General features: G+C 41.8%; 2 protein-coding genes across 2 annotated transcripts; both read right to left on the bottom strand.

The window, feature by feature from the left end:
• Window positions 1-18,023: 18,023 nt before the first annotated feature.
• Bhlhb9 (basic helix-loop-helix family member b9) lies at window positions 18,024-54,962 on the bottom strand. The gene is made up of 7 exons (XM_028858229.1): window positions 54,935-54,962; window positions 54,611-54,669; window positions 50,245-50,343; window positions 49,306-49,391; window positions 21,780-21,895; window positions 20,632-20,751; window positions 18,024-20,347 (listed from the first exon to the last, which is right to left on the bottom strand). Exon 7 carries the CDS (start codon window positions 20,063-20,065, stop codon window positions 18,443-18,445), a length of 1,623 nt encoding a protein of 540 aa, XP_028714062.1. The 5' UTR covers window positions 20,066-20,347; window positions 20,632-20,751; window positions 21,780-21,895; window positions 49,306-49,391; window positions 50,245-50,343; window positions 54,611-54,669; window positions 54,935-54,962; the 3' UTR covers window positions 18,024-18,442.
• Window positions 51,502-54,617, bottom strand: Gprasp2 (G protein-coupled receptor associated sorting protein 2). Its single transcript, XM_028858227.2, is given in 2 exon segments — window positions 51,502-53,967; window positions 53,970-54,617. Coding segments are annotated over 2 exon segments (2,496 nt in total). The 5' UTR covers window positions 54,349-54,617; the 3' UTR covers window positions 51,502-51,850.
• Window positions 54,963-72,089: the final 17,127 nt, after the last annotated feature.

Genomic DNA, 72,089 nt, shown 5'->3' with positions numbered 1-72,089 from the left:
ACAAAGGGCAATTTTGTTACCATTATATAAAAAAGAATGGTCCCCTGTTGCAGGACCTAGATACCATTTTACATGATCAAATGTTCTTCTTGTTGATGTCCTAGATAGAAGCTGTATGATAAACAGGAAAAACAGGATAAATAGACTTTCTATATGGTTTCTGTCAATTTACAATGAAGAAATTGCTGTGGGATGTTCTCTATGCTGTGAATGTGTTGCTCTGATTCGTTAATAAAGTGCTGATTGGTCAGTAGCCAGGCAGGAAATATAGGTGGGACAAAGAGAGAGGAGAATTCTGAGAATAGGAAGGCTGAGTCAGGAGACACTGCCAGCCGCCTCCATGAGAAGCAGATGTTAAGATACTGGTAAGCCACGAGCCACATGGCAACTTTTAGATTAACAGAAATGGGTTAATTTAAGATATAAGAACTAGATAGGGAGAAGCCTGCCACAGCCATACAGTTTATAAGTCATATAAGTCTCTGAGTGATTATTTTATAAGTGGGCTGCGGGACTGTGGAGGCTTGGTGGGACCTGGAGAGAAACTCTCCAGCTACAGGAAATAATGTTAACAATATACTGAACTTCTTAGTGACTCATTTTCCTCTCTAAAGAACCCCAAAGGCAAATATGTAACAATAAGTACACTGGCATTCTGAGCCAGGCGGTGGTGGTGCACACCTGTAATCCCAGCACTCAGAAGGCAGAGCCAGATGGATCTCTGTGAGTTCAAGCCCAGCCTGGTCTATAGATCGAGATCCAGGACAGGCACCAAAACTACACAGAGAAACACTGTCTCGAAAAACAAAAAAAAAAAAAAAAAAAAAAAAAAAAAAAAAAAAAAAAAAAAAAAAAAGACACTGGCATTCTGATAAGCTTAACTAGCTCCAATTTCATCTGCAATCACTTTCCCCTTCTCACTTTGACTGTTGGAATCTGCCCTTGCCAGGCCCTTCAAATAATTCCATTAATGAACAATTCTGATTATAGATAAGTGACTCCTTTGCATCAGTTTAAAAAAATTGATCCCTTTTGGACCCTTTATCCTAACACACTACAGCCTACACACAAGCCATTGATATGTTTTGATGCAGGTTCAATGATTTACATAAGCCATAAGGATACAGGCTACTATTTTTTATACAAAAACAAGTTGTACCTAACATGGTTATGTGGTGGGCTGTACAATGGTGGCTGCCTGCCATCACAAAAGCCCAGGTTATTAGTGCTTCAGATTTCCCGTGTTCCAGTGCCTTCCTGAATCTAAGATCCTTAGATCTTTAAAAGGAGGTCTTGGGCCATCAAGATGGCTTAATGTATGAGTTAACAAAGGGCAATTTTGTTACCATTATATAAAAAAGAATGGTCCCCTGTTGCAGGACCTAGATACCATTTTACATGATCAAATGTTCTTCTTGTTGATGTCCTAAATAGAAGCTGTATGATAAACAGGAAAAACAGGATAAATAGACTTTCTATATGGTTTCTGTCAATTTACAATGAAGAAATTGCTGTGGGATGTTCTCTGGAATTGGGATGAACAGAAGTGAAAACAAGAAAGGGGATATGGGATCTAAAAGTGGTGAAAGCCATCTGGAAAAGCCACCTAGGGCTTGTTGCCACCAAGAAGCCTACTTGGTTAAGAATCTCAAATATTTTGGCAGTCTTTTATTTTTGGTTTCAAACATATTTATTAGTTTTTTTAGGAGGGCATCACACACATGTAGATGTTAAAGACCAACCTGCAGAAGTTACTTCTTGCTTTCTGTCACTTCTCAGGTCAACAGGCTTGGTAGTAGGCCTGGCCACTAATCAGCTCTGAAGCAACTCCAAAAGAAAAGGGATTTTTGTCTTTTGTCAGTGATTCTAACTTGCTGGTGTGTGTGTGTGTGTGTGTGTGTGTGTGTGTGTGTGTGTGTGTGTGTGTGTGTGTGTGGTGTCCGGGGTGTGGGGGGATGCTGTTCTGGAAGGGATACATTATGAGCAAAATTGCTATTGCTTCTAAGCAGGGCCTGAGAGATTTAATCACAGCGTGCCTTTGCTATAGTTTGTTTTAGGGTGTCAGAACACTTCTGTAGAGAATTCCAAATTTTAGTGAATAGACTCAGACCACATGGAGTTTGACACTTAATGACCTATGCCATTTTACATAGATAGCCAGTTCCAAGAGAAAAATAATTGACATTATAAAAAGTGTTCCTCAGCACAATAATAAGATGGCCATATAATCATACTGATATGAACAGCACACAAGTGTCCTACATAAGAAGACTGAATCACTTTCTTCTCCCCTTTTATTCAGTATGAACCCATAGCCATGAGATGATATTACCCCCATTCTGAATGGGGTTTCCCTCCTCTATGAAAACGTTCTAGAAGACCTATCCAGAAGTGTTACCCCCTAGGTAATTCTAAATGCAGTCAAGTTGACAATAAATACTAATTATCACACACCCTCAGCATTGTATTTCTTCCAGAAATTTTAATTCTTTGGGGCCATTTTTCTCCAGAGTTGTTTTAAGAGTCTTTTTATACTGTTAGTTCCAGAATTAGTCATGACCCTAAAGAAAAATTCCATTTAAGTTAAGCAAGTACCCCAATTTTTCCATGTTCTTCATCCTCCAGCAATCCTTCCTCTACTCTATCTTTATGGATTTGACTATTCTGAATAATTCAGATAAATAGAATCATAATACAGGGCCCTGTATGCCTGATTTAATTGGCATAAAAACTCAATATTTACTTTTTAGTTTATTGGCATAAACTGGAAGCCATAAGTATATGGAGAGGATCCGGTGCAGACCTCTTGCAGGCCCTGTGCATGCTGTCTCAGTCTCTGTGCCTTCATCCATGTGTCAATCACATTGATTTAAAGGGCTTTGTTTTCTTGGTGCCCTCTAGCCCCTCTGGATCTTAAACTTTTTCCACTTCCTCTTCTGCAGGGTGTCCTGAGCCCTGAGGTGAGGGATTTTGTGGAGACATCACATTTACAATAGATTGTTCCAAGGTCTTTCTCCCTGCATAATGTCTGGCTGTGGATCTCTATATTTGATCCCATCTGCTGCAGAAGAAAACTTCTTTGTTGATGACTGAGCAAAACACTGATCTATGAGTATAGCAGAATGTCATTAGGAGTCATTTTATTGCTACATTTTTTTTTTTAAAGACAGTAGTATTTGGTTTTACCTAACGGCCCTGGGTTATCTAGTCTCGGGTTCTTAGTCACCAAGCAGCATCGGGGTATGAGTTCCACCTGGTGGAGTGAGCCTCATGTCAAATCAGACATAGGTTGGTTACTCTCACAAGATTTGTGACAATATTGCACTAGCATATCTTGCAGGCAGGATGGCATTGTAGTTTGCAGGGTTCATAATTGGGCTAGTGTTTACATTTCTCCTTTGGTAGAATGCAGAGTGGCTTCTTGTACCAAAGATGCTAACCTATAGGGGTGAAGGCTCTATTATCATTAGAAGCTAGTATCCACATATAAGTGAATATATTCTATGTTTGTCTTTCTGGGTCTGAGCTACCCTACTCAGGATGATTTTTTTCTAGTATCATCCATTTACTTGTGAGTTCATGATTTCATTTTTAATGGCTGAATAATACTCCATTGTATAAATGTACCACATTTTCTTTATCCATTCATCTGTTGAAAGACATAGAGGTTGTTTCCAATTTCTGACTACTATGAATAGAGTAACAATGAACATGGTTGAGGAGGTGTCTCTGTGGTAGGATGAAGCACTCTTTGGGTGCCCCCAAGAGTGTATGTATAGCTGGATCTTGATGTTGAAAGTTATCAATGAGCTGTGTTTATTGATTCCTGTTATTTTGTTGTTGTGGTGTCTGCATGTGGGGTGTGTGTGTGTGTGTGTGTGTGTGTGTGTGTGTGTGTGTGTGTGTGTTTCCCCTCTTGATTTGCTGGCCTGGGATTATTTATTTCTTGTGTTTTCTTGAACATGGTTATCCTCTTTAGGTTGAAGTTTTCCTTCTAGCATCTTCTGTGGGGTTAGATTTATATATAAACATTGTTTAAATTTGGTTTTAACATGGAATGTCTTATTTTCTCCATCTATTGTGATTGAAGGATTTGTTGGGTGTAGTAGATTGGGCTGGCATCTGTGGTCTCTTAGAGTCTGTAGCACATATGTCCAGGACCTTCTAGCTTTTAAAGTCTTCATTGAGAAGTCAAGTGTTATTCTAATAGGTCTGCCTTTATACGTTACTTGGTCTTTTTCCCTTGAAGCATTTAATATTATTTATTTGTTCTGTATAAGTAGTATTTTGATTATTATTTGCCAAGGGTAATTTCTTTTCTGGTCCAGTGTATTTGCTAGTCTGTATGCTTCTTATACTCTGATAGGCAACTCCTTCCATTGGTTAGGGAAATTTTCTTCTATATTTTATTGAAAATATTTTCTGTGCCTTTGACCTGGGTTTCTTCTCCTTCTTCTATTCCTATTATTCTTAGATTTGGTCTTTTCATTGTGTCCCAGATTTCCTGGATGTTTTGTGTCAGTATTTTTTTTTTTTAGATTTAACATTTTAATGGACTGAGGTATTCATTTCTTCTATAGTCCCTTCATTGCCTCAGATTCTCTTCCATTTCTTCTATTCTGTTGGTGAGGCTTGCCTCTGAGGTTCCTATTAAAATTCCTAAGTTTGTCACTTCCCGATTTCCCTCAGTTTGGGTTTTCTTTATAGATTCTGTTCCCACTTTGAAGTCTTGAACGGTTTTAGTCATTTCCTTCCACTGTTTTTACATGTTTTCATAGATTTCTTTAAGGGATTTACTTGTTTCCTCTTTAAGGACCTCTGTCATCTTCATAAAGGCTATTTTAAGGCCTTTGTCTTGTGCATTTCTCAGGGTCTGCTGTGGTAGGGTTGCTGGGCTCTAGTAGGGACATATTGTCCTGGCTGTTGTTGATTGTGTTTTTCTGCTGGCCTCTAGGCATCTAGGTTTGGGACTATTATAATAGGTACTGATCTCTGGTCATACATTTGTTGCGTGGGTGTTTTGTTCCTTGGTTTCTGTTGTGCTCTTTGGTTCTTAGAAGTGTGTAGTGGTTGTGTGTTGCCTAGTATGGAATGCTTCTGGGATCCTGCCAGATGTGGCCACTGTGGGTTCTGGGTAGAATGTGTTTCTAGGTATTGGGAGCTGACACTTAGGGATGGGGATGGGCTGAGGGGAGGAGGATTGAGGGGGTCCACAGGAGAGAGGAAAGCAGGGTGTGCCACCAGGATCTGCTTAGTACCCTAGGAATTGGATCAGAGAGTGAGGAGAGGCCACAAGAGGTAGTCTGCTACAGAGTTGAGGATGAGACTAGGGGATTGAATTTGGAGAAGAGAGAAAGTGAAGATTTGAAGCTCACTTATCTGCTTCAATGGCCTACTTGCTTCTCTGGCAGACTTGCCTAGTGGTTTCCTGGGTGTGCCTGCTGGAGTGAGGGGTGAGATAACAGGATGAGTGGAGAGGAAGTTTGGAGGAAATCTGTGTGATCTGCTGGGGATGGGGACAGAGAGGAGAAGGAGGCTGTAGCAGGTAGTCTATTTCAGAGTTGGCAGTGAGACTGGTGGATTGTATTTGGAGGAGAGGAGGGAGAGCCAAAGATCTGCAGTTAGCCTACCAGCTTCCCTGCCCAAAGTCTGGACACTTCCATATAGTGTTAATCATTTAATGTTCAAACGAGCAACAATTATTAATATATAATAGACAATCTATTTGAAAACACAATTAATTACACTTTGCAAATTTTTTTCACTTAGAAATATTCTTACATTTCTCTAAAAATAGATGTAATCGGATGTTAACTGAGCACAAATTTCATTGAAAATAATGCAAAACAAATGCAGAACATCTGGGAACTTGATAAATAGACCATATGACATCCACACAATGGGGTACTGTCATATTTGCTAAAAAGAAATTTTGTATGTACTAAAACAAACAATTATCAATTTAACCTTTTAGGTTCAATGTCAAGAACAAACAGAATTATCCACTACAGTTTAACTGTATGACATATATAGTAACAGCCATCAGAAACTTCCATCAGAAACAGTCAGAAGCATGATGAAGATTTGTTTTGTACTAAAACAAGCTGCAAGGGCAGAATAATTAAAACCTATAGAAGAATATACAATTTAATGAGATAGAATATAAAGCCCAAAGATAGAAAAATATTTGTTTCATTTAGAAAATGGCTCTTTGTGGCTTCGACCATATCACTTGTTCTCTTTGAGGCCCAGTTCTTTATCTTTTGATCAAAACATTTTAAATGCTTATAATAATGAAAGTTACATGTTCCTATTACTGTGAAAAGGCAGTTTCTCTTTCTAAATAATATTATTATTATTAGTGTGTGTTTGTGTGATGTGATGAGATGTGCTTGTAAGTGGGGACACAGGTGTGCCAGGTATGTGAGGACAACTTTGGAGAGTTCATTCTGTCCTTCCCCAGTAGGTTCCAGAGATTCAGCTTCGGTCACCAGGCTTTTTCATGAAAAGTGTTTTTACTCCCTCAGCCATTTAGCCAACTCACAATTGTGTTGTTTAAATTGTATTTTTATTAATTTTTTCTTGACGATTTCATACATATATATATAATAAATTCTAGTTCCTCTTTCCTTCACATCCTATCTCTGTCCTCCCCTCAGCAATTCCCCTTCAAGCCATTTTGTTTTGTCATTCACTGAGTTTAACCAGAACTGTCTGCATGAACATGGGTTTGGAACTATCCATTAGAGCTTAATGGATACATCTATGAGTATCCAACTGAAGACAATGTTGCCCTTCCCCCAGAATCAACTAGTAGCCAATAGTTAGTTCAGCAGGGTGAAATCCAGCCCCATGAGCCCCTCCCTGACAACACATGATTGATTACTGAGAGCCCCATTTTTAGGTTTGTCATGCCCAGAAGATACCATTTCATAGCCCTTCTTCCTGTCTTCTAGCTATTACATTTTTTGGTCCCTCTTCCATACCGTTCTCTGAACATTAGAAGAGGTGATACAAATATCTCATTTCAGGCTGAGCACTCAACTGTTACTTATTCTCATCACTTTGAGCAGTTATGAGACTGCGTTCACTGCCATACTGCAAAGAGTAGCATCTCTGATTAAGACTGAGAATAGCATTTGTCTCTGGGTATAAACAGAACTATTTAGAAGGTAATTTGAAGCATGTCAATTTAGCTTTACAACAATAGTAAGGTCCCCCCCCCCCCCCCCCCCCCCCCCCCCCTGAAAAGTCGAAGGCCTCCTCAGCTATAGAATTTTACTGGGTTTATAGTAGCAGGAATTAATTCTTTCCTGTGGAGCAGGCCTCCAATTCAACCAGAGAGCAGCTGGTTTCTTTCTTTGTACTTGTGTCGCTATTGTATCAATGGGCACATCCTTCCATGCAGGTTGGCATTGAACTTTATATGGCTCACAGCTGAGTAAGACCATTGGTGCCCTTTTCCCCAAGCAGCCTGAATAGAACCTTCTGTCACTCCAGCTTGATTTCTCTATGTCTTGCCACAATGATGTATGATGTCTTCAGCAACAGGGTCTTTTTGTTGTTGTTTTTTGAGACAGGGTTTCTCTGTGTAGTTTTGGTGCCTGTTCTGGATCTCACTCTGTAGCTCAGGCTGGCCTTGAACTCCCAGAGATCTGCCTGTGTCTGCCTCCTGAGTACTGGGATTAAAGGCATGCACCACTGCCACCCGGCAGCAATAGGGTCTTATCAGCTTGTTCCTGTTAGCAAACAAGAGAAATCACAAAAAGCCTACATTGTTTTGGGGGCCTGTGGGGTCTTCCTCAACAGCAACTCAAAAGGAAGTATCCCATACCCAGCATTGGGAGCTTTGTTTAATAAAGTTGGATTTTAGGAACCATGCAGCCATGCAGGATATCACCTTTCTGTTTTTAAAAATCGTATTTTAAGCCGGGCAGTGGTGGCGCACGCCTTTAATCCCAGCACTCGGGAGGCAGAGGCAGGCGGATCTCTGGGAGTTCAAGGCCGGCCTGGGCTACCAAGTGAGCTCCAGGAAAGGCGCAAAGCTACACAGAGAAACCCTGTCTCGAAAAACCAAAAAAAAAAAAAAAATCGTATTTTAAATTGTATTCTTTTTTATTAATTCTTTGGGAATTATACATCATGCCCCCGATCACACTCATTTCCAAGTCCTTCCATATCCACCCCCACCCTTGTGATCTCCTCCATCAAAAACATAAAAAAATTTTCATTTTAATATCCAGTTTGTGTTATCTATATACTCACTGGACCATGGTCAAACTCTTGGTGGCCTGCCCCTTAAATAGAACTGAGTCCTTCCCTTCTTGAACCCCTGTCAGAAGTCATCAATTGTGAAGAGCATTCAGCATCCTTATCACACTTTTAACAGTTCTCTCATGATATCTCTTTCATTGTTCTCCTACTCTATTGCTCCGCCTGCTCAACCATCCCATAAAATGAAAGAGATATCTTGATAGAGGCAGACATTATGGAGTTAGGGGAAAACCTGGTGAGAGGGGAATTCCCAGGGATCCACACAGACGACCCCAGATTAGACGACTAGCAATAGTGGAGAGGGTGCCTGTTCTAGCCTACCCCGGTAATCAGATTGCTTATTACCCTAATTATCCTCATAGAGTCTTCATCCAGTAACTGATGGAAGCAGATGCAGAGATCCACAGCCAAGCACCAGGCTGAGCTCTAGGAGTCTAGTCGAAGAGAGGGAAGAGGGATTATATGAGCAAGGGGCATCAAGATCATGATGGGGAAATCTACAGAGACAACTGAACCAAGCTCATAGGAACTCACGAACTTTAAACCAACAGCTGTGGAACCTGCATGGGACCAGACGAGGCCCTCTGCATATGGGAAACAGTTGTGTAGCTGGGTCTGTTTGAGGGGCCCCCTGGAAGTGGGTGGGATCAGGATCTATCCCTGGTGCATGAGCTGGCTTTCTGGAGCCCATTACCTATGGTGGGATGTCTTGCACAGCCTTGATGCAGCAGGGAGGGGCTTGGTCTTTCCTCAACTGAATGTATAAGGCTTTGCTGTCTCCCCAGGGGAGGCCTTACCCTTTTGGAGGAGGGGATGAGGGGTGGGTTGGGAGGAGGGAAGGCTGGAGGGGAGCAGGAGGAGAGGGGATGGGGGATCTGTGGTTGGTATGTAAAATGAATTTTAAAAATTATTAAATTAAAAAAAGTTATTCTCAATGGCTTCCTGTCTAGGCCATTACTTTTCCTTTGGGGGAGGTTTGGGGGGGTAGGGGTTGTCACAGAAGCCTTCAGTGTCCCTCTTTCTCAACTGTGCACCTGCAGTCATCAATATCACTGCAAAAGTAGTTGCCTTGCTCTTTACAGTCAGCAGGAGCACTGATTATGTGCTTACACGGTTTCTGGCAACAGGTTCCAGACCTCGAACATGGCTCCCTGACTACAGTAGGACTACTGACCCAGGCAAGGCCCTCGGGGGGAGCCCAGTCCATGGTCTTAAAAACAATGAGCTAAAAACAAAACAAAATAATAATGAGCTCAGTCTAAGAAGATCTGGTGGTAGAGTACAGTTACTCATCTCTACTTTAGCATCAATATGGCCCCTGGGGGCAGCACAGCCTATGGACATCAACGTGGCTTCAGGTGGTAACACGGGCCATGAACATCAATACAGACACTGCTGCAGCAGGACCTTGGCCCCAGATATGGCCCTTGTGTAGCAGCACACATCTGGATTTCACCGTGGACTCAGCCTGGTCTATACAAAAAAAAAAAAAAAAAAAAAAAAAAAAAAAAAAAAAAAAAAAATTGCTTCTCGTATAAACTGAGCATTATAGTGCACTTCTGTTTTGTTTTTTATATGATGTCTCATAGTATCCAAAGTTGGCCTTAAATTCACTGTGTAGCTGAGAATGAAATGTCCTGGCTATGCTGTTGTGTTGAGACTAAAATGCACAAGCATGCCAGTCTACCATCTCCAGTTCTGCCCCTCTCCATCACTTCCACCACTCCTCTCCGTCTCTCTTCTCACCACTACATACTCGCTTGTCTGTGCTAGGAGGCAATGGGCAGGCAGACCCTGGTGTGTCTTCCACCCACCAGGACCACCTCTTTTTACTTCTGCTCTGGATTTGGACATTTAGTTGCTAGATTGTCCTCTATGTATGAGTCAGTCTGTTGCTATCATGCAGAAGGCAAACAAAGATAAAGCCTAAGTCTTTTCTGCCTCCTATATGCTATTTCTCTGGTATGGTTTGTCATGAGGAGTCATTTAGCCTATCTGAGCTTAAATTATTGGCTACATATGCATATATATGTGATATATGTGCTCACACACAGACTGTCCACATTTCTCAAATATTGTAGGTAATAATGAACATATTCATTTCCACTAGGGAGAGAACTGAACAGTAATGAGTATATGTCATAGGAAGAGATCTTCGAATTATTTATTTTATAGGACTTTCTAACCATAAACGGCAATGGAATATATTTGCACAGGGCGTCCTATAGCTTAGATCTAAAATGTACCCACCAAGGCCCATGTATTAGAAGTTTCGTCTCCAGCCCATGGTGCCACTGGGAAGTAATGAAACCTTTCGTAGGTGGGGCCTAATGGGAAGTTAGGTCATGGGGAGTATACCCTTGAAAAAGACTTTAGGATCCTATCCCCCTTTCTCTTTGAAACCCTTCAGTCACTCTTCTGGTCTGTATTTGGCCTTTTAAATCTCTATGTCACTAATGTGAAGGCCAGACACGAGTTCACCGAGTTTGTGGGAGCGACTATGTTTGGGACATACAACGTGATCTCCCTGGTAGTGCTGCTGAACATGCTCATTGCCATGATGAACAACTCCTACCAGCTTATTGCCGTGAGTAACTGCTTTACCACGGGGCTTCCCTGGGTTTCTGCAGAAGTCACAGTGATGTGCAGCCCATTGCAAGTTCAATGAAACAGTCTGATTGCCTCAGTGAATATACATTAGTCAGTTATTCAACTGACTTCTTTCCAGAACAATTCTGATTGCAGTCTTAGTCTACAGAAAGCCGGTATTCTAGATTTGGTTACTGAATTTCATAACTTTCTTGCTATCTGTTGAAAATGTTTTAAAATATTTGAGCCAATATTTTTGCCTCGGTAAGGAAACCTCAGGGATATAAGCACAGTTGGCTACTCAATTTGGCACCTCACTTACATTTTGTTAATGAAATTTGTTCTTTGACAGTTGAATGTATGTGTACAATGCAGTCTTATCTCTTAACCCCAACTCTCTTATCTCCCTCTCCGTCCTGGCAACTTCTCCATTCCTCCATCCATTTTCCACATTCATGTCCTTTGGTTTGGTTTTGTGACCTCCCTGACCCCATGGTCATACAGGTGGCCCTAGTTCAAGTCATTGTTTAACAAGACACACTGTTTCTTTTGGTCAATTACTAAGTTTTACTCTTTGACAATTTCTAGTTTTTCTTCCCTACCACCACTCATATTTCTCCCCACCCATGCTAGCTCCTTTCTTTATAAACCCCTTTTCCATATTCATAACTTTTGTTTTGATGCCCCACAGATTTTACTGAAACCATCTGTGTGATCATGGATTTGGAATCATCCAGTAGAATCTGGTAGGCTCACTCATGGGTACACAACTGTATATTGTTCCTCTTCCAGAATCTGTAGGGCCCCATGAGCACTCACCCCACCCATATAGGAGGGCCTGACTTGTGAGGATCTCGTACCAGTAGACACAGTTCCTGAGTTCATGATGGCCATGGCTGTGTCATACGTAGAAGATGGCATGTCATGGGCCTCTTGCCATCATTTATTATCAGCATTTTGTATAGTCACGAATTTTGGAAACAATCACTGAAAAGAGAGGTTTCTTTGACTAAGCATATGAGTGACCTTTGCCCATGGGTACGAAAATACATATTTAGAAAGCAGGTTGGTGCTTTTCAGTTTAGCTGAGCAGAAGTATTAAGTATCCCCCAGAGCCTAAGACCTCCACAGTGACAAATTTTGGACTAGATGAACAGTACTAGGCACGGATTTCCTATTGTGAAGCAGACCTCCAATCTAATCAGAGAGCAGTTAAGTTACCCCCATAATAGTCATGACTCTGTTGCACCAATGAGCACCTCTTACTGGAAGGTTGGCATTGTAACTCACACAGTTCACCAGTGGGTAAGACCACTGTTTCTTTTACTTTTTGCAAAGAATGCATGGCACTGGTACTATGAAAATTAGCCAACAGGGAGGAAGCTCTTATCTCATTCCAGCTTTGTTTTTCTGTATCTTGCATTCAAGGTGTGTTTTCTTCAGCAGTAGGAACTTATCAGCTAGCTCTTGTGCATATCCAAGAGCAACTAGCTGCACATTCAAAACAAGACAAATGCTGCACGTTCTTCCTCATATGTGGATCCTAGTTTCAAATCTTTAGAAAAGTGTGTTTAATGTGGAGTATCTGCAAAGGCCAGATACTTTCCTGTTAGAAAGGGACTACTAAGGCTAGAAAGACCTTTAGGGAGAGGGATACTAGATCATAAGTGATATGAAAGTAGTTAGAGGGAATACAGAGGGTAGAAAAGCTTAAGTCAGGATGTGGGTAAGGGAATAGGGGAGACATTGGGAGGGCTAACCTAATTAAAGGTTATATGAAAAACCCAAACAGAAACATACCCCTCTGTAAGCTAATTTCAAGTCAAGACTAAAAACAGCTTCAGAGATCAAAGAACTGGTCTGGCACTCACATCCAGTCCTCCTTGGCATTCTTTTGATTAATATGTTTGTAAAACATTATCATCGGGGAAGGCTGCTCTGCCTGTGGTATATCAAGATAAAAACAAGGCCACTCTGTACTCATTTATGAACATACAAAACATTGCTCAAATCACAAATATGACAAAATATCCATTCTCCCTAATAGCAGTAATGCTTGCTTGTTTATCAATTTTAGTCTTAATCCAATCTTTCCCATTTCTAAAACAAAATTTATTTAGATACTAAATTGGAGAATTACTCAGGTTTTCTGACACCATTTGGTCTACCACAAAACCTCACTTCCTTAAACCCTCCTCCAAATCACCTAATATATCCCAAAACCTGAAAATAAGTCACTTTTGAAACCCTCTTTCTGAAGAACCCCATGAGTCTCCATGATGTGTGCTCTTCCTGGGTGCTGGTTCAGACACAGGCATGCTCTTGGTGCTCTTTGGCTCCAAACTGCCACTCATGATCTTTAGCAAAACAGTTCCACTGTAAAGAATTCGCCTTACACAAATACTCTGAGATGTTAAGATACGAACAAGGATGTTGTGTATACAATTCTCATAGAAAAAAAAAGTCCTACAAATGTTCATCATCAAGTAATTGATTAAATAACATGTGATATAAACTATATGAAAAAATGTTTGGAGCTGCTAAAAAGCATTTTGTATAAAAACTTCAAAACACTGCTGAAAGAAATTAAACCTAAGGAATCAGACAGCAGTATTCTGTTTATGGGCCAGAATATTTACTATCCTTAGATGTCAACTCCTGTCAAATTTACCTACTGATTCAAAGCTATACCAACTGAATAATGGCTGGAGCTTCTGCATAAATTGATGAGTCTAAAATTCATATGAGAAATCAAGACTAAGAATAAAACAACTTTGAAAAAGAGTGCTAGAAGAATCACATTGCTTGATCTCATGACAACATCAAGCTACAGTCTTTGAGAGCTGGGAAATGAAACAGTGGTTAAAGCACTCACTGCTCAATTATGAAGATCAGAGTTTGGACCCTCCGAACCCACTTAAATGCCAGTTAGGCACAGCATCCTACCTGTAATTCCAGCCTTGGAATGTGGAGGTAGGGAATTCCCAGAGCTAAGACAACTAGCCCTACCAGCAAATTCTGCCATGATGAAGAGACCATGACTCACTGAACAAAGTGGAAGAGCAATTGAGGATGATTTCCAACACCAACCCAGGGTCAGCACATGAATGCACACCATTGTACATGCATGCTCCCCCCCCACATGCCCACACATAAACAAACATACATATACAAACATATGCACATGGCATGCACATACATACAACAGAAAAAGAAAAACCATAAAGAACAAAAAGCTACAATAATTATAAGACAACATGGCATCGAGATTAAGATATACAAGTGGATCAATGGAACATGGTAGATTCCAGAAATAGACGCAGAGAGAGAGAGAGAGAGAGAGAGAGAGAGAGAGAGAGAGAGAGAGAGAGAGAGAGAGAGAGAGAGAGAGAGGAGAGAGAGAGAGAGAGAGAGAGAGAGAGAGAGAGAGAGAGAGAGATACTGTTTGGGTTACATATTAAATTTATACAGAAACAATAATATGGGTATAAAATATTCAAAAGTTATAGCTTTTAATTTTTTGGTGCTTACAGTCAAAAAGGAGATTCTTAAATGAATGAAATATGGGACAACTGATTTTTGACAAATATATAAAGGTAGAGAAAGAAGAACCTTGTCAATAAATAATAATGGAACTTCTGGATGTTGTCCTGACCAAAACAAAAATTACTTTCACCTGTAACTTGCACTGTATTATAAAAACTCAAATGATATCAGTTGTTAAACCTAAAACTATAAAATTTTCAAAGATAGAAAATATACAACTTTTAGCCGGGCAGTGGTGGCGCATGCCTTTAATCCCAGCACTCAGGAGGCAGAGGCAGTCGGATCTCTGTGAGTTCGAGGCTAGCCTGGGCTACCAAGTGAGTTCCAGGACAGGCGCAAAGCTACACAGAGAAACCCTGTCTCGAAGAACCAAAAAAAAAAAAAAAAAAAAAGAAAGAAAGAAAATATACAACTTTTGTGATTGGCTAGACAAATATTTCTTATATATAACACAAATCCCAACTGGTAAAGTCATTAATAATAAAAATAATTATTTTCCTACTGAAATAATTATTGTTTATAAACACTAAAAACGACATGAATGTAGGAGGGAGAGGGAGGGGCATGAGAGAGGGAGTGGGCGCCGAAAATGACACAATTTAGTACAGAAATGCAAGACATGTCAAATAACAAAGAAATAGATAAAATCAAATACTGCTTATCAAAACATTTGTAAGAGAATATGTGAAAATATTATCAATACATTTCTCTAACGACATTCTGCTATTATATTTAAAAAAAAAAAAAAAAAAAAAAAAGCCAGATGGTGGTGGCGGCGGCACACGCCTTTAATCCCAGCACTCGGGAGGCAGAGGCAGGCGGGTCTCTGTGAGTTCGAGGCCAGCCTGGGCTACAGAATGAGTTCCAGGAAAGGCGGAAAGCTACACAGAGAAACCCTGTCTCGAAACCCCCTCCCCGCCCCCCCGAAAAAAAAAAAAAACCCTAAAACCTCTTACAAAACTGGGTGGAGTGGCCCATGCTTGTAGTCCCAATACTTCAGAGGCTGAAGTGGGCTGCAAGTTTGAAGTTAGCCTAGATTCCAATACCTTTTAACACCAACAATAATTTTTTAAACAAGACTTACAAACAAGATTTACAAATACTTCACTGAAGATATATGGGTGGCAAATATACATATGAAAAAATACTTAACATCTTTAATTATTAGGCAAATGTAAATTCGAACTATGAGGTCTAGAAAAAAAATTAAATGAGTGGCCATAACAAGTACTAGCAAGGGTGGAGAGGTACAATTTTTTTTTTTTTTTTTTTTTTTGGTTTTTCGAGACAGGGTTTCTCTATGTAGTTTTGGCTCCTTTCCTGTAACTCACTCTTTAGACCAGGCTGGCCTGGAACTCACAGAGATCTGCCTGCCTCTGCCTCCCAAGTGCTGGGATTAAAGGCGTGCGCCACCGTGCCCAGCAAGGAACAACTTTTACGTACTGTTTTTGCAGTGTAAACTGGTACTGCTCTGGGAAAAATAAAAGTTAGAACGTACTGTATAATTCCAATAACCCGTTCCCACTTCTTAAATCCATATTCAATAGAAGTATATATCCAAAGAAACACTTGCACATCAATTCTCATATTAGCTTTATTTTCTATAATTCAAATCAGAATCCAATGCCAATTGACAACTGAAGGGAAAAACCAACTATGGTAAAGACACAGTGAACTATTACTTGACATTAAAATGTGATGAACTAATAAGACACACAACATGGATGAAACTGAAATAATTATGTTGAGTGATAATAAGCCAATATCCCTCCCATGAGTAAATGTTCCATGCTTTCTTTTATATGTTAGAGAGTTAGATTGTGTTGCTAGAAAGCAAATCAGTAGTTCCCTCAGGATAGGAATAAGGCATTGCAATGAGGCATCTTGGTGATGGCTATGTGTATTTTTATATGGTTATGCTTCCATATATATCCAAACTTACAAATGGTGCACTTTATGACAGTTTTTGAAGTCTGAACCAAGGTTCCCTCAAGCACAGGGAACAAATGGTTAATATGAGTGTTTTTTGCTTTTGAGCAAACATCTGGATGGTTTGAGAAACAGGGTGAGTTACTCATGGCTTGCATTTCTATGTCTGACAGAACTTTTATAGTATTGTGTAGGGAAAGTATTCAAGGCTGGGTCATAAAAATTGTGCACTTTAAATATTCAGTTTAATGTACATGAGCTATATTTCAATAAAGTTAACATAAAAGCATGTGGCAGATTTATATATTAATCTGTAAAGATAACTGATCAGTAGAAAAGGAAAATTGAATACTGTACTCCAATTTTTGAAATGAATAAATTTGTACACTATGTAAGAATATGCAATGGAAGATCACACTATATATAGAAAAGAAAAACATAAAATGATTTAAATTTGTACACTACATAAGAATATGCAGTGGAAGATAACACACTATATAGAAAAGAAAAACATAAAATGATTTAAATTATTGTGTGCGATATTAACATGGAAAACTTTCACAGGGGTCCCATATCAGATATCCTGCATATTATATATTTACATAATTATATTTATGATTTGTAACAGTAGCAAAATTAGTTATTAAGTAGCAACGAAAATAATTATATGGTTGGGGGTCACCACAACATAAGGAACTGTATTAAAAGGTCATAGCATTAGGAAGATTGAGAACCACTGGTGTATAGAATGATTCTGGCTTTTGGGGGGAAAAAAAGTACACACAGAAAGATAGGATCAAGCTTCACTTTCTTTGTGACTCCTACATATACTCTTTCTTTCTTTTTTTCTTCAGTTTTTTGAGACAGAGTTTCTCTGTGTAGCTTTGGAGCCTTTCCTGGATCTCATTCTGTAGACCAGGCTGGCCTAATCTTATTCACACACCAAAGTTTTGGATATCAATTACCCACATACTGCCTGTTAAAATACATATATGCACCTCAGACTTTCCTCCTGACATCTAGTCAGGTATTGCCAAATGCCTAGTGGACATGCATTTGGAGAAAGCTAAAACTTGTTAACCTGGTAGGAAACATTATCCATAATGAAATTAAACTACTCCTAAACCCCAAATAATCTCTGTGCTGTGAAGACTGTCACCTAAAAAGGGGAATAAGTGTTAACGTAGTATAGTGAGCTGGGTTCTAGTAGGAGAAAAACCACCAGTGCCACCTGCCAGCTGTGAAGAACTCGGAGTAAGTATTGGTTAGAATTCTGATGGGGAGTGCTCAGGATGAGATCTAACAAAAATGAGTTAACTAGCTGACAGGATCACCATAAAAGGAATAAACTTGAAAAATAGTATGCCAATCTAAGCATCTGAAAAGAGTGGGCAACTAATAATAATAAAAAAAATACTTCATTTTCATGCCTACCTTTTTCTTCTGAGATGACTGGCACAGATGAAATAGTCTAAAAGTTTAGAATTATAAATACACTCTAGATTTTGTGTAATCCTGGGCCATTTCATGTTCTGCAATGAGTGTCTGATGAAGTTTGAATAAGGGAGGATTGGAAATCCCTCTTATATTTAATGGCCTATAACCTGCTTCCTTTTTGTATCAAGAGGGAGGGCACATTTGGAAATATGCATATGTATGTATATACCATATATACAAACACACAGTGTAGGTACCATCAGTTATCTTTATTTGCATACGCCTTATTTCTGTAACTAGATTACAAGACCAGTAGTTTCTTTTTTGCTATCTGGAGCCACAAATAGATCTAAGCAGATAACAATCACCAAGACACTGTACTTCTGATATCTGGATCACAATTTCTTTAAGTAAAATGTTAAAAATCTGCTAATCTAGATAAGATAGAAATCAACAAACTTGTTTATCTCAAGATTTAATATTCATTTGATACACCAAAAATGTTTTAGATTTGAGCTAGACCCTGTCACAGGTAATAATTTGTAAAAGATGTTAAGACAAAATGTGTGTACAGTTATTACCAAAATAGTATGCAAAACTCTTTGGGAATGTATAGCCAATCAGAATTTGGGCACTGTTCAGTGTTATCTTCCATTTCTGGGTCATTTTACATTCTTTCAATAATCCCCTTGACTTCACGGAATATGGCAGTAAGAGTACTGTAACTCAAGTGATCGACTACGACAATTGAGCCCTTTCTAATATGTTCCTTTATGTTAATAAAGATGGCCACAGCACTAACAAGATTTGCTTTTGCCTCTTTTTGATTAAAGATGAGTTTTAATGCTGCTAATGCCTTCATATTGATCATATCTCTGGCTGCCCTTGGATTTTCAGACATATTCAAAAATACTTTCAAAACAAGATTTCTAGTCTTACGATTTCCCTGGGACAGTAAATGGAAAAGCTCTGAAAAGTAACTCACGACAATGTAGTGATGAACAGACTCAGTAGTTAGCTGCCCTAGTATTTTTAATCCAGATTGCTGGCCAGGCGAGTTCAAGGGGAAAGATACAGTTTCTTTACACATATGCTTAACATGAAATTCAACTTTGTGTTGTCTTTCATCCCCAGAAGAATTTAGAGTAATAACAGTCTTTTTTATACCTTCAGGGGAAGAAAAACTGAGCAAGCTTTCAATAAGTGTCACCACACCCACTTCATTAATGAATTCCTGGGCAAACGGATGAACTTTATGTATACCCATTGCTATCTGTGCTATTTTATGAATGAGGGGATCAGTAGTTGACTTAAGTATGTTAACAAGCTTTTCAAATTCTGGAGAATCCAAATAGCACTCCATTTTGCAAGGGCAAGCAAAGGGCTTGATGCCATTCATTTCTCTGATCTTGATTTGTTGTCTAATTTCATCTAAGGTCTGGATGCAAGGTTCAGAACCAAATGGATACTCGGGTATAGGCTGTAGGCTTGATCGAGTATTCTTAGTGGAGGCTGTTGCTGGAGTTTCTTCTTCGTTTGAGGCCAGCACGATATAGGAAGAGGGCCTTCCCTCAGATGAGTCCTGAGATCTATAACCTAACACTGCTGGAGTCACAGCAGGAGCTTTGGGCCAAATGGTAACCTCAGACCAGTCCTTTGGCCTGTTTTTTTCATTAATTTCATCCACTGGCTGAGGTTTAACTATTCTGAACACAGGTGTAGGATTAGGATCAAAACCAGCATCATCTCCTTCCCAAAACCAGTTCCCAATAACGTTCTCTTCCTCCTCCTCCTCGGCCCCTGACCTAGACTTGTGGCTGGCCCTTGGTGTAGGCTCTGACTCCTCAGTGCGACCCTGAGTACCAGTATTAGTTTTATTTTCACACTTAGCAACAGAATTATTACTAACCTCTTCTCCCTTCCAGAACCAAGAATTGATACCAGACTCTTCCCCAGTCCAGAACCAGGCGTCACTAGCCTTATCTTTACGTGTAGGTCTAGGAACCTTGTTCTCAACCTTATGGTAGTAATCCCATGTGCCTCTTGCTGGACCCTTAGAATCTGACCTCGCCCCTTCTTTCATCTCAGCACCTGCCTTGTTCTTAGACCCCGCCTTCATCTCCGCCACTGCATCTGTTCTAGTTCCTGCCTTAGTTTTTCCTTTGTCACGGTTTTTGCCTGCAGCTCTGCATGCATTGGCAGCCTCCCTCTCTGCTATAGCTCTGGCTTGTGCATTTGCCCTTTTTTCTAGTTTAGCCTGCGCTCTAGCCTTATTCTTTGAACCAGTCATGGTTGAAGCACAGCTATAGACACCTGTCCAGTCTTCACCTTAGTTCTCTGGTCAGTCCAGGCTAATACCTTTGCACTGTTTAACTTGGTCAGAGATGAACTTGGCAGAAAGAGTTAAAGACAACTGTCAGTTTAGTAATTACAAAATTCCCTTTTTTGACATACAGCCTCTATCAACGGCAGGGACAGAGGAAAGACACTCGGGTTAGGGGAAGATGATTTCCAAAGGCAGACCCGTTGAAAGCAGTCTTCTGCCAGTCCAAGGCTAGCACTGGAGAGACACCTAAGGTGGGAGAAAGAAATAGACTTTGAGTGTCCTCCAACCTTTGGTCTTTATACAGACAGCTATGCAGAAGGACATAAACAGAGATTTGAACTGTGGTAGGAGATGTGGATGAGTAGAAAACTGCTAGCTCATTTCATTTCTTCCAGAGTTGCATCCAGGCCAAGTACTACCAGTCTTTTGTCCCCATCAAACACAACAGTGAGAGGAGGTAAGATTGCTTAGAGTAGGAGAGGCTAAAGAGCATCGAGCATCCAGGCCCTTTGGTCCACACTGGTACATACCATCAGGAACGTATATGTCTTTAGAAAGGCCTCCCACCAACTTGCACTGATGTGCTGTGACTGTTTCCTCCTTCCTCGCTTTCACTGTTGAAGGTCGTCCAACTGACGTCACAGGCAGATCTATAGAGAAAAACACACGTGGGGTTAGAATTTTGAGAATCTGACAGACTGACCCACACTTGTATCTCCAGGTATTTTAACGCTCCCTCATCCCCTGTTCTCTCCTAGGGATTCTCTCCCCATTTTCTGAGCCAGTATCTGCTAAATGCCTATGGACTCAAGCCTGGCTCCCTGTTCCCCCACTATCTGTACCGACTGTGGGGGCAGTGGCATCTGGAAAGGTAGAAAATAGTGGGTCCAAGGTAAGATCTGCTTTCACCCACTTGCCAACAGCCACCTGCACCAGCGACTGCCAGGTGTGCTCATGCTCACATTCACACTCACCTCAAATCCTAATGAAGTTTTGTTCTTTCTTAACTTCTAAGTGAACAGCTACCTACAGGTCTCTACAGCAGTGGCTCTCAACCTTCCTAATGCTGAGACCCTTTAATACAGTTCCTCATGGTGTGCTCAAGCCCAACCATAACATTACTTTCATTGCTACTTCCTAAGTGTAATTTTGCTACTGTCATAAATCTTAATGCAAATATCTGATATGCAGGGTATCTAATATGTGACCCCTGTGGGAAGGGTCATTCCACCACCAAAAGGGTCGCAACCCACAGAGAAACACTGCTCTATAGGAACCTGGAAAGAAACAGGCTTATGGATAAAAAGGCAACATCAGAAACAGCCAAAAAACAGTAAAGGGACTGAGATGACAGAACACCCCTGAAAAGGTTTATAGCACATGCTTTTGTATACTCAAGGTTCTTAAATGTCTCCTACATGTCAGCTCCGCCCCAATTATGCCTCAGACGTGCTCATGACCTGCAATCCTCCTGAATATACATTCTCCTAACCCTAAAGTAAGAAATTTTCCCATGCAGGGACTAAATTTCTTTCCCTGAAGGAAAATACAAGACCTAGAAATAGACAGTGGAACATATGCAACAGTATTTGGGAAGAAGGCAGGGGGGCTAATGAGTACAATAATTTCAGGACCACATTTTGAAATACCAGACTCCCCATGTATAACTAGATCTTACCTTATGTGCTATCAATGCCAGACTCATCACAAAGCAGGATGCTCAGGAGATGCTCTCCTTCCCACTAAAGAAGAGTCCTCTGGCTGGAGAACAGTCAACCTATAGAAACCAAGATACTGAGAAAAACATACAAGAAAGTATGTTGACCATGGTATAAAATTATTAGGTTTATACGCAGATTTCCAGAACCCAAGTTCAAACACCCCCTTTTAGAGAATCAGAAACCAAGTAAATGAACTCTGTCAACTCTCATCTGTGACCCAGACGGCCACCTTCAGAAATAGCACATTTTCTTGGACACTGCTTCTATACAAAATATGAGGGACTAGGAAGAGTGGCTGGAGATGATATATGGGGTCCCATAGAAAGATACTTAAATCCTATAGTTATTTCACATATTGCACAAAAACTTCTCCTTTACTTTAACTCCCATTCAAACATATAAAAAAAATGGTCAAAGTGAAACAGAATATTGAAAAAAATGTATCTTGAATATAATATCATAATGTCACATAATAAAATCATAACATATAATATCATAATATGACCAACTCCTTATCATGACTATTTGCTTGCAGTAAATTAAGCACAAGACTCTAAATATAGAAGGGAATAAAACAATCAATCCTGTATGGAAGGCAGATAGATGAACATTTCATTCTTATGTTCTGGTGCCCCTCTAATTATGTTTCCCCTTCCCCAGAATGCACCATTCCTACCACTCAGACAGGAGACTTTGCCACCAAGCAGAAGCCTGTGGGAAGAGACAGGACACAAGGGCCTCCTGGAGTAAGGCCCAAGTAGCAAGGCAACTCACCACCCAGAGCTAAACTAGGCCCAGAGCTGGACACCCGCCCCCAACCCACCAACAGAGACCTCCAAGGGACACCACACTCCCCAGCGACCTCCAAGGGACACAGACTCCCTGCTCCCGCGCCGCCATTTCTCCCATAGGCGCCTCCCCTACAACCCTCGCAGGGCGCAGACACCAAAAAGGGTGGGGAAAAGCCTGCTGCCCGGACATCTGCTCCGCAGGCCTCCAGACCATCACACCCAGCCGCCCTCCCCCCACCCCCGTGCCTGCGGCCCGACCCGGGCTCCCGCTTCCTCCTCACCGCCTAGGGTCTCCGGGATCCGCCACCACTCCAGGGAGCCCCCACGACCCGCTGGCCTCCACTGCACTGTCAGGGCCGGGCGGTGGTCCGCAGTGCGCGGCCGCCCCAGCCCCCCGACACACCCCCACTTGCCTGGCCAGGCGCACGGCCCAGGTCCCCGGGCTGCCCCGCGTCCCCGTCCGCTCCTGCCTGTGCTCCGTCCTCCGCAGCTCCTCTCCCTGTGCTCTGGCCGCCGCTTTGCGCGCGAGTGCAATGGCAGAGCCGCGTCCCGCCCCCACGCCTCTGCACCAAACGGGCAGGGGCTGCTGCGCAGGATGCGGCAGGAGCAGCTCGCCTCGAGGGTGTCGGGAAGGGGCGGAGGGATATGGCGCACTGGGCTCGACGCCCCCTCCCGGGCCCACCCTAGTTCCGACTCCGAGTGGGCGGGGCCGGAGGCAGCCCCCTCCACTCGGAGGGGTGGGTCGCGCCCGTGGGCTTCTGCAGACCCCTGTTGGCCCTAACCGGAGACCACCACCACTTTTCTGGAGCCACTACAGTGTGGGGGATGGCTGAGAGCTGGGGTCTAGGAGGGCTTTGGAGTGGGAAGCTATAGAGAGGAGGTCTGTAGTTGGGAAGCAGGAGGGAGCAGCGGAGGGATACTGAGTGCTCAATAACACCAGGAGGAAGTTGGACAGTGCCTGTCCCTCCCTGCACTCCACCTCTGCTAAGCTTCAGTTCCCCCTCCTTTTCTGAAGGCTGTGGAAAGGGAGGAGGAGTTCTAGTACTGCAGCTGGAGAGGGGACAGGTAGCCTAGCAACAGCCTGCCAAGAGGGCTCTTGGTGCCTCTCCGATGTTTTTCTCTCAATGCTTCATGGAGTTCCTGGGGGAACAGAGATGAGAGCACCTTTTACAGGCCTCACCACTGCCCCAGGCTAAAGCATACTCCTATCCCTGGGAAACTAACCAGAGGTCTGAGCCAAGTCATTTTACTATTTGTTTTTTCTAATTTGGAATAAAAACTCACTTGGTCACATATGACATAAAAGAACTGGGGTTGGGTAGGAGTGGATGATGGGAGGCCTTAGGTGATAGGTCAATCCAAACTAAGGATGTATGAAGAAACCTTAAGGAAAACTACCAGTGTGCAAGCAATTTTAAAATATAATTTAAAAACAAAGGAGTTTGAACAGAGATGCTCTGCATGGGTGGACACTGCTGCTGTTCTTGGAAGAATGAGTTATTATATAAAATTCCCACTGCCAAGCACTATGTGTTGTTGGTCAGAGACCCCAGAGCAGCATTTCTCAACCTGTGGGTTGCGATCCCTTTGAGGGGTCAAACGACTCTTTCATGGGGTCATATATCAGATATCTTGAATATCAGATATTTACATTATGAATCAGAACAATAGCAAAATTAGTTATGAAATAAGAATGAAATAATTTTATGGTTGGGGGTCACCATAACATGAGGAACTGTATTAAAGGGTCACAGCATCAGGAAGATTGAGAAGCACTGCCCCAGAGACACCCAAAAGAACATAAGCTTTTGCCGTGTTCTTGGTTGCATACCATAACTAGCTATTAAGCCTCTATTGCTGAAGAACCACACATTTTATTTTTGTAGGACAGAAAATCAATCTTTTAAAAAAACTTCAATTTGTTCTTTCTTTTTAAAAACCCACACTTTTAACTCATAGCAATGGTGGAGAGGGCGCTTGAACTGGCCTTCCCCGGCACTCAGATTGGTGACTACCCTAGTTGTCATCATAGAACCTACATCCAGTGGCTGATGGAAGCAGATGCAGAGATCCACAGTCAAGCACTTGGCCAAGATCCTGGAGTTCAGTTGAAGAGAGGGAGGAAGGACTATAAGAGCCGGGGGGGGGGGGGGGTGTCAGGATCACGATGGGGAAAACCACAGTGACAGCTGACCCAAGTTAATGGAAGCTCATGGACTCTGGACTGACAGCTGGGGAGCCTGCATGGGACTGCACTAGGCCCTCTGAATGTGGGTGAAAGTTGAGTGACTTGATCTGTTTGTGGGTCCCCTGGCAATGGGACCAGGACTTATCCTGGGTACATGAACTGACTTTTTAGAGTCCATTCCCTATGGTGGGATGCCTCATTCAGCCTTGAAGCAAGGAGGAGGGGATAGGTCCTGCCCCAACTTGGTATGCCAAGTCTGTGTTGACTACCCAAGAGAGGCCTTACCACCTATGAAGTGGGGTTGGGAGTGGGATGGGGGTAGGTGGGAGGGAGCAGGAGAAGGGGAAGGAGGCAGAACAGGGTTTGGTATGTAAAAGAAAGAAAAAAATTTAAAGAAGAAGAAATAAAGAAAGAAAAAAACATACTTTATTTTATATAGAATAATACAAATTAATTATTAGCAAACACTATAATACAGTTATTTGATATAGCTTTAAACAGAGTAAATGAGAAAACAATCAGGTTACATAACCCCTCTCAAACATATAAAGTGTGGATAAAACCCAAAAATTTATAAAAGAGACAAAGAGAGGGTAGTTTTAGTTAATGAGGAGAGACAGAAAGTAGGCAAAAGGACATATGAGTCATGAAAGATGATACAAAGCTATTCAGCTCCATCATAGTCACCCCCCCAACTTTAGTGCTGCAAGCCACAAAAATATATGAAATAGGATTTCAGCTGATTATGACAAAGCAAATATCTGGAAGAAGCCAAGGGCCTTCCAGAAGTCAAGCTGAGGCTCAAGGAGTCTTGGTGATATCGGCTTTTGATTATTAGACGTTTCCTACTATGATTTTTTCATGTGTTGTTGTAGCTTTTCCATCATTTATTGGGCACCATTTACCCTCTATTAATGGAATAGTTAGATAACCTTCTGTGCTGACAGCTATGAACAGCCAGAACCCCAGTTCAAGCCTCCCTGTAATTAATCGTCATTGGCAGCTGCTGTGGGCCGCAGGAATATATTATAAGAACTCAGCTGGTTATGGTAAAGTCACTACCTGGAGAGATCAAGGAATTCCTCCAGAGGAAAAGTCAAATTCCAAGGAGCTTTTGGCTTGTTATATATCAGCTGTATTCTGTTATGAAAATCATGTGTGCCTTCATAGTTTTCCCAATTGATTTTTCCCTAAGAAGGGCTAACAGTGTGAACTGATCACTCTCTGGACATACACATTCAAGATATTTGGAGAACAGCCTCAGGAAAGGCTTCCTCTGGAATCAGATATCTCCCTTAGCCAAATAGTGATCAGTTCACACTGATCACTATTTGGACATATATGTTTGAGATATTTGGAGAACAACCTCAGGAAAGACTTTCTTCCCTCCAGCCCATCCGTTTCTTCTCCTTATATTGCTGGAATCAGATATCTCCCTTAGCCACATTCAAGGACTAACAGGAATAACAGTACACATGCAAGTCTCATGATTTAAGGTAAATTCCACAAGGAGACACCGCTTAGGTCAGGTGGACCTTAAGTAATAGCTTTGCACAATTTAGCTCGGACCTTCCTTTTCTTACAGCCTTACTAACTTTATAGACCTCTAACTCCTTACCTAACCACTTCTAGGAATATTTGGATAACCTTCTGCGCTGACAGCTATGCTCAGCCAGAACCCCAGTTCAAGCCTCCCTGTAATTATCATCATTGGCAGCATCCGGCCAGGTCCATCCCCAGATGGAGGAAAGTACCTTATCCGAGATACCTCTGTACTCTCTAGGAACAGACTTAAGCATCCGGACTACCTGTTTGAGAAGGCCTGGTGGATATGCCAATTAAGCTTAACTTTCTCCTTTCCAAAGTCTTATCTCTAGTTTTAGATCCACCCTTAACAATTAACTCAGAACTAAGGGTCCAACTTACAGGTACATCTAGCAGTGATGGAAGTTGCCTAGCCAAGTTGCCTAATGATGGATCACACTCACCAGAAATGGCGGGAGCAGAGATAGCTTGGAGAGATAAGGGTCCAAGGCTAAAAAGTTTTATTTTCAGAGAAGCACTAGATGGAGAAGAGAAAAGAGAATGGAAGAACCAGATGGGGAAGAACTGGAGAGGAATGAACAGAGATGTGGAGGACTAGATGGGAGGACTAGAAGAGAGGACTAGAGGAACGAGATGGAAGATGAGGAAGAGCCAGATGGGGGAAGAACAAGATGAGGAAGAATGAGATGAGAAAGAAGGAGATGAGAGAGGAGCTAAGATGGGAAAGAACTAGATGGATGAAAACCTAGATGGAGCAGAACTAAGATGAGAGAATTAAGATAGAACTCAGAGGGGACAGCAGATAAATGTAGTGAGAAATCAGGCAAGAAAGGAGCTAGGCATGAGAGCAGAATAGAAGCAGTGTAGAGAAAAAACTGACTGAGAAGAATAAAGTGTATGGACTAAAGAGTTTCATGTATATGGATTCATTTCATATCATCAAAGAGTAAATTATCAGCTGGTTGTAAATTCTTCCCAGACCCTGGTAGGGGACTATCGAGGGGCTGGTCCCCCTTAGTCCCTGATACTTTAGTGGATATGTAAATTCAACTTTTTGCATATTGAAGTAGCAAAAACCATTTTGCATTCCAAAAGAATCTAACATGTGTTTTTCCTTTAAGGCAGTGATTGTAAGAGTGTTGAGCTTTCTTTTTATTCCATTAACAATTATTGTAATAGGAATTAGACATAACTGGTCCCTGAGTACATTTGTCACATTGACTCAATTAGGTAAATCAGTCCTGAACTGACCAGGAAACTCTCTGTTGGATATATTTCATAGTGTTAGAAGGTGCTATGCAGGCTGCTGGGGGAAGAAAGACATCAATGGGCATATCCAGTGCTGAACCCTACATGCTACAGGACTGATGCACCAGGCAAGATGTATCCACTGGTGCAATAGTGGCAGGACAGCTATAGGGCTAACCAATTGATTTCTGGTTGCATTCACAGTTTACTCCACAGGAGTGATTTCATGCCTGGTACTGTGAACCTAATGAAAAATCCATGTCAAGGAGATCATAGATTCTAGGATAGAACCTGCTATCACTATTTTAATAAATGATTATGAAGCCAAACTGCCCTCTGGGTTTTTTTTTGTTGTTGTTGTTGTTGATTTTACGAGACAGGGTTTCTCTGTGTAGTTTTGGTGCCTGTCCTGGATCTCACTCTGTAAACCATGCTGGCCTCGAACTCACAGAGATCCGCCTGACTCTGCTTTCCTAAGTGCTGGGACTAAAGGTGTGCACCACCACCGGCTGGTCAAACTTGCCCTCTTAAATATTTATGTTTATACTCATATATTTGTGCTGCTCTTGGTCAGAGAAGCTTCATTTGGAAATGAGCAGTGGTTAATGAAGAGAATCATAACTGGTTAAGTGCTCAGGATAAGTGTAAATGCTCAACCCTAAATGGGTATCTGTATCAATCCTCCCCCAACAGAAGGCTATGGGAGCATTACAGAAGAGGGGACAGATACAATGTAGGAGGTGAAAGAAGGGAAGGGACACTGTGAAATGCTATCTGTCTTCTGGATGTGACATGGACTCAAGGACACAGACCTGTGGTTTCTGCACAATATCTGTACAAGATTAAGACAGTTAAAGTTCAATAGAAAATCAAGAGTGCCCACATCATCTCCATACATTCAGGCCTAATCCTGGATGCACATGCCACACACCCACTTTGCCTGGTGAGCTCTCCAGAACCCTCCCTCCAGCACCATTCCCACACTCTCACACTTAACTCTAACTGTGCAGCTTCTGCACTAGTATTTCCTGTTGAGTTCTCCAAGAATGAACACCACCTGAGCTATCTGTGCTTTCCTGAGCCAGGTTCTAGCTCTAGAAATGCAGTTCCTGCACCTGCCTTGCCTGGTGAGCTCCCCAGAACCTCACCTGCCAATGTCATCCCCATACTCTCCTGCCTAGCTACAGATATGCAGCTCCTGCACCAGCCCAGTCTCAGGTAAGCTAGAACCTGACACACAACCAATGAAATGAGTCCACATACCCAGGCACATCACAAAAACACAAACAATATGAAAATTGTATGTACTCCTACCCTCCCCTTCTATAAGCTACTAGTCTTATAGAAATGTTCTCCACGGAAAATTACCCCAATAAATATCAGAACAGATAATTTAAAAGAACTGTCATAAATTTCATCAGGAATTCAAAGTGTTTAAAGAAGACATGAACAAAAGCCCCAGTGAACATATAGAGTACACAAATAAATGCTTAAATGATGTCTAAAAATACAAACATACAGCTGAATGAACTGATGAAGAAACTCCAAGATGTGAAAACTGAATTCAGTAAAGAGATAGAAATATTGATGAGAACTCAAGCTGAAATGAAGATGGACTTGAAAAACTCAATAATCCAATTACAAAGCACAGGGAAAAGCCGTACAAGCAGAATGGTTCAAGTAGAAGATAGAATATCAAAACAACTCTGAGATTCCGTCTTGCACTTGTCAAATAGCTAAGATCAAAACCACAAGTGACAGTTCATGCTGGTAAGGATGTAGAGCAAGGGGAATATCTCTCCATTGCTGATGGGAGTGCAAACTTGTACAGCCACTATGGGAATCAATATGGAGATTCCTCAGAAAATTGGGAATCAATCTACCTCAAGACTCAGCTATACCACTCCTGAGCATATACCCAAAGGATGCTCCATCCTACCACAAGGATACTTGCTCAAGTATGTTCATAGAATAATTATTCACAATAGCCAGAAACTGGAAACAACCTACATGTCCTTTAACTAAAGAATGGGTAAAGAAAATGTGGTAAGAAAGGAGTGGGGAGGATGTACACAATGGAGAATTACTCAGCTGTCAAAAAGACAAAACAACACCAGGCGGTGGTGGCACACGCCTTTAATCCCAGCACTTGGGAGGCAGAGGCAGGTGAATCTCTGTGAGTTTGAGACCAACCTGGTCTACAGAGAGAGATCCAGGACAGGCACCAAAACTACACAGAGAAACCCTGTCTCAAAAAACAAAAACAAACAAACAAAAACAACAAAATAAAAACAAGCAAAAAAGACAAAACAACAGCCTACAAAATGGGAAAAGATCTTTACCAACCCCACATCTGACAGAGGGATGATCTCCAAAATGTATAAAGAATTCAAAAAACTAGACATCAAAATACTTAACAATCCAATTTAAAAATGGGCTACAGTGCTAAACAGATAATTCTCAAAAGAAGAATCTCAAATGGCTGAAAGGCATTTAAGAAATTGCTCAACATCCTTAATCATCAACAAAATGAAAATCTAAATGATTGTGAGATACCATCTTATACCTGTCAGAATGGCTATAATCAAAAACACTGAAGACAGCTTATGTTGGACAGGATGCGGAGCAAGGGGAACTCTCCTCCACTCTTGGTGGGAATGCAAATTTCTACAGCCACTTTGGAAATCAGTACCATGGTTTTTCAGAAAATTAGGAATCAATCTACCTTAAGACAGAGCCATACCACTCTTGGGCATATACCCAAGGAATGTTCAATCATACCACATGGATACTTGCTCAGTCATGTTCATAGCAGCATTATTTGTAATAGCCAGAACCTGGAAACAACCTAGATGCCACTCAACCAAAGAATGGATAAAGAAAATGTGGCACATATACACAATGGAGTACTACTCAGCAGTAAAAAACAATGATATCATGATATTTGCAGGCAAAAGGATGGAACTAGAAAATATCATCTTGAGTGAGGTAACCAAGACTCAGAAGGACAAACATGGCATGTACTCACTCATAAGTGGATACTAGAGGTAACGCAAAAGATAACCAGACTACAACTCACAGCTCCAGAGAAGCTTGCTAACTAGGAGGACCCTAAGAGGGACACATAGATAGCCCAGTGAAGGAGAAATAGATGAGATCTACATAAACAAACTGGGAGTGAGGGGGAGGGTAATAGAGGGCAATGAATGGAGGATGAGAACATAAGGAAATGGGAGGTTCAAGCTAGAACGGGGACAAAGTGGGAGAGCAAGAAAAGAGATAACATGATAAATGAAGACATCATGGAAATAGGGATAAACAGGGTGCTAGGGAAGTTCCCAGGAATCCATAAGGATGACTCCACCTGAGACTGCTAGCAATAGTTGAGAGGGTGCCTGAACTAGTCTACTCCAGTAATCAGATTAGTGAATACCCTAACAGTTATCAAAGAGCCTTCATCCAGTAACTGATGGAAGCAGATACAGAGATCTACAGCTAGGTGCCAGGCCAAGCTCCAGGAGTCCAATCAATGAGAGAGGAGGGATTCTATAAGCAAGAGACATTGAGATCATGATGGGAAAACGTACAGAGACAGCCAGCCAAACTAGTGGAAACCCATGAACTGTAGACCAATAGCTGAGAAGCCCCCATGGGACTGGACTAGGCCGTCTGGAGATGTGAGGCTGTTGCTTAGCTTGAACTGTTTAAGGGGCTCCCAGGCAGGGGGATCGGGATCTGTCTCTGGTGCATGAGCTGGCTTTTTGGAGCCTAGTGCCTAAGGTGTGACACCTTGTGCAGTCTTGGTGCAGGGGGGAGGAGCTTGGACCTACCTCATCTGAATGTGCCAGTCTCTGCTGACTCCCCAGGAGGAGGTGGGAATGGGGGGTGTGTTGGGGGAGAAGGCTTAGGAGTGGGAAGAAGGAGGGGGGATCTGTGGTTGGTATGAATGTTGAATGTAAAATGAATATTAAATTCCTTAATAATAAAAATGTTTTAAAAAAAAGAAAAAATAAAATGATGAAATTTGCAGGCAAATGGATGGAACTGGAAAAATATTATCCTGAGTGAGGTAACACAGACCCAGAAAGATAAACATGGTATGTACTCACTCATAAGTGACACTAGCTGTAAAATAAAGGATAACTATGCTACAATCCACAGACTCAGAGACTAACTAGGCAACAAGGATGGTTCAAGTGGGAACACATGGATCTCTCTGGGTAGGGGAAATAGATTTTGTGAGGAGACTGGGGGCAGGTGGGGATAGGAAGAGGATGAATTAAGTAGGGGGTGGAGGGAGAGAGTACTAGGGAGATGACTGGAATTGGGGGACATTTCAGAGGCAAGGTAGAAACCTAGAGCAATGGAAACTCCTAGGAAGCCACGAGGGTGACCCTAGAGAAGACTCCTAGTAATGGGGTATATGGAGCCTGAAATGTCCATCTTCTATAACCAGGCAAGTCTTCCAGTGGAGGGTTTGGGACACCAACCCAGCCACAAAACCATTGGCCTACAATTAGTCCTGCCTGCAAGATATGCTGGGGTAAAGGTGGCACAGTACTTGTGGAAGCAGCCAAGCAATGATTGGTCCAAATTGAGACCCATGCCACAAGAGGGAGCCCATGCCAGACACTGCCTGGAGGGCCAGAAACCAGTGTCCGGATAACCCAGAGACCAAGTATAGAACCAAACAGGAACAGAAAAAAAATCAATGAAATGATTCTTAATGATATTCTGTTATCCTCGTAGACCCGAGCCTAGCATAATCATCATCAGAGAGGCTTCATCCAGCAACTGATGGGAGCAGATGCAGAGACCCACAGCCAACAATTAGATAGAGCTCAGGGAAACTGAGGAAGAGGAATGATTGTAGGAGCCATAGGGGTCAAGGACACTACAAAAAAACAGTCTACAGAATCAACTAACCAGGACTCATAGGGGTTTCACAGAGATTCAACCAATAATCAGGGAGCCCGCCTGAGTCTGACCTACATCTTCTGCATATGTGTTATGGTTGTGCAGCTTAGTGTTCCTGTAGGACTCCTAACAGTGCTTGCAGGGGCTGTCTCTGATTCTTCTGCCTGCTTTTAGGACCCTTTTCCTCCTACTGAGTTGCCTCCTCCAGCCTTGATATAAAGGGATGTGTCCAGTTTTATTATAGATTGACATGCCACGTTTGGTTGATATTCCTGGGGAAGCCTGCCCTTTTCTGAAGAGAAAGGAGGAGGATAAGTAGATCAGGAGGAGAGGGGAGGTGGGTGGGACTTGAAAGAAAGAGGAGAGGAGAAACTTCAGTGGGGATATAATATATGAGAGAAGAATAAATTAAAAAATTAAGAATTCATGGCTCGTACAATATATTTTTTTACTCTCATAAGACTACCATTGTCAAATTCAGTTTTTGTCATTCACTAGCTATGCCTAAAATTTTGCATCTTTATTTTATTTTATTTTTATTTTTTGGTATGTGGGGGAATAGGCTTACCTAAAACTATTGTTATGAAAAGTAAATAGATAATACACAAAAAGACTATCAAGCCTTGAAGAAGAAGTAGAGGAATTGAACGAATCAAGCAAATAAAATAAAACAAACAAACAAATCACAGAGGGAAAACACCCAGGAACTATAGGAAACCATGAAAAGACAAGATTTCTGAATTGTGAGCATAGAAGGAGAAGAATCCTGGGTCAAAGGCATAGACCAGATCTTCAAAAGGCTCATAGAATAAAAATCCCCAAATTAAGGACATACCCAAATAGATACAAGAAGCACACAGAGCACCAACTAGACAGGACCAGGTAATAAATTCCAGTGTCATATTATAGTTAAAACACTAATACAGAATATATAAATAGAGGCTATGAGAGCTGCAAGAGAAGAGCCATAGTCACATATGAAGGAAAATCCATTCAAAAAATAGCTTATTTCTCAATGGAAAATTTTACAGCCAGAGGAGCTTGGAGCAATGTACTCCAAGTTCTAAAAGGCCACTGATGTCAACTTAGACTACTTCACCAAGCAAAACTTTCTGCTGTAGTTGAAGGACAGAGACAATCTTTCCATGATGTAAATATGCTAAAAATATGTCCACCAAACTAGCCCTATAGAGAATGCTGGAAGCAATGCTTCAGACTGAAGACAGAAATAAACATAGCCAAGAAACTATAGGAAGAAAATAAACTTAGTCCTAAGTACTGAGACACAAAGTATGACTAAGAACACAAACAAGAAACAACTACAAAAATTTAAAAAAAAATGACTGCAATTAACACGCACTTTTCAATAATAACTTTAAAATAATAGTGGCCTCAACTCGACAATCAAAGTACACAGGTTACTTAAATGAATTAAGAAACAAAATCATCTTGTTGTCTACAAGAAACTCAAGCTTTTGCCACCTACAAGAAATTGAACTTACTCTCTAGGATAGGCTGAGATTAAATGAAAATGACAACACAATACAACAAAACCTCTGGGACACATTAAAAGCAATCCTAAGGAGGAAATTTATAGTTCTAAGCACCTATATTAAAAAATCAGAAATAGCACAAATGCCTTAATGACAAACCTTCAAGAATTTGGAAAAATGAAAAGAAAAGAAACCAAACCCAAATCCAGTAGAGGATAAGGAATAATGAAAAATAAAAGAAAACAATACAGAGAAATAACGAATCTAAGAGCTGAATCTCTGAGAAGATAAACAAGATTGACAGATCACTGGCCCTATTAACCAAAAGAAAGAAATGACCCAAATTAACAGAATCAGAGATAAACCAGAAAACAGTATAACAGGCACCAGATAAATTTAGAATATTACAAGGGAATACTTTTCAAAAAACTATACTCATTAAGTTAGAAAATCCAAAAGAAATGGATGAATTCCTAGATTTATCCAAACCACTGAGGTTAAACCAAGAAGAGATCAAGAACTTAAACAGTGCCACCCCTTGCCTCTCAACACCTACTGCAGGAAGGAAAGCTGATCCTGAGAAAACAAGAGTGGGAGAGTTGACCCTGCTCCTCACCAGGTGCAGCACTTGGGAGAACAGGCCTTGCACCTCGCTTGAGTAATACACTAGAACTGACCCTGTGGACAGGGGCACAGGAGATCTGGCCCTAAGTGTGTGAGAGATCTAACCCCACCCCTCATCTGCCCTCCTCCATCCCCTGCCTCTCACCATCTGTGGTGAGTGCGGGAGCTGGCCCTGCCTCTCACTGGCTGCAGTACTTGGGAGAGTGGGCCCTACACCTCACCTGGGCAACACCATAGAGCTGACCTTGTTGGCCCAGGTGAAGGTGAGTTGGCCCTGAAGGTGTGAGAGCAGGAGAGATGACCCCACTCCCCCTCATCTACCAGGCGGTAGCATGGGTAAGAGAAAGATGCCCCCACTACACACACACTCTTTGCCACCTGCGGCAGACAGGAGAGCTGGCCTTGGGGGCACAGGAGCCAGAGAGCTGGCTCTGCACCTCACCAACTACAGCAGCCCTTCACTTTGCCTGGGCAAAACAGTAGAGCTGGCCCTGGTGGTATGGGTGTGGGTGAGCCAGCCCCCAGAGCATGAGAGAAGGAGAACTGGCCCTTCTCCTTGCTGTCTGTTACAGTGGGTCAGCTATCTGGGGCAATGGTGGAGAGCTTGCACTGGTGGTGATGATGAGGGAAAGCTGGCAGGCTGACCAACCCAGCTACCACCTAGGCCCAGAACCAGGGCTATGAGTTGGCCCACCCCAACATCCATCTCATCTATGAACTGCTGGAGTAGGTGAAGGGGCCGGACCTGCAGATCCAAAGCTGTAGGATCTTCACAACACAGGTAAACGACAGGATATCAAAGAGGAGTCCCAATGAGGGCCCAGTATGGAGGATATAGTAGAAGCCAGAGATTTTGAACCAGACCAATGACTCATTGCAACAAACAGTTAAGTAAAGATATTTGGACTAAAGCATATACTATGTGACTTACAGTGTCACACTACAGCTTCCATGCCCAGACTTTTTTCCCTTTTCTTTTTGTATGTTAGTTAGCTTGTTTAGAATCGATTTAAAAAAAAGTCTAAAAAAGAGAGAACTTAAACAGACACAAGGAATGAGAAAATTGAAACAGTAATTTAAATGCCTTCCAAAAAACAAAAACAAAGAAACTCAAAACAAACAAACAAAACAAAATCCAGGCCAAAGGGACTCACTGCAAGATTAATACTTCTTAAATTATTCAAAAAATTAGGAATAGAAGGTATTTTTCAAAGTTCCTTCTATAAAGTCAGTATTAGTATAATACTAAATCCAGTAAAGACATAACAACAATGCTAAAGGCAATATCCTTGATGAACATATATACAAAAATCCTCAATAAAATACTTGCAAATTGATTAGAAAAATATATTAAAAAGTTCATCTACCAAGATCAAATTGGCTTTATCTCAGAGATGCAAGGATGGTTCAATATTTTGAACATAAGTCATTAAATGAAATAAAACATACAAATGGGCCAGATACAACAAACCCAAAGCCAACATTTATCCTTAATGAAAAAAAACTCAAAGAAATCCCATTAAAATCAGAAGTGAGACATGGCTGTCCATTATCATCACTCCTTTTCAATACAGTGAATGAAGCAGGTTGATAAATAAAATGCTGATTGACCAGTAGCCAGACAGGAAGTATAGTATAGGTGGGACAGTCTAACTAAAAAAACAAACAAACAAACAAACAAACAAAAAACAGAGAGACGCTGCCAGCCACCACCTTAAAAAACAAGACATAAAGATACCTGTAAGCCATGAGCCATGTGGCAGGCAAGGTATAGATTTATAAAAATTTATAAAAATTTAAGATGTAAGATCTAGCTAACAAGTCTGAGCCTTTAAGCCATACAGTTTTAATTAATATAAGCCTCTGTGTGTTTATTTGAGTCTGAGTGGCTGCGGGCCTGGGCAAGACTGGAGAAAACTCCAGCTACAAAGCAGCATTGGCTGGAGCCATAAGACAACAGAAGGAAATTAAAGACATACAAATAGGAAAATATCATCCCTATTTGCAGATGATATGTTCTAATACATGATATAACAAAAATTCTACCAGAAAACTTTAGAAATGATCAACACTTCAGAAATGTGGGCAGATTACAAAATAAACTTTAAAATTCAGTAGCTTTTCTATATGCCAATAACAAATGTGATGAGAAAGAGAGCATAGAAACTTGCCACTCAAAATTGACTTTAAAAAAGAGTCCTAAACAAGGGGTAGAAGACGGCTACATTGAAAACTTTAAATATTTGAAGAAAGAGATTGAAAAGGCCATGAGAGGATGAAAAAACCTCCCCTGTTCATGAATTTGTAGAATTAATACTGTGAGCATGACTATCCTACCAAAAGCAATTTACATATTCATGCAACCCCAAATCAAAATTCCCATCAACATTCTTCACAGAAATAGAAAAAAAAAATCTAAAATTTATATACAACTGCAAAAGACCCTGGATAGCAAAAGCAGTCCTGAGCAAAAAGAACAATGCTGTAAAGATTACCATGCTACATTTGAAGACAGGTTACAGAGCTATAAAAACATCCTGATACTAGCATAAAACAGATAGAGATCAGTGGAATAGAATAAAAGTGTCAAACGAGTATATGTAACTATAGTCCTCTGATATTTCACAAAGATACCAATATATACCCTGGAGGAAAGACAGCAACAAACAGTACTAGGGACATTAGATGTCCATATGTAGAAGAAATAAAATAGAACCATATTTTTCAACCTGCACAAACATAAACTCCAAATGGACAAAAGTCTCCAAAGTAAAACCAGAAACACTGAAACTGGTAGAAGTAGAAAATATGGCACACATACACAATGGAATTCTAGTCATCTATATAGAAAAATGAAATCATAAAATTCGTAGATAAGTAGATGGAACTAGAAAATATTCAATTGGGTGAGGTTACTCAGACAAAGAAAGACAAACAGCACATGTTGTCTCTTATTTAGGGATCCTAACTCAGCATCTTTAGACATCAATATATAACCTGGAGTAACTGCAGAAACCAGGAAAGTGAAAAGGGACCATGGGGAGGGGTACTCTAGAGAGAGGGGTAGGCTCAGGTAATATGAATGGGTAAATGGGAAAAATGAGGGGGCTTTAACTGGGGAGAAGGGAGGGAGGGCAATACAGAGGGAGAGGAAGTAAGAGATAAATAACACTAAGGATATATATTTACTCAATATATGTGTAATATTTAAGTGTACACACACAGTTTGCATGCAGTTATGACAGTTGGGAGGGATAAGGCTTCCCCTAAAAAACCATAGACCATCTAACAAAAACCCCACTGCTAGGCATGGAAAACTTTCCTTCGAGTTGTTAGTCAGGGGGGTTCATGAGATTCCCAAGCAACAGAGGCTATTGCAATTGCCCTGAACCTGAAGATAAAACCCCATTTCTGAAGACACCACACACTTCAAACAGGACTTGGAGGAACTGAGCTGTATCTGACCTGGAGGCTTCCTGCTGTGGATATCGCTCTATATAAATAAAACACTGATGGCCAGTGACCAGACAGGAAGTATAGGCAGGACAAGGAGAAAGGAGAATTGGGGAAACAGGAAGAAGGAGGGAGAGACACTGCAGCCACTGCCAGGACAAGCAGATCTTATTTTGTAACACAATTTGCTAGCCTGTGTCTTTTGATGGAATGAATTAGGACCATTAATATTCAGTCATTATTTAAAGGTATATATTGATTCCTGTCATTTTGTTAATTTTGAAGTTTTGGGTGTTTCATATTTTTTAATTTGTGTATATGTATGCCTCTATGTGGTCTTGTGCCTTCAAAAGCCAGAAAATGCATAGGATCCCCTGAATCTGGAGTTAGAGATAGTTGTGAGCCACCTGATTCGGGTGCTGGGAACTGAATCCCAGTCCTTTGGGAGAGAACTACATGCCCTTACCTGCCGAGCCGTCTCTCTAGTCAGTCATCTTTTGTTAAACCATTTCTTAATCTGTTTACTAGCTTCTCTGTAGCATTTTAGGTGTGTTTATTTTCCTCTTAATTCAGAAATATTCTTTTGAGTATCCTCTACAGGGCTGGCTTGGTGGTCATAAAATCCTTTAGCCTGCACTTTCACAGAAATTTTTCTTTCTCCATCAATTACAGTAGACAGTTTTGCCAGGAATAGATTGGCAGTTCTGATTTTTCAGAGATTGAAATACATCTTTCCAAGCCCTTCTGGCTTTTAAGGTTTCCATTGAAAATTCAGCATTTAATCTTATGGGCCTGTCTTTATATGTGACTTGGATCTTCTCTCTTGTAGCTTTCAATACACTTACTTTGTTCTGTGTATTTAATTTTTCAGCTATGGCATAGGGATTTAGATATGGCATGGGTATTTTCTTTCTGGTCCTATCTATTTGGCATTCTATAAAACTTTTGTATCGGGATGGGCATCTTTCTCTAGATTTGGGGGATTAACTTCTATGATTTTACTGAGAATATCTCTTGTTTCTTTGACTTGAAATTCTTCTCCTTCTTGTATGCCTATAATTAATAACTTTTGTCTTTTCATGGTATCCTAGAGATCTTGCATGTTCCATTCATATATCACTGACTTTGACTGAGCCTAATTCCAACCCCACTACTGTATCTTCACCCCCACAATTCTATTCTTCTTATGACCCATTATATTCATTAGGCTCTCTATTGAGCTTTTAAATTTTACTTATTATTTGATAATTTCATACATGAATGCAGTGTATTTAGATCATATCTACCACCACCACCCCTGTTTCTCATCTCCACCTCTTCCAGATCCTCACATTTGCCCTACTATATTTTTCATTTCTAACATCAATCCAGTTTAGTTTTTTCTTCAGCATTTCTATCTCTTTATTGAATTTTATATCTATATCCCAAATTGATTTCCTCTTCTCATCTAGCTATTTGTTTATGTTCTCTTGGAATATATTTAGTTTCCTCATTGAGTTGTTTGAAAATATTTCTTATTGCCTCTTTAAACTGTGTGTCTGGAATTTTTGTTTAGATTATTTTCACTAGAGCCATTACTGTAGGATTAGTTATTTTTGGAGGAGACCAGTTGTCTTGAGTTTTTGCACTGAGACCTGCCCATCTGGGATTAGAGCATTGGTCAGCATTAGAGCAGAGCATTTTGTTGTTGCTTAATTCAGGTCACCTTTTATTTTTAGTGGAAGTGTCTGAAGTGTTCAGGAGAGACTAGATTGTAGTAGGGTTGAGGTGATGTTTCCTCTTTTAGACTGCTATTCAGGGAACCAGGTTGTATCCTCAGACCGCCACTATGCCTTGAGGATTTTTTATAACTATATTCACTGACCAGTAGAAAATGAACCATGAACATTGAGAATCAGTTGACTACAAAAGGGTTCTTTATTAAGTCTTAATTGGGAATATAAAGGGACACCAACAGTGTGTAGTAATATATATATAATAGTGTATGTATATATATATTACACATATATATTACACCAATAATTTGTAGTAGTATATTAGTTATTGTGGATATGAGTGGAGAAACCTCAGGGAAAGAAGAAAGAAATCATAGTGGGATTAGTGATTAGTATTAGATTGCTTGTCAGGATACAAAGGAAGGGGACATACTTAGGAACAATGATAGAAACGAATTAAAAACACATAGGGGGAATATATGAGAGTTATGTTTAAAGGTACACTGCAAAGAAAAAAGCAAAGATTTGCATTTGCATAATGTAAAGCCATCTCATCTCTTGGGGGGTTGAGTGCTAGAGACTGTAAAGTAGGATAGCTTGTATGCTTTGAAGGATATGAAGATAATAGGATACGGAATGGGGAAGCATGGATGGTGAGGGACCAGCCATAGGTTGCTACATTGACCTTGGGTATTACATAAATAAGGAAGCACTGGGTAAAGACTGGTTTTGGGGTCAGATTCTTGAATGACCCTGTGACCTCATAGGATGATGTGGGGTGGAGGCACATAATGCCTCAAATGGGGGCCACCAAACCTCAAATGGTAATGGGGAGTTGGGACCTGACTATGGGCACAGGCCCTAATATCAAATGGTGTACCACAGCTGGGCTGAAGTACGGGGTGCATTCCCTAACCTCAAATGTCAAACTAGAGCCTAGGTCAAAATGCAGGTTTGCTCCCTACATAAAAAAGTCACCAGGAGTTAGGGCTGCAATAGAGTCATGCTACCTAACATCAATGATGACCAAGTGCTGATAAAGTCATTTTTATATATGATATATAAAAGTGGAAGTGAGACTGGGAAAAGGAAGAAAACTAGCAAGAGGGGAGAACAGGGAGGGGAGAAAATGTGAAAATGAACATTCAAATGAAAGGCATTTAAAAGTCAATGCAATTCCAGTAACAATCCCCATCTCAGTCTTCACTGAAATAGAAAAAAATCCATGCTAAAATTTATATTGAATCACAAAAGACTCTGGATAGCCAAAACAATCTTGAACAAAAAGAACAGTATTGGAGAGATTGCTATTCCAGACTTCAAGATATAATATAGAGCTGTAGCAATAAACACAACATGATATGGGCAAAAAAAACAGAGTTGTAAAGCAATAAAACAAAACAGAAGACCCAAACATGAGTACTAAACCTACAGCTACCTGATATTTGACAAAGAGGCAATAAAATGTACACTAAAGAAAATCTGTCATCTTCAACAAATGATGCAGGGAAAACTGGATGTGCACAGGTAGAAAATAAAATTAGACCCATATCTGTTACCTTGCACAAAAATTACCTCCAAGTGAATGAAAGACCTCAATCTGAAACCTGAAATGCTAAAACTGCTAGAAGAAAATACAGGCAGTCTCCTACAAGATTTAAGTGAGAAAGAGACTTTCTGAACAGGACTCCATTTGCCAAGGGATTAAGGCTAACAATTGAGAAGTGGAAAACTCATAAGGAAACAATCAACAGAGTGAAGCAATATCAACAGACATGCTAGGTAGGGCAGATTGGGGGAAAATCTCACAGGATCACATCATGGTACAAGGAACTACAGACATGATGATGACTACTGAGAGAGGGAGAATTAGCCTCTCCCTGAGATGAGCTAAGTAATTGACTGTCCAATAAAAAGTGGTCAGCCCTGAAGCCATATACACACAACAAACAAAAACATAACCAGTGAGATGTATTTATATATTTGTATGTGTGTGTGCACGCATACACACACACACACACACACACACACACACACACACACACACACACACACTAAAAAAATGCAATTAAAATTTCTTCTCAAAAAAAAAAGAAATGACAATCTTTTCAATTTGGGTGCTGGGAAAATCAGATACCCACCTGCAGAAAAATTAAAAAAAAAAAAAAAGGAAACTAGATCCTCATTTCTTGCAATATACAAAACAAAATCAACTTAAAATAGATTAAAATAGACTATATCAGTCACTAACCATGAAAATGATCTACAGGCAATCTATTGGAGGTATTTTTCTCAAAAGAGTTTCCTCTCCCCAAATATGTCAATGCTTGTGTCAAGTTGACAAAAATCAACCAGCACATCATGATTCTAGTCAGAATGGCTATTATCAAAATGAAAAAAGATAATAAGTGCTGTGGGATGTCCTGTATGTTAAATGTGTTGCTCTGGTTGGTTAATAAATAAAACACTGATTGGCCAGTAGCCAGGCAGGAAGTACAAGCGGGACAGGGAGAGAGGAGAATTCTGGGAAGTGGAAGGCTGGGTCAGAGAAATGCTTCCAGCCACCATGAGCCATGTGGCAACTTGTAGACTAATAGATATGGGTTAATTTAAGATATAAGAACTAGATAACAAGAAGCCTGCTGCGGCCATACAGTTTGTAAGCAATATAAGTCTCTGTGTGTTTTGCGGTTGGGTTTAAGCGGCTGCAGGACTGGCAGGTGAGAGAGATTTGTCCTGACCAAGGGCCAGGCAGGACTGGAGAAAACTCTAGCTACAAATAAGTGTTATTAATTATGTGAAAAGGGTAGCTTAAGAAAATACCATGTGACCCAACAATCCCACCTCTGGTATACATCTAAATCTGTTAATTATTTATTGAGTAGTATTATTTACAAGAGCTAATACAACATATCAAAGTATATGTCCATCAATGGATAACTGGATAAGGAAAATATCATATGTACAGAAAGAAATAATATTCAGTGTTTAAAATGATGAAATTCTATTATAACACCTTCAAAGAACATAGTACCCACTATATTAAGAAAAACAAAGCACAGAAAAAATGATCTCATTCATATGCAGAATCTTTTTTATTATTGATAATAGATTCTTCTCTGATACAATATATCCCAACCACAGTTTCTCTTCTCTCTGCTCTTCCCAGCTCCCTACCTTCTCTGCTTTCCCCCAGATCCACTCCCCTTCTGTTTCCTCTTCAGAAAACAGCAGGCCTCTAAGAGACAACAGTCAAACTGGACAAAACAAGATACAATAAGACAAAGTAAAAACCCTCATAATAAGACTGGGGAAAGCAACTCAATAGAAGGAAAAGAGTCCCAAGAGCAGGCAAAAGACTCAGAGACACATCCACTCCCACTGCTATGAGTCCCACAAGAAGACCAAGCTACACAACCGTAACATATACACAGAGGACCTGGTGTAGATCCATGCAGGCCCCATGCTTGCTGTTTTAGTCTCTGTGAGTCCATGTGAGCCCTGCTTAGTTGAGTTAGTGGGCCATATTTGAGAATCTTTATCCATAGAACTACAGAGGGTAGGTATAGAGTAATGGAGTAGAAGGAACAGATATCTCTCTTTATAAAAGGGAAATAGAATAGCTAGATATGGATGAAAGTGGGGGAAGGACTGGGAAGATCAAGTAGGGACAGGGAAGATACAGAGGGTTGTGGGAGGGAATGCAGGAAAAGAGCTAAAATGAAAGGGCATTTAAGGGGTAGTATGGAAACCTAATACAGTAAACTTCCTGGAAATATATACATATATGAAGGTGATCTAAATGAAATTGCCAAATCATGGGGAGGACAGAGTCCCAACTGGCCATCTTTTGTCACCAAACAAAGCTTCCAGTACTGGAATTGGGTTATATCTAATTGAGTTATCCAAACGGTCACCATGGATATCCCTAAACAAAGGCTGTTGCCAAGACTATAGGTTGCTCTCCACAACCTGACAGCAAGGCCCCATTGCTGAAGACAATAGCTACACAACTTATGAACCTGGAGATGTCAAGCTGGTCTTTGATACAGGAAGGTACTCTGCATGCTATCAAAAGAGAAACATAAACACCAAGCCAGCTACAAACCCTCTAATCTACAATGGTGTCCTGCCTTCAAGATATGCTAGGGCAATGGTGTCACAAAGTCTGTGGGAGTAACCAAGCAATAAGTGATTTGACCTAAGGCCTACTCCACAAGATGGAACGCATACCTGAAATTACTTGGATGACCAAGAACCAGAGACTAGATAGCCCAGGGACATAGGGCAAAACCAAATAATACTAGTCCAAAACAAGAAAAAATATAGTGATAAAATGACTCCTAATGACATTCTGCTATACTCATAAAACAGTGCCTTGCTCAGCCATCATCAGAGAAGCTTCGTCCTACAATAGATGAAGACAAATACAGAGACCCACAACCCAACATTATGCAGAGTGAGAAACCTTGGAACACTTAGCCCTAAATGAGATGTCTCCATCAAATCCTTCCCCTTAGATAAGAATAAAAATCTCATCATTCATATAGTTATCTTCTCTCACCCTTTTGGATAAATATTATAGGCTATTTTATGTAACATCAGGACCAGTTCAGATATTACCTGCCCTAAAATGTTATCATCAAAGGAGATTTGTCATCTTTCTAGTTATGAATGAAATAAGTGAAATAAAGAAAAACAACACAAAACAAAAAAAAAAGAAATGTGTGTCTTCTTGCAGCACAGGTGACAGTCCTTGACTCTGCATCAATTTCAAAAGAACAATCTTCAGTGAGATCTCATTTATAAAATATCAACTAATTTTATATCAAGGTTTTTAAGGTTCACCAGCCTTTCTTAAAGCTCAACCTTTCAATTTCCAAATTGTAACACTATCTTCCAAGTTAAAAGATAGGACTAGAGGCTGGAGAGATGGCTCAGAGGTTAAGAGCACTGGCTGCTCTTCCAAAGGTTCTGAGTTCAATTCCCAGTAACCACATGATGGCTTATAACCATCTGTAGTGAGTTCTGGCACTCTCCTCTGGCCTGCAGGCATACATGCAGGCAGAACACTCTTACATAATAAATAAATCTTAAAAAAAAAAAAGTTCAAACCTTCCTTTAGCCGGGCGGTGGTGGCGCACGCCTTTATTCCCAGAACTCGGGAGGCAGAGGCAGGCGGATCTCTGTGAGTTCGAGGCCAGCCTGGTCTCCAAAGCGAGTTCCAGGAAAGGCGCAAAGCTACACAGAGAAACCCTGCCTCAAAAAAAAATAGGACTAGAGATTAAAAGTTTAAAAATGTTCATAACTGGAAAAAACTTGGGAGATTATCCTGCCCTCTCCAAATACCTAAGGAGTGATTTAAAAATCATGATTGTTATTTTTCCCTATTAGCACATGCACTTATGTGCATACACACATCTGTTATGTAGCTGTAATTAAAAATTTGACAGGCATGAATGGGTTAAATATTTGCTTGGCAGTAGCTATGGAACCTAGACATAACCTGCCAGTCTAAAATTTTAAGTTCCACAAACACTAATATAACAGTGACAAGATTTCCAGACTGAATGTATGTTGATAAAATATAAGATTAATAACTTTAGAAATTACCCAAATTCTAAGTGAATGGCACAAAGTCATATACTGTAATGTTATGTATACTATACAGGTAGGCTCTTCCTTCATTGTAACTTAATCTGAGGTATATAGGATCAAATGTTGGCTTTATTGGAAGTGCCTTCTAAAACTGTAGATAGGGATACAGTTGTTCTTACATCAACTCTTCAAAATCAATCACCTAGAGTTGGAGTCAGACCCCAGATATTGAAAAGCACAGTCACCAAATTGATCACCATCACTCAATGAGATAGATGCTGGTCATAAATCTCAGAGTCATCCATACTTCCTACTGACAAGTTATAAATGTAGAGGTTCCAACATTGGGTTTCATAATTTGCTGGAATAATTCACATAGGACAAGGTGTGGAAGGGTTTTAACCACAGCTTTTATGCCCACTCCATATGGAGTCAGGGTGTATCTCCCTTTCCTACATAACAGTATATTTATGAACCAGTGATCTCTACTTAGCCTTGAAAAGAAGAATTTTTAATTTACTTTTAGTGTGTGTGTGTGTGGGGGGGTTATGGTAAGTATGTTTGCATGTATCATTTTCAAGTATGTTTGACAATAGGTCAGCATGGAGAATCTTCCTCTATTGCTCTCCACCTTATTTCTGGAGAGATGATATCTCACTAAAACTGCGACTCACCAATTGGCTAAACTGATTGGCCAGAAAGCCTTGGGGTTCCTTCTGTCTTGGCCTCCTGCTTTCAGCCTCTCAGCTCTGGGTTTACAAGTGTGTGCCACCATACATACCCTGCTTTTTACATGGATGTTAGGAATATCGACTCAAATTCTCATATTTGTATAGCAAGTCCAATAAGCAAACTCCCTAACAAACTAAAGTATTTGGGAAGGGATTCATTATATGAGCATTATTGAGTGTCACTGTGATTGAATTAAATACTTGGTCCCACTTTCCTCCTTGGACCTTGAGATAGCCCCAAATTCCAAACTTCTAATAATAGGATGTTTCCTTCTGGTGACTGTCCACATCCTACAGCACAACAAAGACATCTTATTACTCTTATATGTCAGGAAATTTCAAGGCTTTTTAAGCTCTGTGTCAAGAACCAGGGATGGAGATCAGATAGTCCTTACTAGGCCACACCATGCTTGCAATCTTCTCTAAGAAGAACACATTGACATGGACAAGGAAAAACAGGTCTTGAGAGGAAAACCTCAACACTGAATGAACACTAGTATTACAAGAATTCTGCTGAACAGAAGGCAGAGAATAACAACAAATGCTTGGGCAGATCGGAATGTTAATTATTCTGATTTTGGCGTGACACATTGTATACATATACTGAATTATCACAGTGTACCCTCTAAATATGGACAACTATGATCTGTCAAAAATAAAGAGAGGAGGCAGGGATCTTCAGCCTTAGCTCCTGGCACCGAACTCATAAAGTCTTAGTTTCCTCAGTAACAGATACAATATGAGCATGTTTTAACTTGGCCTTAGTTCCTTGCTCCATAATAAATGAGATTCTAAGAGTAAAAGAGCCTTGGAATCTTTCAAGTATTCAAACTTGCATGTTGATGAGATGATGGTGACTCCTAGGTAGCATTAAGATAGGGCTGGTCACCAGCAAAAACAAAAACAAACAAACAAACAAGATATGCTTAGAGAGCTGGAACTTCGAGCCAGCTGGAACTTCAAGCCACATCCCCTAATTCTCAGGGACAGCAATGGGAATTGGAGATTGAGTTAATCACCAGAGGTCAGTTATTTAATTAATCTAGTCTATATAACTGAACTGCTTTAATGATTTTAATTAATAGAAACTGAACGTTTCCTGATTGGTGAATGCACTCATGTACTTGAATGGTAGGGCACAGCAACTCCTTGGGGACAGCATCTCCTCTATCTTCTACCCTTCTAGACACTACCCCGAGTACCACCTCATCTACCATGTCACTCACAGACTTAGGATATTTTATTATAAACTAGTAACATTAAAGAGCTTCCATGTCACCGGGTGGCAGTGGCGTACACCTTAAATCCCAGCACTCGGGAGGCAGAGCCAGGCGGATCTCTGTGAGTTTGAGGCCAGCCTGGTCTACAGAGTGAGATCCAGGACAGACACCAAAACTACACAGAGAAACCCTGTCTCAAAAAACCAAAAAATCAAAAAAAGAAAGAAAGAAAGAAAGAAGGGAGGGAGGGAGGGAGGGAGGAAGGAAGGAAAGAAAGGAAGGAAGGAAGGAAGGAAGAAAGAAAGGAAAGATAAAAGGGTTTCCATGGCTTCTTTTGAGTATTTGTGACATATTTCTCAACATGAAAATGGTTGTAGAAACCAGTGACTAGTAGCCAAGTCAGAGAGAAGTGTTAGTAACCCAAAGATTCAGCATGTGTGATTGTAATCGGACAGTGGAGGCAATCTTGTGACACTGAGCCTTTAAACCGTGCAGCCTTTACTAGCTTTAGTTAGCATTGTACTGGAATGAAATTGTAGGCCATGTACATAGTGTTTTCAGAGAACTGGAAAAACTACTTGTTTTTTTTTTTTTTTTTTTTTTTTTTTAAAGCACACACACATTTATTGTCATGCGAACCGAGAAACTTTTTTTTTTTTAGCTTGGTACTCAGAGAATGTGGAGGAGTACTCAGAAAACACAGGAATGTACCAACTGGCTGCTGTCTAGGATGGAAACAAAGGAACGCATCCTCAGAAATGAACAAGGAGCAAAATACAAGGAAGATAGAAAATAGTGTACAGAATAAAACCTATGAGGTTTTTTAGGAAGTAATTTGTATAGGACCCCCAAAGACAAGTATCTCAGATGCAGGACAGCAGAGAAAGGGAGTCTCACAAGAGTTAGCAGCGTGTTTTTCTAAATAGGAAGGAGCTGCTGCCTGGGACTGAGATCCAGGACTTAAACTTTTAGAGGTTAAGAAGATTAGAGAATCCCAAAGAGAAATCCCATGGAAAAGCAAAAAGCACCTAGATTGTCTCCCTTTCACTCCTATCTTCATCCCTAGATTTTTCTCTAGTCTATCCCTGGTCACCTGGAACCCTGGAGGAAAAGGCAGATACCATGTTTGCTCTTTTCCTCTCCACAACTGTTAGCTGCCCTGAGACATCTCCAGTGGCTGGATGCTGCCATTAAGGAACTCAGACAGAAAGTAGACAATAAGAGAAGAGGCCACATCATGGGAAGCAGAGTGGCAGTATAACCCCTGTTACTGCACTGTTTCCCCCTCTGGGTTCCTAAAGCCAATTCTACCGGTAAGCTCATCACCTCCCCTGCCCACACACACAGGGAGAGAGAGGAGATACAGATATAGCATGGGGTAGGAGCCTAGAGATGGAATGAAATGGTATTCAGAAAACAGGAGAGTGAGATGGTCTGAGGCATTTCAAGCACTATCATCTAGTCTGAATCACTACCACCCAAAGGATGCCATTTCTCAGCTCCCACATACTTCAGTAGTAACTGCTGTTTCTCCACAGGAATCCATCCTCCAGGATGACTTGTACCAGCTTCTTGAGCTCCTGACCTGGCAAACATACCTTTGACTGACTGCGGGCTTATTTCTTCCATCCAATCCATACTATCATTCTGGACACATAAAAAATGGCTTTCAAGCTAACACAGCATGGACACCAGCTCAACCACCTTAACCTCTTGGCCCTTGCTCTAGCCTATCCCAATTGTCAGGTATATGCCTTTCCTGTCCTTCTCCGTGACAGTAAACATACCTCTCTCTGTGTCCAAGCAAAAGCCTCATCTCCACATAAACATACACATAGACAACTCCACATCAGACCAGCAAGACTACAGAGCATCTGTAGTAGCTCTGAAGCACAAGGAACAGAACAATATCCGGCCTCTGGAGTTGAGCTCCTTACCAGAAGAACCTGAACAGCCTTACCTTGAAAATGGTCAGAAGGCTAGCTGGATTAGTAGTCAAAGCTTCCAGCCTGAAGCCTGGGGGCTTGCTCTCTAAGAGTGCTTGGCCTAAAAGAAAAAGGTTCCCTGAGGAGTTGGGTCATGAAATGATTCTTTAGCAGTAATTTGTATAATGTTCAAACATGTGAGACCATACACAGAAAACCTTGAAATATATCAATAAAATGAACTTTTAAATTCTAGTTCCTACCATGAAGACTATTCCTATTAAGGTTTGTGGTTTGTAAAGGGAGACTAAATTGCCACTTTGTCCTGTTTCTAAATTTCATATACTAAAATCAAATGGGAAAATGTTTCACTGCCAGGTACATTCTACAATGTTCAGGCAAAATCAACACAGGTTACTAGATACTATTTCAGTACACCATGGGACTCCATATTCTATTGACTGAGTTACTTTTTAATCCTTGATTAGGCCTGATATTCATTTGTAGATATTATGCTTACTAGATATAGAAAAAGATTTGTCCAATAGTATGGATAACATTAAATGTTCCAAGGTATTGCATGTAAGATGGTAATCAGCTTTTATATAATTCTGTGATATTATCCTATCATTTGATTCCCTGATATATAATTTTTAACTTTATATTGTGTATATGGAATACACATCTATCCCCTTTGACTGTTTTTTGATCTTAGCAGTTGTTCATTGGGTTGGTAAAATTCTTGCACCATGCTCCCATTTTATTAATACAGGTCACAATTTTATCTGTTTGAAAATACATAGCATTCTCAGACCAAAGAAAATAAATATTTATCTCCCATCTAAAAATGACGAAATCTTTCCCGTTTCCCACAATTTTTCTATTTCCTGACTTGTGAAATACTCCCATATGAAGGCTTGTTGTAGCCTGTGACTTTTTGGTTGTGGCAAAATATGCAGGGCATAAAGACTTACCATTTTAATCAGTTTAAAGTGTACAATTCAGTGACATAAGTAAATTCTCAAGGGTGCTGCAACCATCCCCACTGTCTAGTTGCAGAATTTTGTTGCCACCTAAAAAAGGAAATGTCATGATTGTTTGAGTGTAATAATTACATGAGAAATTTCATTTTTTGTACCATCAACAGCCTAATACAAACTTAGTAATCTTGGTTCTGGATTCTCATTAGTCTGTATCTTTTCTAAATCACTTTATCTCTAACTTGTTTTTAACACTTTAGGCTCATCATTTATACAAACATACCCTTTCCCACCATGCCCGTCTACAACCAGAGTCACATTAGATGGGAACATATCAACGTATTTTGTTTGTTATGCTAAATTTTGTGTTTCTTAAATGCCTGTCTCTAAGAATTTAACTTTGTATATTTTAATTCAGATAAGGACTATATGAAGCTGCTTTAGTCACAATGAGCTGACATTTTATTTATACACAAATTTTAAAGTAATAGCTAATTTTTCAAATATGATGCCCAATTCTTCTCTATAAAATTACTAATGTTGTTTCATGTCAATAAGTTAATCCATACATAGTTATTTCGATAGTTAATACTTTCCTTGGACTATCATCATACAAGAAATATTACTTCTGAGCCCATTTAATTAGACACAGTGGTCCTCAACCTTCCTAATGCTGTGACCCTTTAATATATTTCCTCATGTTGTGGTGACCTACAACCAGAAAGTTATTTCTGTTGCTACTTCACAACTATAATTTTGCTACTGTTATAAATTGTAAGTATTTTTTTGGCTACAGCAGTTTGTCGAAGGGGTCACAATCCATAGATTGAGAACCACTGAGTTAGAGTCCTTTTCATTCACCCTTTAGGTAGTATTGAAGCAAAACCTATACTTGGAACTGTTAACTATTTGGATTATGCAGTTCCTCAAAACTTACCTTATCCTAATTTTCCAAATGTATTACTTTCTAATCTCCTCTCACTTATTTCACCCATGTTACTGGAACAGATTTTCCTACCATACACTTTTCTCCACATCACCATGGTTCATTTCCAAGAATGCTTACTGTTCAGTGACTTTCTAGGTCCCACTTCTTTGAAGCATTTCTTGAGTGCCAAAGCCCACAGTAATCTCCCTTCCTAAAATAGGATTTTCTAGTAAGCATGTGTTTGTTCTAATACTACTCATTTATTTTGGAATGTGTATGATGTATCTGCACCTGGTTTTGAAAGTGAAGAAGGGTCATTTATGGCAATTTCAACATTGAACTTTATTGAAAACACAGACTCAAGTAGAGAACCACATGTTTAAAGAACACATAGCAGGATAGCTTACTCATATGACTTGGTTCACTGGGAGCTCAACACTAAAAATACCACAATCTGGACAGTAAGACAAATAGCAACAAATGTGTTTTCAGTTCTGATATTCATTTTGGCATCCACAAATGATGCAGCTCACAACAAGAGTTTGACAAGTTTAACATTAGCACTAAAAATATAAGTTACAACACAGAACCAGACTGGGAACACCGAAGCACTATTTGGGGCTCTTTGGGAACATAAGGCCGATCAGTGGCAGGTGATTAATCACACTGCCTTCACTGTCCCTCCTCGGGATCATTTTGATTGTCTATTTGGATTTGCAGCCGTTTAGCCAGCTCTTCAAACTCATGGAATGCAGAAACAAGCGGCTCAAGACTGAAATCGTCATCGATTAAAGACATTGCTCCACTTTTTACAATATTACTGATATTCTGAAACATTTTGATAACAATCTGAATGTTATCGTTTGTCTCCTCTATGTTGAAGAGACCCACAAATATTGACAGAGCTTTGGCACTGAATAGTTTCTTTGCCACCATAGGATTCTCAGACAAGTTCAACAGCATTTTCAGAACATGAAACTTTGTTCTTGCATTGCCTGTGGTCAGTAAGTTGAGAAACCCAGACACATAATTGGCAATCAGTGTGTGATAATCAGTAGTTATAGTGAGGTGTCTAAGCATCCTTATTCCAGTTAGCTGCTCAAGCGAATTCACACCATGTGCAAGGGTTTCCTCACACACTTGGCATATAAATGTCTCAATCATGTTTAGATTCGGATAAGGTGGAGCCATGTGGATCATATTCTCCAAAAAGTTAGTCCTAACTCGGGAGGAAGGATAATTCATCAGGGTTTCAATAAGTGAGACCACACCAGAATCTCGAATGAAATCTCGGGTAAACTGAGAAGCAGTTCTCATACCCATTGCAATTTTAGATATTTCGTGGATAAAAGGATCACGAATTTTGTCCATTAGCAGAAGGAGCTCTTCAAACTCTGCAGAGCCAATTTTAAGCTCACACTGGATGCAGGTGCAAGACCAATTTGCAGGGTCTGCACTTTCCTTGGCCTTAAGATGTGCTCTTATTTCCTGGACTGATCGGTAAGAGGGATCATACTGAAATGGGAACTCGGGTTCAGGCAGATCAGGCTGAGGCCCAGATTCCTGCTCTTCCCCTTCTGCACCAAGCTCCGCATTCTTGGCTTTTGCCTCAGTGTTTTCAGAATCCCCTTCCGGGATTCTAAAGGGGAAGCCAAGCCCACGGCAAATACCAGGTTTGAATTCAACAGTAACTTCATCCCAGGTTTTGGGCCTAGATGCTACATTAAGCTCCTCAGCTGAATTTCTGAACCTGCTCTTAGCCTTGTACACAGGGGTGGGATTTAGGTCAAAGCAGGCCTCATCTCTATCCCAGAACCAGGACCCAAATATGGCCTCTTCTTCAGGCTCGGGCCTGACCTCATCTCTGGCCGCAGCCCCCAAAGTGGGCTTTTCTTCGGTCCAGAACAAAGATCCACCAATGGCTCCCTCTTCAGCCCCTGGTTCAGATTCACAGATTGCTGAAGCTCCAGCCTCCAAACCAGTCTCTTGTTCTGCCCAGAACCAGGACCCAATAATCACTTCCTCCTCAAACCTGGATTCTTGTTTGGCCCTGTCACTGTTTTCAACATCGTTTTGGTTCCTGTTTTTTAAGATGTTATTAGACTCTTCCTTGTCTCTGCGCCTGAATCTATTAGCTTCTTCCCCAGGCAAAAACCAGGACTCTTTATAGAACTCATCTTCAGATTCAGATTCAAAATAGTCCTCCCTCTTTGTCCTGATCTTAGGTCTCACGTTTGCCTCTTCCCTGCCTCTGGGCCTAAACAAGTCATTGGTGTTTTCTCCAGCCCAAAAGCAGAATGGGTTCCCCGCCTCATCCTCAGACCCAGACCAAGAATCAATATAGGGCTCTTGTTTGGACCTGGGCCTGGACCTGGCATTAGTCTGATGTTTAGCCCTGTGCCTGGACCTAGTATTTGCCTCTTCCCTTGGCCATGATCTGATATTGGTCTCCTCTCCAGTCCAGAAAGAAGACATTGTAGAGGTTTCATCTGCTGACCAAAACCCAGACTCATTAGAAGTCTCCTCCCTGGCTCTGGGCCTGGGATAGCACCAAGAACCCGAATTAGCCCCCTCTCCTGGTCCAAACCAGGGCTGGATTCCAGCCTGACCCTGGGTCCCAGGAAAGGATTCCCTGTTCATATTGACCAGTTCTCTATCCATGGACAGACTCTTAGATTTAGTAACTGATGAAGAGTCAGACTCAGCATTGACCAATGGCCATGTGACAGCATTAGATAATGGTGCTCTCCCAGCCCGTGACATTGCCTCTCTCTGGGCCCATGCTTGGCATCATCCTTAGGCCTTGCTCCCGGGATTGGCTTGGCCTCAGTCTTAGGGCGAGCACCACCTACTGCCCTGGTATCAGTTTTGGGCCTGGCCCCAGTCATTACCTGGGCCTCAGATCTAGGTCTTGCTCCAGGCAGTGCCTGGGCACCATTTTTAGGTCTTGTTCCAGACCCTGAATGGGGCTCAGTTTTAGGCCTTGCCCGAGATGAAGATTTCGATTCAGTTTTGGGCCGTGCTCCACTTGTTGCGGGAGCCTGGGGCCTGACTTTGGGTCTGACCACCATAGGGACTTCACTTTCTCGATCAGCCCCACCCATAACCTCTTCCTGAGGCTTCTTATCAGGTTTGGCCTGAGACCCAGTCTCAACTTCTGCCCCAGTCATGGTAAAAATCAGAGAGAGAGAAGGCTCAATTAAGAATGCCTACCAAAGCCTCAGTCTCAACAATAGATCTGCCAAAGTACTGTATCTTCACACACTGATCTTTGGATGATCCAAGAGATAGAGTGAATAGCAGGGATAAACCACCAATCTGGCACCAATAAGATTCCTACCCAAGCACAATCTCAGTCAATAACACAGATACAGTGCAGAAGAGGCGAAACCAAGCCAGAGGAGGATGGACAGGTCCTAGGTGGGTGCAGACCTGTTGACTGCGCTGGTCAGCAGCAACCCCGGCACCACCAAGCAGCCACTGCAGCTGATCTAGGAAGAGAAAAAAGAGGAAATCAGTCTCTACAACCCTGTTGCCTCCTGTTGAAACTTACACAGAGACACTGGTGCAGGATGCGAGCGGAACAGCTCAGCTATGAGAAAACCTCAGTGTTCCCTTTGCCTGCTGGAAAACAGGGACGGGGTTGAGGAAACAGGACACACGCTAGAAATGAACACAGCGGGGAGCCCCCAAATCTCACAGTAGTCACTCTTGGGTGATACCCCCCTCTAAAAGTGAACCCTCTCCCATACCAACCTTCACCGATGTGGTGCGAGTCCCTCCTCTTTTCTATGTTCAGGTGGTGTTAAGACCAACAGATAAGGGCAGGGAGTCCTACAAACGCATAAAAGAAAATGGAGTCTCAATGCTTGGTATATAGGCACACATCTCTGAGCCCAAACAGACAATAACAAAACCACACCTGCTTTCTATCTAAAGTTTATGTTCCCTGGTCTCAGCTCTCAGGTCTTGTCTTATGGATCACACACTAACTTACATCTACCTCAACATTCCTAGTATCTCTGAAAGGAAATAAAGGATGCTGTGGCAGTGAGCAAATTTAGGGGGCAGTAAAGACATCATGCACCCTCTTGGGTTACAGCAGTCTGCATTGGTCTCCTCAGTACCTGGCTCCTGCACTGCCCCTGGGTCTCACCAACCTGAGAGACCTGAGACAGTCTCCTAGATGTCTTCTTGCTTGCTCAAAGAACTACCAGCCTTAAAGCAGGCCTGTGAACAAAGAAATGAAAATGTAAGACAATCTAGAAATGATGCCAGCAACTCTAGGCAAATTTAGGGGGCAGTAAAGACATCATGCACCCTCTTGGGTTACAGCAGTCTGCATTGGTCTCCTCAGTACCTGGCTCCTGCACTGCCCTGGGTCTCACCAACCTGAGAGACCTGAGACAGTCTCCTAGATGTCTTCTTGCTTGCTCAAAGAACTACCAGCCTTAAAGCAGGCCTGTGAACAAAGAAATGAAAATGTAAGACAATCTAGAAATGATGCCATCATCTCTAGGCAAATTTAGGGGGCAGTAAAGACATCATGCACCCTCTTGGGTTACAGCAGTCTGCATTGGTCTCCTCAGTACCTGGCTCCTGCACTGCCCCTGGGTCTCACCAACCTGAGAGACCTGAGACAGTCTCCTAGATGTCTTCTTGCTTGCTCAAAGAACTACCAGCCTTAAAGCAGGCCTGTGAACAAAGAAATGAAAATGTAAGACAATCTAGAAATGATGCCATCATCTCTAGGAAAATTTAGGGGGCAGTAAAGACATCATGCACCCTCTTGGGTTACAGCAGTCTGCATTGGTCTCCTCAGTACCTGGCTCCTGCACTGCCCCTGATCCTCACCAACCTCCAGAGATCTGAGACAGTCTCCTCGATGTCTTCTTTCCTTCCTTGCAGAACTACCAGCCTTAAAGCAGGCCTGTGAACAAAGAAATGAAAATGTAAGACAATCTAGAAATGATGCCATCATCTCTAGGCAAATTTAGGGGGCAGTAAAGACATCATGCACCCTCTTGGGTTACAGCAATCTTCGTTTGTCTCCTCAGTACCTGGCTCCTGCACTGCCCCTGATCCTCACCAACCTCCAGAGATCTGAGACAGTCTCCTTGATGTCTTCTTTCTTTCTTGAAGAACTACCAGCCTTAAAGCAGGCCTGTGGACAAAAAGATGAAAATGAAAGACAATCAGAAAATGATGGCAGCAGCTGATCCAGCTGAGAAGAACGCCACCAAGGATAAGAACCAGACAATGTGTCTTTCAGCATTTAGGGTCCTACTGCTGGAACATTCTAGTTCCATTTTGCCTGGCTGCAGGGTTTCTGTGGTAACACCCACTTCTTGATGTCATACTTATTAGTCCTTCTGCAATTCTGAGGATGCGCCTCTAGGTGGCCACATTTCCTCGCCTTGCGCAGCAAAAAAATGGGGGAAGGGCGCAGCACATTCTAGAAGGCAGGTTCTGAAGTGGTCCTTGGATTTATGACTCCGTCATCATCCCCAAACCATCTTTTCAGACCCCAAATTTGGGAGGGAGGGGAAGGGCATTGGGGAAAATACCTGAAAGGCTGTGAGAAATGAGATTAGGAGACACTAATGGATACCCCACCTGTTCTGGTCTGTCACCCCCACCCTTTTCACATCTCCAATCACTGTCTGGCGCCCACTCCCATTGCCACACACCTCCAGAAATCCAGGTCATTTTCCTGTTCCTCTTTCCTCAAGCCTCTGGTCTACAGATGCTCACTGTGGCCTGTCAGAATACGCCAGACCTACCGCGCAGAGAGGAGACTTTGCCATCAAGCAGGAGCCTGTTGGAAGGGACAGCACCCAGGGCGCAGGGTACAAGGGCCCCTCTCCGGAAACAGATCAGAGCCCTAGTAGCCAAGGCGACTCACCACCCACCAGCTGATCTGGCCCCAGAACTGGACATCCGCCTTGCACCCCGCCCCCCACATACACACACCCGTGGGCTCCCGGCGACCCCCTCCCAATTCCCGAACCGCCATTTCTCCTGCAGCTGCCTATCCCATAATCTTTTCCACGGTCCAGATTGACACCTGAAGGGAGGCTGCCAAGCTGTCTGGTGCGCCTGACTCCAGACCATCACACCCAGCCGCCCTCCCCCCACCCCTGTGCCTGCGGCCCGACCCGGGCTCCCGCTTCCTCCTCACCGCCTAGGGTCTCCGGGATCCGCCACCACTCCAGGGAGCCCCACGACCCGCTGGCCTCCACTGCACTGTCAGGGCCGGGCGGTGGTCCGCAGTGCGCGGCCGCCCCAGCCCCCGACACACCCCCACTTGCCTGGCCAGGCGCACGGCCCAGGTCCCCGGGCTGCCCCGCGTCCCCGTCTGCTCCTGCCTGTGCTCCGTCCTCCGCAGCTCCTCTCCCTGTGCTCTGGCCGCCGCTTTGCGCGCGAGTGCAATGGCAGAGCCGCGTCCCGCCCCCACGCCTCTGCACCAAACGGGCAGGGGCTGCTGCGCAGGATGCGGCAGGAGCAGCTCGCCTCGAGGGTGTCGGGAAGGGGCGGAGGGATATGGCGCACTGGGCTCGACGCCCCCTCCCGGGCCCACCCTAGTTCCGACTCCGAGGGGGCGGGGCCGGAGGCAGCCCCCTCCACTCGGAGGGGTGGGTCGCGCCCGTGGGCTTCTGCAGACCCCTGTTGGCCCTAACCGGAGACCACCACCACTTTTCTGGAGCCACTACAGTGTGGGGGATGGCTGAGAGCTGGGGTCTAGGAGGGCTTTGGGTTTGGGGGGGGACGGACTATATGAAGGGGGGTGTCTGGAGTTGGGGAGCAGGAGGGAGCAGCGGATGGATACTGAGTGGGCCCTTTGGTACATCTGCACCTCAGAACGAGGCTGGACAGTGCCTACTCATCCTAGTGCCCCCTCTCTACTCCCCCTCCCATTTTCCGCCCTTTTTTGACGCCAATGGAAGGGGAGGGGTACTGTCAGTACTGCAGCCTGAGAGGGGACAGGTGACCTAGCAACAGCCAGCCAGTAGGTTCCTGTTGTTTCTCCCATGTTTTCTTTCACTGGTTCATGCAACCATGAAGAGGAGGAGGGCATTTCTGAAATGGGGCCTTCCATTACATCCCCCACCACTGCCCCTATTCCAAAGGGGAGACAGAGGCAGAGAGGAAAGGAGGGAAGGAAAGAGAGGGAGAGAGAGAGAGAGAGAGAGAGAGAGAGAGAGAGAGAGAGAGAGAGAGAGAGAGAGAGAGAGAGAGAGAGAGAGAGAGAGAGAGAGAGAGAGAGATCTAAGCAGCAATACCTTTGGCTATTTATTGCCCGACCCACAATGCTCTTTCCCTGTCAGTATATGCAGGGTGTCATAGAGGCCTGCCTCTCAGCTGTCCCACAGCCAAGTGTTGGGACCCAGTTTGGGCCTGTTCAGTTTTCCTTGCCAAATGGTTCTCTGAAATCTTCTCTTGCCAGTCATGTCCAAGCCTTCATATTTGACAGCTGGCGAACGCAGGAGGGATTAACTAGCTTGGATCTCAGCCCTAGCTAACTGCCTAGGTTCACTGTATGTGTCAGGGAAAGGACCCTCCATGCATCTTTTCCCTTAAGACCCACTCCTGGCTGATTTTGAATCTCTCCTTTTGCCTCACCCACAAAATTCCCTCTGCTCTTCGTCCTCTCTTATCTGTGCTTGCTTTGTGGGAAAATCAGCAGTGACTTGAAGCCCACACTGAAGCAGTTGGCCTTGCCCATTTAGAAATTCATTTAAGCACCTACTCAGTGTTTAGCAAAATAACAACCCCAAGTCCATACCCAGGATACGTGAATATAAGTTATTTGACCAAGGAGAATTGAAGTTGCAGGTGGAACTATGGTTATTAATTGCAGCAGTCAACACACAATTGTGCTGGATTATTCTCCCAATATAACTGCAAGAGTACTTAGGTGTGGCATAAGGTTCTGTGTTTGAAGAAAGCAGCATAGGGAAAGAGGAGCTGGAAAGTCCATTGTTAGCTTTGAAGATGGAAGGAATACAGTAGCCACAATCTGTCTCCAGAAGCTGGGCAGAAAACCAAAGATTCTCCCATAGTGATGTACCAGGAAAGGAACCTTCAGAACACCTTTGCCTCGGTCACCTTTTAAAGTAATTTTTAACCTCCATAAGTGTAAAATAATAAATATGCATTATCTTAAGCTACTACATTTGTAGTACAGTTGCCTCTGTCTAGCCCCTATCCCACCTCTGTATGTTCAAGGAACCCTGGATGGGAATTTTTTTCCAAAATATGTTCCTGTGCTAAGCAAACTTTTTCTTGCTAACATTCTCCAAGCAATGGAGTTTAATGAGTTTCACAGTCTATTTATAGTATTCAGTATTTTAAGCCTTTTAACGCAAACAATTTATCATTTTATGTACATAGCTGTTTTTGCGTACAAGCATGTCTGTGCACCACATGAGTGCTTCGTCCCTGAAGGGGTCAAAAGGAGCATGGGATTCCTTGTAACTGGAGTTACAGATGTTTGTGGGCCAATATCTGGGAATCAAACTCAGGTCTTCAAGGGTAGTAAGGGCTCTTAACAGCTGAGCAATCTCTCTAGCCCCTTGTTTTAGTATTTTAAGCAATCCAAAGCAGGCGAAGGTATATTGGGAAAAGTGCATACGTTATATGGAAATTTTGTGGTGTTGTGTGCAAGCACCTTGAGTTTCCCCACGCTTTGGCCCGAGGGGATTCTAGAAGCACTCTGCTGTGGATACTGAGAGAGTCGCTGTAATTTGTTATAACAGTATTAAGCACCTCTTTTCCCATCCTGGCAAGTCCTACACTCACTATCTTTCACTGCCTTTCTGTCTCTAGGAAAATCTGTGTTGCAATCATTTCTCAACACTGCTACTACTACCCCTATCTCTTTTCTCTCTTTGTCCTAAAGAAGAAATATTTTTGTGATGGTCCTTGAAGCTCAACTTGGAGACTACTACCTTTTTTTTTTTTTTGGCAAACAATCACTGATATGAAAGGAGAACCCTGTTTTCATCGTGAGGTTTTCTGTATTTCCATATCAGTATTTATTTGTGAACAGATATTTTACTCACATTGTTTATATGTTAAGGAAAAAGTAACCCCCAAACGACACAGGCTATTGCCAAGGCTAGTTGTTGCTCTCCGCAAAATGTTGGGAAGGCCCTGTTGCTGAAGACAATATCTACACAACTCATTGACCATGGAGAAGTTGAGCCTGTGCCTACACAGAGCCTTCACCCCTACTGACTAGTGTTCATGCTACTGGAAATTGCTCTGCACACTACCAAAGGAGAAAGGCATACAGGCCCTTCAATCCACAATGCATGTCCTGTCTATAAGATGAACCAATGGCAACAGTGGCACAAAGCTTGTGGGAGTAACCAGTCAGTATCTGATGGGATTTAAGCCCCCACCCTGGGAGATGGAACCTATACCTGAGACTGCTTGGTTGTCAAGAACGTGAGACTAGATAGGCCAGGGACCTAGTGTAAAACCAAATACTACTCTTCTGCTAAAGGAATGTTTGAATAAAATGGCTCCTAATGACACTCTGCTGTACTCATAGATCAGTGTCTTGCTCAACCCTTATCAGAGAAACTCTTTCCTGAGGTAGATGGTAATAAATACAGTGACCCACAGCTGGACAGTGCAGAGTGAGAGACTTTGGAACACTCAATCTTAAATGGGGCATCTCCATCAAAGTCATCCTCTCAGGGCTCAGTGAACTCTGCAGAGGAGGAGGCAGGAAAGTTTAAGGGCCAGAGGGGCTGGAGAGCACCAGGGGAACAAGGCCCACTAAGCACAGCAGAGTCAACGCACGGATGAACTCGCAGAGACTGTGGCAACTTGCAGAGGACCTGCACAGGTCTGCGACTGATGGGGTCCCAGTACTGAGATGGGAAGTGGACACAAGCCCACATCCCTCACACAATCGAGTCTCTCTGAGTTTACACATAAGGCTCGTTCCCGTGTGCAACAATAGATGGCCAACAAAAACTAGCTCAATGACATTTTTAGAGGTTCTTGGTCTCATAAAACTTTGTTAGGTTTTTTTTTTTCCATGCAGGTCCCTTGCATATAATGATTGCTGGTTTTATATTTTTATGGGTTTTCGGTCTGTGTTTCTGCATCTATATATGTTGCTTGTGCTTTTTCTTTACTTCTTTTTCTGTTTGTTTTGTCCTATTCTAGTTTATGGGCTTGTGTCCACTTTCTTAGATATCTGTTTGTATCCTAATGTGTGAGAATCAAAGGGGTGTGGATTTGGATGGGTGGGGAAATTGGGAGGATCTGGGAGGAGTTGGGGAAGAAAGGAAGGAAGAAAAGAGTCCCTGAGAGTAATTTCTATAATATATCTCGAGGTGTATGGGTGCTGTCTGTTAGAAAAAGACCAGTTCTGCTATTTAAATGGTCTTACCTGAGGCTGGAGAGATGGCTCTGTGGTTAAAAGCACATTGCATTACCAGAGGACCCACCTCTGTGAGCCACCTGTCACTCTAGCTCCTGGGAATCTGACCCCTCTTTGGGTCTCTGTGGACATGTTCACATAAACAAAAAATAAATCTTTAAAGCAGTAAGTAAATGGTCTTCCATGGTGTACTTTTCTTTTTCTCCACAGGATGGATGTCCTGTATGCTGTGAATATATGTTGCTATGATTGATTGATAAATAAAAACACTGATTGGCCAGTAGCCAGGTAGGAAGGATAGTGTAGGCAGGACAAGGAGAGAGGAGAATGCTGGGTGGAAGAAGCCTGAGTCAGGAGATGCTGCCAGCCGCTGCGATGAATAGCAAGATGTAAGTTACCGGTAAGCCAGGAGCCATGTGGCAAGGTATAGATTAATAGAAATGGTCTGAGTTTAAGTGTAAGAGCTAGACAGTGGTAGGCCTGAGCTAATGACTGAGCAGTTTAATTAATATGAGCTTCTGAGTGATTATTTTATAAGCGGTTGTGAGGTCCGTGGGACTGGGCTGGACTGGAGAAAACTCCAGCCACAGTATAATCTCGTTGGTGAATAACACTTGAGAGATGGGGGGCAAAGTTCTGAAGGAAAGAGACAGACAGACGACAGAAAGACAGACACGCACACACACACACACACACACACACAGAGAGAGAGAGAGAGAGAGAGAGAGAGAGAGAGAGAGAGAGAGAGAGAGAATGTGTATTCTCCTAACTGCTTTCCTTACTGCCACAGGTGACTTAAAGCCACTAGTACTTTTCATTTCAATCCCCAAACCTATAAATTCAAAGGCATTTGAAAATGATGTCAGCACCAATTCTTCTTCTCATTTTGGGGTGGGGAGGGGGCACTGGCATATTGTTGTGATATTTACCTACAGAGGAATGCTTTTACCAAAAGCTGATAAGTTTTGGTGCCAGACTGGGAAACCTGTTGGAAAATGTGTTGTGAATTTATTTAGAGACATGGACTATGTGTGACAAGCATTTTTTTTGACCTGAGAAGAGCTTTTTTCTATGCTCTTTCTGTCCATACCAGTGCTTTGCCTCCCCTCCTTTTCCCTTTGGGTTATCCGAGCCTGCAGCTGCTTGCCAGTAATAACCCCTTCCTCCCCTTTCAATCTGTCTCCCTTGCTTCGAGACTTAGCTGATCCCAGCCTTGTTCCCTCTTCAGCAACACAAAGGGAGAGGAGAGAGATAAATAACACTAAAGATGCTTGAAAAATCCATAGGGAAGTATATATTTCATACTTACCTAAAGCTACACATAACATATACAAGTGTGTATGTGTGCATAAACACACACATACTCACATGTTCCATAGTCTATCTAACAAAAATCCCAATACCAACCATGAGAAACCTCGTTTAAAGTTGTTGGTCAGGGGAGCCCATGAGATTCCCCCCAAACATTGTAGGCAACTGCCATTGCATTTGGTTGCCTCCCAGAATTTGAAGGTGACACTCACTTGCTGAAGACACTGCACACTTTGAACACAGAACTTGGAGGAATCAAGCTGGAAATGACCTGGAATGCTTCTCCCTGAGGATCAGCTTTCACGGTACAAGAAGGAGATATGTAATCTTCCAAAGGAAAAACAAATTCAAGTCTTAACCCAGCTATGAGACCTATAAATACCAATGACCAGCAAGGGAAAATATCCCCAAAGGTGGAATAGTGACACTTGTACCTTGAGGGTAACCAACAGCTGTCTAATTGGACTTAAGGTCTGCTCAGTAGCAGGGAATCATGTCTGGTACTATAAATCTATCAACTACGCTTGGCTGGTGATGTCAGGACTCCTACAGGAGAGCATACTACCTCCACTTTTTAAAAGCAGTATAATTTCTAAATGCATCCTAATAATTACCTTTATACACACAGATAAGTATAACTTTCACCTATCAGTTTAAAAGAAAACTTTTTGCAGCAGCAGCAGCAAAACAGACAGACACCATTACAGAAAGGTACCAGTTGGTTAAAATACAAGGAACAACTGGCTGCGGGGTGCCCAGCCTCTTCCGGTACGTCTACAACACAACCACTACATCTAAGGATGTACATTTGGGGAACATCACAGGAAAGGGTCTGGAAAGATTGTAAGAGCCAGACAATCGAGAAGTCTGCCATGAGATTGTCTTCTATACAGAACAAGGAAGCTTCATCTATAAGTTCTCAGCAGTGTATAGTAGCCTGATCAATGATAATGCCAGCTGACATGCCAATGTATCCAGATGGGTGAAATCTCACAAAGTGCTACCCTAGGTGAAGAGCTACAGACAATTAATGACTGCTGAGAGAAAGCATCATTCCTCCCCAGGGAAAAGCTCCCTAATTAATTACCTAATAGTAAGTAGTCAGCCCCCAAAACATATACATGTGAGCAACACTAAATTAACTTAGCAGATTGTATTTAGATATGTGTATATAACAATAACAATTGAAGAAAAATAGAACAGATAAAAAGAAAAAGAAAAGGACATAAGGATGGAGAGATGATGGCTCAGCAGTTAAGAGCACTGATTGCTCTTCCAGAGGACTCAGGTTCAATTCCCAGCACCCACACAGTGACTAACAACCATCCTTAAATCCAGTTCCAGGGTACCAGATGCTCTTTTCTGGCCTCCACAGGCATCAGACATATATGTGGTGCACAGATATACATACAAACAAAACGTCTGTACACGTACAATAATAAAATAAAATAAAGAAGAGGACATGAAGAACTTATAGGTGAAGCTTCCTTGTTGGGAGAGAGATACGTTGAGAGGCCCTAAGGGGAGTTTAAGGAAGGAAGTGAGAATAGATGTGGTCATTATATACATGTCTGAAATTTTCAAACAATAAAGAAGAAAAGACAGCTGACCCAAGCTGGTGGGAAGTCATGGACTCTGGCCTGTCAGCTGGGGAACATGCATGGGACCAAACTAGGCCCTCTGAATGTGGGTGACAGTTATGTGGCTAGATGTTTGGGGATCCCCTGGCAGTGGGACCAGGATTTATCCCAGGTGCATGAAATGGCTTTTTGGAACACATTCCCTAGGGTGGGATACCTTGCTCACCCTTGACACAGGGGGGGGGCCGCGGGGAGGGCCTTGGTCCTGCCTCAACTGAGTATGCCAGACTTTGTTGACTCCCTAAGGGAGGCCTTACCCTCTCTGAGGAGTGGATGAGGGGTGGGATGGTGGGAGGTGGGGGGAGGTGAGAGAAGGGGAGAGAGGGGGAACTGGGATTAGTATGTAAAAAAACCCTTTTTTAAATAAAAAAAGTAAAATAAAAATCTGCAACTTAAAACAACTGAGTATGTGTGAGGAGAAGTGGTGGGGAAGTGTGGGAGGAATTAAAGTGGAGTGGGGTGGGGTGGATTTGACCAAAACACATTGCGTACTTGTATTCAATTCTTAAACAACACGTAAAATATATTTAATTAAAAACTTTTAATGATGTGAAATTTATTTTTACTTTATGTTTTGCCTGTATGTATGTAAGTGTAGTGGGTGTACCTGATCCCAGAGGACACCAAAAGAGGGTATTGGATCCCCTGATACTGGAGTTACAGATGGTTGTGAGCTTCCATTGTTTCTGAGAAAAGAACCCGAGTCCTTTGCAAAAGCAGAAAGTGCTCTTAAATGCTGACCCATCTCTCCAGTCCAATGTTTAAAATGTTTTAATTAAGAAGTTACTTTTTTATTCCCTTTCATATGTTTAACTAGCTTAGTTATATTTTTCAGATTGTGATCTTTTTTCCCCAAGTTTACCTATTTTCTCCTTCTCTGCCATAATTTAGCAGTACTTTTGTTATTTTTCCTAGCCAAATTTTTCTTTTCACTCCTTTTCTCTTTATAGTTTTACATTATATTTATTATTAGTGTGTGTGTGTGTGTGTGTGTGTGTGTGTGTGTGTGTGTGCATGTGCGCACTCATGCATGCATACAATGCAGAGCACCATAGTTAGCCTGTGGATGTCGTGTGAGAAATAAAGATCATCACTTTGTAACAAAAGCACTGGAATCTTACATTAGTGAAAGTGAGGGAATTTATTTTCTGACTTTACAAAGTCAGACATTGTCTTTGTTAGGGGTCCTCTTGCTGTGAAGAAACACTGTGACCCATGGCAACTCATATAAAGAAAAACATTTAGTTGGGGGGTTTAATAAAAATATTTAATTGGCTGGGTTTGGTGTTGCACATCTTTAATCCCAGCACGTGGGAGGTGGAAGTAGGAGGATCTCTGTGAGTCTGTGAGTTTGAGGGCAGCCTGGTCTACAGAGTGAGTTCCAGGACAGCCAAGGCTGTTATACACAGAAACCCTGTCTCAAAAATAAATTATGGTTATATTTGATACAATATATGTGAGTCAACTCTGGTTTGCAATATGGTGATAAAAATTTAAGGTTATAAAGGTCTATTCAGATTATCAAAAACTGACTTAGGTGAGTTTTAAACCTAAGTACTTATGTCTTTGCTAATTGTTTAACTCCAAGCTTCTAGAAACAACATATGTTTGATAAATAAGGTATATTGATAATCAGGATTTATAAATTCCTAATATCTACTCAGGTTCACAGTAATATTTGTCTAGCTTTTCTGTATTTGCTCAATTTAAGCTTTAGCCATTTGGATAAACTAAGCCATACAAAAAGTGCAATATTCTATAATGATTGCTAAAGTTGCCAGTCTCTCTGTGGACTGCATGATTTAAAAGTTTTGTTTCGATACTAGAAGAGCTTTAGTTAAAAAATTCTTATTTTTTAAGCTAAACCTAACAGGGATGGAATGTAAAGTCCTCAGTCTTATAAAAAGCTACTAACTATTGTAAATTGTTAAGGATAATTAAGACATTCAAGTTAATAGTCAGTCACCTTATAAATGATCAGATTCTTTAATGTGTTCAGAACTATACTTGCAGAAATATGCAGCCAGAGGCTTTTCTGCCTCCTGCCTGGTCATTTCTCTCCCGCCTGCCTGTTCCCAAATACCTAGCAGCTGCTTCCCAAAGAATTGACTTGGAGGCTTAATATTACTTATAAATGTTCCACCCATAGCTCAAGCTTATTACTAACTAGCTATTACACTTAGCTTAACTCATTAAAGTTATCTATGTTTAACCACGTGGCTTGGTACCTTCTCTCAGTGAAGCATTCTCAACTTGCTTCCTCTGCATCTGGCTGGGGACTCCTGACTCTGCTTCTCCTCTTCACAGAATTCACCTAGTCTGGTTGCCCTGCCTACTCCTCCTGCCTGGCTACTGGCCAATCAGCATTTTATTAAACCAATTTGAATGACAAATCTTTACAGTGTGCAAGATAATTATTCCACAGCAGACATACTAATTACTAATGCAATAATTATAGGGATAAGCTTTATTTCGCCTCCTGCACATGTTTTCAAAGTTAAGCCTAAAGCAAGTAACTAAATTCAGGTATACTTAAAAGAGAGATGGTCCTCAAACTCTTTAGAGATCTGCTGAATACAGCATTTAAAATGTTTAATAGAAAAGCTTTTCATGATAGAGAGACATGTTATCTTCTGGCAGCACTCCTAATCTCCCGCAAAGAAGATGGGCACAGAAGAACTCCACCTGGAGCTTGCTTGAAATGCGGCAAAGCTGGCCACTCGGTGAAAAACTGCCCTTCATCTTGCCTGCTGCCATGACCCTGTCTAAACTGTGGACAAGCAGGGCACTGGGGAGTTGATTGCCCCACTTGGCCTAGACAACGTTCACCATTCTTTCCAAGTTCCTACTCCACAGGAAAGTCTGTCAGATCTTCTGGACCTGGTGGCCAAAGACTGACACTGTCCTGAGACTTCTGCCCCTAACAATCAATGGAGGAAGGTAGGTGACTGTCCAGTTAGCCAGTAAGTCTCTGTCATTTTTAATATATTCAGAAGCTGCTTGGTCTGTACTTCCTGTTTACTCTGGTAAAATTCATCTTTCTCAGATCTCAGTTGGTGTTGATGACTAGGCTAAGGATCTCTTTGCCAGTTTAGCAGCAGCAACCAAGGCTTCAGCTGCTTTCTCAGGCCTCATCATGTAAAAATCAGTCCTCAGGCCTTACTTCCTACGGCTACTACTAGGTCTAGACACAGTTTATACCTTATCAGACTCTAAAAAGAGATAAACTTACAAAACAGAATTCAATGTAACTTTTTACTCTTCCTTTATTTAAAGAAACTCACTTTACAATGACTGCTCTCAGTTATCAACCACCTGTATCTCATGGTGAAGAGTGGATAGAAAACAGGGTGTAAAGTTTATGTAAGGTCTGAAGATATGAGAGCTTAAGTTATGAGTATCTAAAAATGTTTTAGGGTCTCAAAGAGGTGTTTTAAGGCATGTAAATGGGAGTGATAAAGGTCTGAGGATGTGAAAGCTTGAGTTGTGATAAGAAAGTGACTTAAGGTTAAAAATAAAAGAAAAATGTTTCCGATTTCTTTCCCTCGCTATGCTATTGTTACATTAAGACTTCAAAAGTTCAGAGTTTTAACATCAATCACTGGAATTCTGGTAAGATATTAATCTAGATTTTGCAAATACTACTATTATCATAGTCACAAGCTCAAGATTTTAAATTTAAACACCTTTGGGTGTTTTCTATAGACTTAAAAGTACTTGTATAGACTTAAAAGTGGTTCTTACTGTGCTAAAAATGTCTGTCTAATCTATATACAGCCAGTCTTCTGGATAGAGGAAAGAATGTTAATCCTTTTAACCAAAATCATTTTGGGGTTCGCAAGCTTCTACTATGACTCAAAGGCATGCATGCGTCTACTGCCTTTTTCTACAGTGTGGATTTCAGTAGAGATTACAAGCAGCAATGACATAGCTAACATAGCTAAAACATTTGCCTCTTTATAAACCGAAAACATTCTCATAAACCTCAGGGAATCAACTTGGATCCGCCTCTCACAGGTCAAATGGACTCCAGATAAGTACCGTTGATCAACAGCCTGTTTCGCCACCTGCCTGTTCTGAAGGTGGGCTCTCTTCTCTGGTCTTGGGAATTCCCTCCCCCAACTACCATGACCATGAGATTAAAAGTTTCAAACGTACACCTAAGAAAAAATTTCCCCCTAAACTCAACTTTACCTTCTGTCGTGTGTGTGTGTGTGTGTGTGTGTGTGTGTGTGTGTGTGTGTGTACTGCTGGAACAGATTATCAATCAATTAAAGACTACCAACTGCTCCAACTGCTGCCTTCATGTACCTAGCTCCAGATGAGTCCTGCAGAGCTTGGACAGTGAATGAAACAGCCTGGTCTTCCTGGACTTGGCCAACATTCCAGCTTTTGGGTTCCCAACAAAGATGCCCCAATGCTAGCATTGCCACTTACCATTCATTTATTATCAACAAAAAGGATGAGGTGTTAAGGTTCAAACCCAGAACAAATGGCTTAGGTGCCTACTTAACATATGGACTTGGCCACCAGGTTCTCCCTGCGTTCCTCAGTCCTTACTTGTCACAGGATATGTCTGGCATACCATGCCCTCTACCCTGAACTCTCCAGCCCAGGGACTGGGCTGCCCTGTCCACAGAGGATCTTCCATATATAATCCACACACTTTGGTTACCAGCCCCATTTAGTGTCTCTGGCCTCCTGGCAGCTGCACCTGGTTCCCCTCTTTACCTTCTCCCTTCCCCCACTCCCTTTCCCCACATGCCCCAGCTCAGTCTGGTCATGTCCATTCTGGACTTTTCCAGATGTCCTGCCTCTACTTACACTTTCCCTTTTATCTATATTTAACTTTCTCTTTCAAAATATTGAGGAGCAGTCATGTCCTTTCCTTTTTCTTTCTTTTTTTCACCCAGGTGGCTGGATTATAGTTCAGAGGTATATTGTCATCATGACAGGAAGCATGGTGGTGTGCAGGTAGACGTCGTGCTAGAGAAGTGCATGAGAGCTCTACCTCTGGATCCACGGGTAGCAGGAAGAGTGAGCCACTAGGCCTAGCTTGAGCTTCTGAGACCTTAAAGCCCACCCCTAGTGACATAGTCCCTCTAACAGAGCCACATCAACTGCAACAAGGCCACACCTCCTAATAGTGACACTCCTTATGAGCTTATGGGTGCCATTTTCATTCAGACCACCACATTCTATTTCCTGGCCTGAACCCATGACTCTTCCTTCCTTCCCTCATTGATAGAGTGTGCTGGTTTGAATGAGAATGGACCTCATAGGCTCATATTTTTGAATGTTTGGTCCTCAGTTGGTGGAACTATCTTGGGAAGGATTAGGAAGTGTGACCTTGATGAAGAAGGTGTATCACTGGGGGGTGGGCTTTGAGGTTATAAAAGCCCATGCTAAGTCCAGTGTCCCTCTCTCTGGCTTTTACTTTTGGATAAGATGTAAGCTCTCAAGTATTGCTCAACTTATACCTACTTGCCTGGTGCCATACTCCCTTCAATTATGAAACTGTAAGAAAGCCCCCAATTAAATGCTTTGTTTTATGTTACCTTAGGCATAGTGTCTCTTCATAGCAGAAGAATAGTAACTATGACACTGAGTAATCAGGAATCAGGAAGGTAAAATCTTACGTGTCATCCAGGTCTATCTTTCCCTCTGTCTTTACATTTGTCATTTTCTCAACCATAACCATGCGTGGTTTCATCTGTATATTTTACATGTTGTTTATTTTTATTTATTTATCTAAATATTTACTCTCAATTATATGTATATGCATGTGAGCATATCACAGAGGCCAGAGGATGGTGTTTAGTTCCCTAGAGCTGGAGTTACAAGAAGTTGTGAATTCCATGAAGTGGATGCTGGAAGCTGAGCTGGGGTCCTCTGTGGAAGAGCAGGAAGCACTCCTAACAATTAAGCAATACTTACAGCCCCACATCTTGTTTATTTTAAAGTTTATTGGGTGAAGGACCGCACATTCAGGCATTATGTATTGTTGTTAGTAGCTTTATTATAAACGTGCTGTTTTGGGATGGGGGTATATCTTAGGAGGGTGGATAGCTAGATTAGCAGATTCTAGCAAGGGTCTAGTGTTTTCTGTCCTTCTTCTTGGACCTAAGTTGGCTCAAGACATATTTAAAGATGAACCTTCAAATTTTTATTTCTCATACTCAAGAGACAACCTGAGGGAGTTGGTTATCTCCTTCCACCATGTAGGTAGGTCCTGAAATGGATTTGAACTCAGATCATCAGGCTTGGCAGAAAGTGCCTTTACTCACTGAGCCACCTCTCTGCCCACTTCTTAGTTTTGTCTAATTTTGTTTCGAATTTTGTAATTATAGGAACTGTCTGAGTTGTTTTCTTTGCCTTTGTCTTTTCTAACCTGTTGCTCTTTTCTCTTCCCTGTTAGTTATTTGGCAGCGCTCTTACCCTGTGAGGAAATGTCATGAAGCACGACAGAATCCACTAACAAGAGTTTTATTAAGATAAGAGAGAAAGACAGCTGTGCTCTGGCCTGTTAAAGAGACACGTACATGAAGAAGAAGAAGGAAGCCAGGAATATGGCGCTGGCTTATAAAGGCTGGGTCACACACACGTACACAGGTCCATGTGGCTACTCCACTCATGTGCATAGATCACATGGTTGTGTTGCACACTCTTACGCAACCATGCAAAGCCATGGGGGTCCTGGTCACGCGAGACGCCTTGACCTGGAAATGGCTATTTTGACCCAGAACTGGCTAGGTGGAAGTGTCTAGGTCTGTTGGACATGCCCAACCATGGGGGCGACTTGTGAATCCATCATCCCTGGCTCTTCTTTTTTAAAAAAGAAAAAAAAATGTGGTTGAGTGGGTATGAGGCGATGTTTCTCTCAAAGACTGCTTCTGGCTGAATAGTGGGCGTCAGTTGGCTCTTGGGGGAAATGGGGAGGGTAGCTTGTGAAGTCCTGGGATGATGGTGGGGGGGGTCCTTGAATGACGTTCTGCCATCCCCTTGTTCTGCAGCTGTCCATCCTTTGTGCTGTGGCTAGGAACCTTTTGTCTGACAAGATACTGTTGACATAGAAAAAGCTTAGAGAAAAAAGAATCATTTTTATTTTATTTTTGGAGTTGGCATTTATCTGAGGTAGATCTGGTCTTATTACTCTGCTTAATTTTTATCTGAGACAAGCTTTATTAGAGGTAGTTTGTTTAAGGCACCTGTTTCCTTCATTAGTTTAGTATTTAGGAAATGTAGGCGATCATTTGCTCAGTATTGAACAATGATAGACTGTTGTATTATATTTTTCCTTACTGCTTGGATATTTCCGATGGTCCTTTATGCCTCTGGTTCTGTGTGGCCCTAGTTGGGAAAGGAAGGGGTGATACTTATTACTCTGGAATTGGTGACAAGGCAGTGGATCCTGATGTCCTCTGGAGCTTGAGAGTACAAGGCCCTGTTTGTTTTACTGTATATGAAGAGAGATTTTTCTGGGATGGAGGTGAGATAAAAGGTTTTAGATGAGACAGATGGACCCAGTGAGGAAAGTCCTCGAGTTTAGCAGCTGTAG

This window comes from Peromyscus leucopus, chromosome X (genome assembly GCF_004664715.2).
Source record: "Peromyscus leucopus breed LL Stock chromosome X, UCI_PerLeu_2.1, whole genome shotgun sequence".
Taxonomy (NCBI): domain Eukaryota; kingdom Metazoa; phylum Chordata; class Mammalia; order Rodentia; family Cricetidae; genus Peromyscus; species Peromyscus leucopus.
The sequence above is the reverse complement of the archived record's forward strand: the minus strand, read 5'-3'. Positions and strand labels throughout refer to the sequence as shown.

Bases quoted from the DNA above. Each gene is read 5' to 3' on its own strand.
- Bhlhb9 (XM_028858229.1), bottom strand. From the start codon at position 20,065: ATGACTGGTTCAAAGAATAAGGCTAGAGCGCAGGCTAAACTAGAAAAA.